The sequence below is a fragment of the Xyrauchen texanus genome, chromosome 17, assembly GCF_025860055.1.
Source record: "Xyrauchen texanus isolate HMW12.3.18 chromosome 17, RBS_HiC_50CHRs, whole genome shotgun sequence".
Lineage (NCBI taxonomy): Eukaryota > Metazoa > Chordata > Actinopteri > Cypriniformes > Catostomidae > Xyrauchen > Xyrauchen texanus.
Genome location: NC_068292.1, coordinates 6,201,025 through 6,269,414, shown reverse-complemented (window position 1 = coordinate 6,269,414; position 68,390 = coordinate 6,201,025). Strand labels below are relative to the sequence as shown.

Sequence of the window (68,390 nt, the reverse complement as noted above, 5' to 3'; positions counted from 1 at the left end):
ACCCACCACGACTCACGGTAGACGGCAAGTCTCTTGGTAAGCACGACTTAATCGTCAGGTTCCTAAAAGGTGCCCGGAGGATGACTCCCTCCCGGCCTAACCTGTTTCCCTCCTGGGATCTCTCGGTCGTCCTTATGGGACTCCGGAGACCCCCCTTCGAGCCGCTTGACTCAGTTGGACTCAGGGCCCTCTCTCTCAAGACCGCCCTGCTGATTGCGCTCGCTTCCATCAAGAGGGTCGGGGACCTGCATGCGTTCTCTGTTAGCGACGCTTGCCTGGAGTTCGGTCCGGCAGACACTTTCGTGATCCTAAGACCACGACTGGGCTACGTGCCCAAGGTTCCTACCACACCCTTCAGGGATCAGGTGGTGAACCTGCAAGGGCTGCCCCGGGAGGAGGCAGACCCAGCCCTTTCACTGCTGTGTCCAGTACGTGCCTTACGTATTTACCTGGACCGCACACAGAGCACCAGACGCTCTGAGCAGCTCTTCGTCTGCTTTGGGGGACAGCAGAAAGGGAATGCTGTCTCCAAGCAGAGACTCGCCCACTGGGTTGTCCACACCATTTCCCTGGCTTATCACACCCAGGCTGTGCCCCCCTTTGCTGGGTCCGAGCCCACTCCACCAGGAGTGTTAGCGTCCTCGTGGGCACTGGCTAGGGGCACTGCCCTAGCAGACATTTGTAGAGCAGCGGGCTGGGCAACACCTAACACTTTTGCAAGATTCTACAATCTCCGAGTTGAGTCAGTATCGTCCGTGTTCTCTCAGGTACCGAGCCCGTGAGAACTCGGTGGCACGTCCACGATCTGACCGGGTGAATCGCTTGCACCCAGCCCTTCCCCTAACCAGGGAAACAGTGTGCCTTCTTTCCCAGGAGATCCCAGGTTTGGGACACTGGTTGACTCCTCCCTAGCCCTCGTGGGTCGCAGTTCTGCAGAGGAACTCGCCGACCCAAACCACTGCGGGTACCACTAGCTACCCTGTGCTGGTATAGGTGCCCCACAGGTAAGGCCTCCTGTTCGGACTCCCCCTGTGTTTAAAACCACGGTTCTGTCCCCTCACGAGAGTTGACTCCGTGTTTCCCTTAGGCAGTTACAGCTGCCTCGGGTGCCGTGCTGTATGCTTCCCCCCTCTGCGAGGCTGGATCTACCACCGCACTACTGTTCTGCATAAGACCTAAGTATAGGCCATGTGATGTATTTGCCACTCAAAATATGCCTCCCCTACCCGGGTAGGTGTGGCATCCACAGGGTCTTCTCCGCCCTAATAAGGGCTAAGACCCCCTTCCCTCAGTGCGTGTAAGGGCCCCGGCCGTAGTTGCTCTATGCGAGAAACATAGAGAGAAAAGAGGCCCAGCCAGGCTGGCCCGTTCCCATGTTGGCGGCCGTCACCTTGCTCCCCCCTCCAGGGTAACGATAAGGAATCCTGATGGCTTAAATGGGGCATTGGGGAAGGGTACGTGCAGCCTGATACAGTTGGTCGTTCTGCACGTAGGAATACCTGCTCGCTCCTGTATCAGCGGATCACGTGCACGGCTCAGCGCATGGCTCTTTTTAAGTGGACCCCTAGTGTCGCTTCTCTGACACAACATGGAGAGAGCGACAGAAAGGGAACGTCTAGGTTACGTATGTAACCTCCGTTCCCCGATGGAGGGAACGAGACGTTGTGTCTCCCCTGCCACGTCGCTGAGCCGAGCCCCTGTTGTGGCCGGACCATTTCCGGCTCCTCAGAAAAATCCTGAATGAACTCCCGTATTTGCGCCGCTTAAATACCCGTATGTCCAGGGGCGGGACATGCAAATACTGGTTGCCAACTCTCATTGGCCTTTTTTCATAGTTCAGAGGTGAATATCGGCGCTCAAGAGAGACCCCTAGTGTCGCTTCTCTGACACAACGTCTCGTTCCCTCCATCGGGGAACGGAGGTTACATACGTAACCTAGACGTTTTTCATCAGACAAAGATTTTTAAATATGAAGATGAAATAACATTGACTGATTGAGTCAAGTCATTTTTATTTGTACAGCGCACAACACACATCATTTCAAAGCAGCTTTACAGAAAATCATGCTTTAACAGAAAATTAAACTGTAAAATTGATAAAGTTTTAAAGTCGTAACTGTGAATTGTGCATACAATTAAATATTAAAAAGTTAAACAATAATTTTATTTAGAATCCCAGTGAGCAAGTCGAAGGTGACTGTGTCAAGGAACACAAAACCTCATAAGATGTTTGTTAATAGAAAAATTTACCTTGGAAGAAACCAGGCTCAATGTGGGTGTTACACTTGGGACATTTTCCCTAGCGGCACCTAGAGGTCACTAGGAGAATTTAAGACTCTTAGTTTGAAGTTCTGTGTTTTCCTTGTCTAGTCATGTGATATTCTGTTTCCCTCATGTTCATGTGTCTTATTCTCATTGGTTTATTGTCTTGCTAATTAGTTATAAGTCTTGTCTTTTCATTGGTTCATGTTCTAGTAGTCTTTTTATCTAGTTATTAGTTTAGTCTTGTCATTGTTTGTCTTTGTCATGTGTTTCCTTTGTCAGTGTATTTAAGCCCTCTTGTTTGCCCTTCCTCGAGCATTGTAGGTTGTAACTCTGTTTCTATGTCAAGTCATTTATGTTTGTTTTGGTATCATGTTCCATTACCAGCACTGTAAATAAACTGCACTTGGGTTCACACTTCAGCTAATTCGTCTCCGTCTGTTCCTGTCTTCAGCCTGCCAGAATGTTACTGTGGGGGCCAGTTCCCCTTTGGTTAACCTATTGATACGCAATTTCACCGCACTCGGGAGTGACGTCACTCTGCTTACATTTACAATATAATTTACTGTCTATAAATGTAATTACCGTAATTTCCGGACTATAAGCCACAACTTTTTTCCCACGCTTTGAACCTCGCGGCTTATACAATGACGCGGCTAATATATGGATTTTTCCCGCTTTCAAATGTTATATATATATAAAAAAAAACATTCTGTGACGTGCTCAGTTTTTTGGCGGCGTGAAGCTTTCATTAGACCAATGAAATTGCCGAACGGGTTAAGGTCAAAACAACTTTTTTTGTATACTGTTTAGATTAAATCGAGCGCTCAAACTTCCCATCATTCTGATTACGGTAGTAATTTTGTCACCCTCACCATGGCAAAGACATGGAGAAACGCATATGATGCTGCTTTCAAGTTGAAGGCGATTGATCTGGCTGTTGCATGGGAGCTTGGTCTTAATGAGTCGATGATAAGACGCTGGAAACAGCAGCGTGAGGAATTGACTCAGTGCAAAAATACAACTAAATCTGAGGCTATTCAACTCCGACACTGAAGGAGATGACTTCAGTGGTTTCAGTGCACAGGACGAGGAAGATAGTGACCAATGACTTTCTTGGTAGGCTACTATTTACTGCAAATGTTTTATTACAAGCCGTGTGTGGCAGCGGGGGCGTGGTCAAGTGCCCGTCCGAGAGAGAAAAGCTGTAAGGGCGGTTACACCTGCGCTAAATTATGTCTAACACCGGTGTCTAATTTCAAGTGCCCTGCTTCACATGTCCTTCTTGGGAAAACTGGAAAACTGTCACACGGGCACCAGTGTGACAGTTTTCAGCAGGGCACTTGACGTTCCAGGTAAGGCTTTTAATGGCCACAGCAATGTTTACAATCAATTTTATAAAGTTTCTCAAGTCTTCTATGCGCCAACTCTAGACTGACGTGTGTCACTCTCTCAGCTCTGTGGCTGCTGCCTTTTTATGCCGCTCTCCCCATGCTTACTGAAATTAGACACCGGTGTTACACATAATTTAGCTCAGGTGTAAGCGCCCTTACCGCTTTTCTCTCCGGACGGCGCTTGACCACGCCCCGCTGCCACACCGTGTTTCGTTAAAGACTATTTATTTTTGTTACAAGCCGTGTTTCGTTAAAGCCTGAGTAAAGTTAATTTGTTTCAATGTACCGGTAGGCACCTGCGGCTTATAGACAGGTGCGGCTTATTTATGTTCAAAATAATATTTTATTTAAAAATCAGTGGGTGCGGCTTATATTCGGGTGCGCTCAATAGTCCGGAAATTACGGTAATGTTAACAAATTATACATCTTTTCAAATGTCTAAGGGTTCAACATTGATATCCGATCTCTGTTTCACAATAGCAATGCTCCATAAACAGCAATTTAGTTATTTGTGCCAGGAGTACAAATGAAAACATGCAATATCAAAATGGGACTTCATACCTTTGTTATGAAATCGCGATCGCCAGATGAATCCAGTTTGCCACACTTGGGTCAACTGTCCATGTCAAGTGTTCATTGAAAAACATCCAATAGCACTTTTTGTCCATAAAAGTGATAAATCGGAGAAATATTGGTATATTCTCCATTGTTTACATGCAATCTCGCCTGAAAGAATTACCCTTTGTTATCGTTCTTCAACAAACTATGCAATCTGAGCAGCATTCATGTTTTAAAATTGTATAGGATCTTGTATATTAGAGTCCTGTAAACAAAATGAGCCTGTCTCAAGTCTATTTTTATTCATTCGTAGTTTTATTCGTAATAGCCAGGAAGTGTGGTCAAATTTTGTGCCGTCTTGATAGGCGGAGCCTTAATTTTACTCAGTATACCGGCAGCGATTTTCAGAGAAAAAAGCTTGCAGGAACCTAATTTTTTGTTAGATTATATTCATATTTAAAACATAACTTCTTTAGACTTGTGGCTTTGAGAACTTTGTACTTCTGTGTTGTCTTGGCACTTTTATTATTGTTTTTTTAGATTATAAAATCATGTTCAGCACAAAATATTTCCTTTACTATAAACTTCAGCTTCTCTAACTTTAAAAAATAACAAACTATATTAATTCAACATATATTAATTAATGCCCAAAGTGTCTTCTTTCAAAAGATACTACATCCGTGTCCATACTCCAAAGGGTTCAGAAAATACAACCGTTTAAGTTCAGGTATGTCATTTTCATGGTTTGTGCTCAAAAAGGGGGTGCACATAAACAGGTTAAACACCATGAACATAATGCCAATATTAGTTATTTGTGTGCAGTGCAAGTCATGGTTTAAAATTAGTAAACTAAGTGTTAAGGGCCAGTGTTTAAACAGAACTGCAGAAGTTCACATAAATGCTTTGTCCTAGTTGGCTGATGAAGGCTTTTGTTGGCAATTAATTGATAGTCTATGTATTCCATTTCAAGTGTGTCATCCATCAATAAACAAAGGTGATACAGGCAGAGATCAATGAGGTGCATCACAGTTCAACTGGTAGGTTATTTCGGTGAGGTTCTGTGCGGTTCATCCTAAGTCCAAGGTTCAGGCAGTGAGATATGAAGGATCCGATGTCTTAAAGTTGGAGTTGGCATAATTTCATCCTCTGAAATTCGTCGTAAAAGATGGAAGTGATGTCATCACCAAGCATAGATGGAGCTGGATCTGGTCGGCTCTGGGAACCTCGGGATATAAATCACAGTGAAGAGGTCACAGGTTGAGACAGAAAAACAAATGGAAAAATATTAGCATAGCTGCCATTCAATGTATTACAGAGTTATAGTTTATGAGAAATGTTTCTGGTTCCAGCAGACCTATCTAAAGCAGCCTAATTGTGAGTTGATGCATACATTAGGTGTATGCCTGGCTAAATAGAGGAGTCTTTAGTCTAGACTTAAACTGAGTGAGTGTGTCTGCATCCTGAACAGTGTTAAGGAGACGATCCCTTAGTTTTGGAGCCAAATAGGAAAATGATCTACCTACTTTTGTGGATTTTGATATTCTAGGAACTATTAACAGGCCAGAATTTTGTGATTGTAATGAAAGTGATGGAATGTAGTGTGGGAAATGGTCACTCAAATACTGTGGAGCTAGACAATTCAAAGCGTTGTATGTAGTTAACAGAATTTTAAAAAGAATATGAATTCTAAGAGGTAGCCAATGCGACAATGGTAAAATTGGGCTAATATGTTTATCTTGGTTCTAGTCAGCACTCTGGCAGCTGCATTTTGAACCAATTGAAGTTTATTTATTGAACATGAAGTACATCCTCCCTGTAATGCATTACAATAATCTAATCTTGAGGTCATGAATGCATTAATTAGTTTTTTGTCATCAGCAACAGAGAGCATGTGTCTTAACTTAGCAATATTTCTGAGGTGGAAGAATGCTGTTCTACAAACATTGGAAATGTGATTTTCAAAGGACAGATTGGTCTGAAATAAAACACCTAAGTTCTTCGCTGTAGAAGATGACGTAACAGTGCATCCATCGTGATTCAAATTATATTTTAATGGCTTATTTTAGAGTTTTTTTGGTCCAATAATTAGTATCTCTGTTTTGTCGGAATTAAGTAGAAGAACATTTATGGCCATCCAATCTTTGATTCCATTGATACATTCTGCTAATTTGGAGAATTGTTAAATTTCGTTGGGTTAGAATAAAGATAAAGTTGGGTATCGTTGGCATAACAGTGGAAATTATTCCTCGATTCCTGATAATATCTCCCAGGGGAAGCATATATAAGGAGAAAAGTAGATGCCTTAAAACCGATCCCTGTGGCACTCCTTACTTTTGTTTGATTTGACAATTCCATGTTTACATATACAATGTGGTAGCGGTCTGATAAATAGGACCTGAACCATGCTAATGCAATTCCACTAATGTCAACACAACTCTCCAGCCTATTCAAGAGAATGTTGTAATCTATCATGTCAAAGGCAGCACTAAGATCTAAACGCACTAGAAGAGAAATACAGCCGTGATCAGATGATAAGAGCAAGTAATTTATAACTCTGATAAGTGGAGTCTCTGTACTGTGATGTGGCCTAAATCCTGACTGAAATTGTTCATACATACAATTTCTCTGTAGAAATGAACATAGTTGGGAGGACACTACTTTTTCTAGTATTTTCGACATAAATGGGAGATTTGAAATAGGTCTAAAATTAGCCAATTTGTCATGATCAAGCTGTGGCTTCTTAATAAGCAGTTTGATAACTGACATTTTAAAGTTTCTTGGGACATGTCCTACGGATAGAGTGTAGCTAATAATATTAAGAAGTTCTGAGATTATGAGGAATACCTCTTTAAGAGCTTAGTTGGTATTGGATCTAACATACATTGTGTGGTTTTCTTAGCTCTTCATGACCTATGACAGTGAAGGATTGAAGTTACTTGTGAGGAAAATTATGAGACTCTGTTTTCTGAGGTTCTGTGACAGTTGATTGCATAATTCCAATATCAATTTTAAATTCATGATGCCATTACTATTGTGCTATGGCTTTATTCCTAACCAATTTAGCCACAGTACTGAACAAACACCTAGGATTGTTGTTGTTATTTTCTATTAGTTTGATCAAATATGCAGATCTGGCAGCTTTTAGCTACAGACACTTTCTGTCTAAAATACCTCTAATTTTGCATACTTTCACACCATTTTCTGAGCTGCTCTCTTGAGAGCATGGATATGTTCATTGTACCATAGTGAATATATTTTTTCTTTAATCGAAGGGGGGCAATACTATAAAGAGTGCTAGAGAAGACTGTTTTTATATTTTCTGTTATTACATCAGGTTCTTCTAGAATTTTTGTCTTTTGAGTATGTGAGACAATTCTGGAAGATTATTAGTGAAGCTATCTTTAGCGGTCGAAAGAATAGTTCTACCTGAATGATAGCATGGTGTAGACTGTGACACTAGCTGATCACAGCAAACAAGATACAAGGTAATGATATGAGATGTCATCGCTCTGTGGTAGAATTTCTATAGCATCAACATCAACTCCATATGACAGAATTAAATCTAGCATATGATTATGGCGATGAGTTGGTCCTGTCACATTTTGTCTGACTGCAAGAGAGTTGAGAATATCAATAAATGCTAATCCCAATGTGTCATTATCATTATCTATGCGATTGTTGCAGTCGCCAACAATTAAAGCTCTATCTACAGTAACTACTAGATCTGATTCAAAAATTCTCAGCCCAGCCCGGGTGATCTATATACTGTAGCAAGGGCAAAAGACAATGTCACATTAAGCATTATTAGTACAAAAGACTTAAACTTATATCCTGTCCTCTCAGTAACACTAAAAACGTCACTGTAAATTGTAGCAACACCTCCTCCTGGACCCTTCAGACAAGGCTCGTGTTTATAACAATAACCTGGGGGAGTAGATTAATTTTAACTAATATATTCATCCAGTTTAAGCCATGTTTCAGTCAAACAGAGCAGTTCCAAACTATGATCTGTAATAATTTCATTTACAATTAGTGAAATAGATCTAATGTTTAGTAGCCCTACCTTTATATGATGTTTATCTTAAATGTTGTTTTATTTTTTAAGTTTGACCTTAATCAGATTTTTTCTAAATTATTTAGTGAGGGGTTTGTGTTTGGTAGTTAAGGGAACAGACACGGTCTCTATATGATATCTAGGTGATACAGTCTCTATGTGTTGTAGTTAATGTGACCTGTATGACGTCTTAAGGCAGCTAGCAGATGTTCGGACTAACCAGTTTGTCTGCTTCCTAACCTAGTAAGTAAGTAAGTAAGTAAAATGTATTTATATAGCACTTTTCACAGATAAACATCACAAAGTGCTTCACAGTAAAATGTAATACAAAAACAATTTAAATACATTCCCCAAAATACAAACACTACAAACAACCATAAAAAAAACCCTCGACTAACCAAAAGCCTGCTTGAAGAGCAAAGTCTTCAGTTGTTTTTTAAAAGAATCAACTGAGTTCACGCAATGTAAAACAAGAGGCAAAGCATTCCACAGCCTGGGAGCGACTGCCTGGAATGACTGGTCCCCTCTAGTTTTAAAATGGGTACGGGAAACAACTAATAGCATCTGATCTAAAGACCTGAGACTCCGGGTAGGAGTGTGCGGCTGTATCAGGTCAGTGATGTAGGTAGGGACTTGGCCATGCAAGGCTCTAAAAGTAAGAACTAGAATTTTAAAATGAATTCTATACTGGACTGGTAACCAGTGAAGTGAAGCTAAAACAGGTGTGATGTGTTCTCTTCTCTTAACGCGGGTTAAAAGCCTTGCAGCAGAGTTTTGAACAACCTGGAGGCGATGAAGCTCCTTCTTACTCATACACGTAAAAAGACTGTTACAATAGTCTACACGGGAGGAGATGAATGCATGAATGATCATCTCTAACTCACCTTTAGTCACAGATGATCTTAATTTTGAAATGTTCCTCAATTGAAAAAAGCAGTTTCTAACTAATTGTTTCGAATGAAGCTCCAAGGACATAGCTGACTCAAAGACAACACCTAAGCTCCTGAGGCTCGGATGGACAGGCGGGCCTAAGTCGCCAATATATTGTATTATCTTTGGGATTTTACTTTCAGGGGCGATAATTAGTGTTTCCGTTTTGTCAGAATTGAGCAGCAAAAAGTTCTCACATAACCACTTTTTAATACTAGACAGACAGTTAATTAAAGAGGACAATTTAAACAACCTAGGCCTCAGTTAGTCAAATACTGTTACTATTAGGACTATGAGCCAAATTACTAGAGAGGAGAGCGACACCTTCAGGTCAGGTCAGTCCCAAAAACTCTTCCAATTATCTATAAATCCTATGCTATTCTCTGGACACCACTCAGACATCCAGCCATTCAGTGACACTAATCTACTATAAACCAAGTCACCATTCCAAGCAGGGAGGTGGCCAGAACATATTACAGTTTCTGACTTTGTTTTTGCAATTTCACACACCTCTTTAACATTATCTTTAGTGATCTCCGACTGGCAAAGCCAGACATCGTTAGTGCAGACATGAATACCAATTTTATAAAATCTACGTTTAGCATTAGCCAACATTTAAAATTGATCTGATGTCAGATGCCCGTGTCCCCGAAATGCATTTAACAATAGTGGTTGGAGTCTCTATTTCCATGTTCCTTACAGTAGAATCACCTATTACCAAGGCTCTTTCAACATGATTCTCAGTGGGTTCATCACTAAGTTGGTAGAAATGGTCTTCAGCAGAAAAATGTACCATTGAGTAACCTTGAAGCTTGTGGGAAGTCTGTATTGAAAGGTTTATAAGTTATTGTTAGAAATAATTTCTCCTTCAGAAAATATGAATGGGATTTTTACTTATGGAGCCTGACTGTTAAACTCTATTAATTTCAATAGAGTTTGACATTAGCACCTTACTAAGCTAATGACTCAACACTTTGAGCACAAAATAAAAAATTTGCATAAACAAATATTGGGTTATATCAGAATGAACTCACATTGAAATCAGGAACAGTAGATTGACTTTTCTTTTGCTAAAATTGGTCTGTACTTGGTGAAATTCAAAATACTGCCCCCAGTGACCAAAGCGGTAAGTGCTGTTGGGTGTATCTGCACTTGTGAGCTCCATTTTCCACGTGAAAGTCCACAGTGGGGTGCCAAAAGTGAGTTGTGAAGAGTTGTTTTCAGCTGTTCTGGCTGCAATAAAGTGAAAAGGAATGCTTGTTTAATAAACTGTATCCCCCAAACCAAACCCCAAAATGCAACCCCCTGAATTGTGCACATCCATGGTAATGCAAAACCTATTGCTTCCTGGTTTCAATGCGGTATCTGAACTCAGGTCTTGGATGCTGCTGACGCAACCCGCTTCTGGAGCTGATGCAAAAATATCTGATAGGCGCTCGTCTGTGATTCTGCATAATGTGACCAATCCTAGTGTACCAGAACTCTCTGAAACAGCATGACAAATTACAGTGTGATCATGTTGGTTAAAAAGTAAATTTCCCTTAGACTTAGAAGTGATGCAATCAGTTTAGGGTGAGAACAGTCCAATTATTGTTTGAAGTTTGAAAATACATCAAGCTCAGTAAAGTGTAACTGAGATTCAGATCATGACCATGCCAAGGAGACTGCAGATGGTAAGATTTATTGTAAAAAATTTGTCAAATTTTGGTCTGTTTTACACAAAACTATTGGATCAATTAAGAAGACATTGATTAAACCACTTGTGTTGTACGGATTACTTTTATGCTGCCTTTATGTGCTTTATGGAGTTTGAACGTTTTGGACACATTGACTTTGTGTATGGATAAATTCACATCATATCTCCATAAATGTATCTTTGTTTGTGTTCATGTATCTTTGTGTATCTTTGTATCTTTGTTTGTGTTCCGTAAAATAAAAAAATATGGTTTGAGATGGCATTAGGGTGAGAATGATGAGAGACTGATCACTTTTGGGAGAACTATTCCTATCAGCAAAGTGCTATTAATCATTTCACATGCAAGAGGTGTTTAAATATAGGCACAGGGTCAGAGAAAAGGTGAAACATTGTCCTAAAAAAACAAAATTACGTTTTTGGTGCAGGAATCCTTGATTTAAATCATAAGTGGACATCAAGGGGGGATACAAAAGTAACATATGCATATACATTTGGAAATTCCATTTCTTATACACATCAGTGCATTTCTATCTGTCTCTCTAAAAGGTTTGTCTTAGATGTGCTGTTAAACTGTGTGATAATTTGTTGCTTTGAAAAAATCTAAAAACATTCTGTGGCCTCATGGCCTTTTTACTCGCTATAGACTAGTAAAGCTGCCCTTACACACACACACACACACACACACACACACACACACACACACACGCACACGCTCACGCGCACGCATCAGGTCTCCTGCCAGGCAATTATCTTCATGACACTCCTCTCCACCTGTTAACTTGTTAGAGATGTTCACATTGCACAGCATTCACCAGCTGAAACTGGCCCTGTAAATGATCCTTTCTGACACAGTGTGTGTGTTTGTGTATGTGTGTGCATTGGACATTAGCATCTAAGTTCTGTCTTCGTGTGTTGTCATGTTGGGTTTTTGTAAATTATTAACACATACACATAGATTACATTCAACACAAATGTTGAGAGCTGAAAAAGTAGATATTTCTATGGAATATATTTATACTGTCCTTTACTCTTTCATACATGTATACAGACACAAGAGTAAGATAAATGTTTGCTGTCACTCAGAGTTAATGAAGTGCATAGTTGTGTGTGGATCTCATGTGGTTGCTCTTAGAGTTGTGTTGAGGATGGAAGTGATTTGAGCTCTCCAGCGAATCTCTCCAGCAGCTGGCTCAGATTTGACACACAGCAGTGCCTCTCTGGAGGTGTGTGTTAACACACACCTGCACTGGCAAAGCAGGCTAGTGTGTCATTTTAAACGTGTATGTCGGTGTTTATATTAAATGCTTTATTTGCTAATATTGAGATAAAATAATGTGCTTTTATATCATTTTTTACAAAACAATATATGTATATATTGTATTATATGTATATACATTTGAAGACCAAATTATTAGCCCCCCTATGAAATCTCAATTCTTTTTCAAATATTTCTCAAGTGAGGTTTAACAGAGCAAGATGATTTTATCACAGTATTTCTTATAATATTTTTTCTCTGGAGAAAGCCTTATTTATTTAAATTTGCCTGGAATAAAATAATTAGAAAATTGTTTTTAAAAGACTGCTAAGGTCAGTATTATTAGTCCCTTTAAGAAATTATCTGTTTGATTGGCTACAGAACCAACCACTGTTATCCAATGATTTGCCTAATTAACCTAACTCTCCTAATTAACCTAATTAATCCCCCAATCCTTTAAGTTGCACTTCAAACTGAGGGGTTAGTATCTTGCAAAACAACTAGTGAAGTAATATAAAACTGTCAGCATGGCAAAGACAAAAGAAATTTGTTTAGAATTGAGAAAAATAATTGTTAATGCTCACAAAACAGGAGAAGGATATACACATTTATCAAAGCGTTTTCAGGTGTCAAGAACTGCCTTGAGAAATATTATCAAGAAGTTTGAAGAGACCTACACAGTGGAGAACAAGACTGGCAGAGGCAGGAAGCAAAATATTTCAAAAACCTTGGAAAGAAAACTGGTGAGAGAGGTTTCTAAAGCCCCAAGAACAACTGCCAAGACGCTAGTGAATGATTTAGCCAAGTCTGGGATTGATGTCTCAAAAAAGACCGTCACTAGAGCCCTACACAGGAATGGATTGCGAGGTTGCAGACCAAGAAATACTCCACTTATGAAGAAGAGACACATCCAAGGTAGACTGAAGTTTTCCAAGGACAACCTAGAGAAAAATTATGTATACTGGAAATGTATCCTTTGTTCAGATGAGACAAAACTAGAGCTCTTTGGCCATAGAGATGTTGCCTATGTTTGGAGAAAGAAGGGAGATAGGGGCCAATAGGGAGACCGTAGGGGGTTACCGGAGTAGTTGGCACCTGTGGAGCACCTATCCAGTACAGGGCATATTAGCACCCATAGTCGGTCTGGCTGCGAATTCATCCACGGAATTCGCAAGCCACAGGGGTAGGGAGGAAGGCATCCAGGGTTCACGGGTTTGTGAACTTGCATGTGAAAGAAGGGCACGTCTTCACCTCACAGAGGAGAAAGGCACTGTACACAAGAGTTATACCTGGCCAGCTGTCCTGCAACCTTACCTGTTCGCACCTGAAAATGCACGGGACAAAACAGGCTAAACCCAGAGACCTAAAAGTTTTGAAGGTATTGGGTGTTGCCCAGCCTGCTGCCCTACAGATGTCTGCTAGAGAGGTGCCTCCGGCCAGTGCCCACCAGGATACAAGACTTCTCACAGAGTGTGCTCGTAGACCCAAAGGGGTGGGTACGGCCTGGCCTGGTATGCCAGCATGATGATGTTCATGATCCAGTGGGCAAGCATCTGTCTGGAGACAGCGTTCCCTTCAGGTCATATTCCCCAGGAGCCTCTGAAAACATTTCAGTGGGACCGCTGTACTCTGCCTGAATGACTTCGGGTAGTTCAGCACCGACTGCTCGCACTCATTCATGAGGAGTATCTCCAGTATCATGGAGACTAAGTCGAACTCCTTCTCGAGAAAAGAGATGCTCTGAAATGGGGAGAGCTTGCTCTTTTCCCAATTGACCCGAACCCCTAAACGGCTGAGGTGCCTGAGCACCAGGTCCGTGTGTGCGCACAGCAACTCTTGTTGCCGAGGTAGTTGAGTATGCAGACGCCTACTTTCCTTAATGGGGCAAGAGCTGCCTCTGGGACCGTAGTGAAGACGCGAGGGGACATGGACAGGACCTTGGGGAGGACCTTGTACTGATATGCCCAGCCGTCGAAAGCAAACCGTAGGATGGCCGCGAACAATCTTGATGCCGGATGCATGCCAAAATGCATTTCCACATCAGCATCTTGAACGGGAGTCTGTACAGGGCCCGGTTCAGAACTCGCAGGTCCAAGATTGGCCGCGACCCATCGCCTTTATTTGGTAAGGTCGAGTAAGGGCTGTAGAGCCCTTTCCTCATCTCGGCTGGAGGGACAGGCTCTATCGAACCCTTCCGCAGAAGGGTCGCGATGTCCGCACACAGAGTGGTGGTGTTCTCGCCCTGCACCAAGGTGAAGTTGATGCCGCTGGATCGGGGAGGGCAAATGAATAGCATAGCCGAAACAGATGGACCTGGCCAGCCACCACAACAGGTTGGAAGTGTTAGCCACGCAAACACACGCTGGTCCTAGTGCCAGGCCATGAGGCAGGGGGCTTCCGCTTCCTGGGCTCGGGCTGTGGCAGAGCCGTCTAGGCTTTCACCACCGCATGGGTACACCCTCGGCGAGCAGACAGTGTACGGAGTCTAGAGCCGTGCCGGGGCAAGATGTGTTGTATCGCCTCAGTCTGCTGCCGAGAACTACCTGGTGAGACTGTGGCCATTGAAATCCCCAAATCGCCTCCAGCTCCAGCCGAGCCAGCCTTGAACCCGTAGGTAGAATGCGTGGCACGGGGGGTGGCTGGAGCTGCTTTCCCGCGGAAGAAGGAAAGTCGTGACCGCAAGGTTGCCATGGTCATGTTCTCACAACATATATACTATATTCAGGAAATATAACTATATTTCGGGATTTAAAAATATATATTCTGATTTATAACTCTTTGGTCAAATTAACAACTATATATTCAGACATATAACAATATCCTCATGATCAGATTTACAATTATATATTCAGATTAAAAACAATATATTCAGAATTATTTTAACTACAGTCTGATTTTATAGAACTATTTCCACTTTAGCCCCTATAATATGTATATATTACATTTTTATTATCACATCAGTACAATATTGAAAGCAGATAATATCAGTGATTTTGTTTTGTTTGTTTGTTGTTGTTGTTTTTCAATTTATACAGCATACCCTTTTCAAAAGCACTAAACACTTATCTTGTCTTCTCTATATTAGAATGTTTAGTTTTGTGTGTCATTCTGCTATTTCATTTTTTTGTTTTTGATAAATAAAATATAAATAACTGAACACATTTATTTATTTTTTTAATCATTCAAAAACAACTGCTGCAGAACAAGTACGGATAATTGCTACTGCTTGAAAAAACACAGACATACTGAATTAAAAATACGGACATGCTCCTGCTGCTACTCAATTAGCACAAATAAACATTACAAACAATCCCCATTTTGCAGATGTAGACAGTTGATGCTGGGGTGGAGGAGGGTTTCAGAGAATGAGTCATTCTGCTATATACATTTATAACATCAGTATTGGCCTAAACATTTTCAACAGTGCATCTGTTTGTTTGTGTGATTTGTATTATTATTTAGTTTTTTTAGTTTTTTTTTATAATTCTAAAACAACAACAATTTTTGATTTGTATTGGACATTGCAGATACATTACTGTAGTGTCATTTTCACTCCATTTTTAACCAACTATATATCCTCTTTCCTTTTGCTACTATAATTTGGACGACATCAGCAATGAAACCATTAACAAATACCTTTCAAACCTGGTGGAGAGGAGTCTGAGGGATCTTGAATGTTCCTACTGCAGTGAAATAAAGGAGGTACAGTATTTTAAATTTAGTATATTTACTTGTGGACCAATTTTAATGTATTCACATTTCGTGCTTACTGTAAATCAGTCCTAGAATTCATTGTGACAAGCTGGACACGCCTCCTGTTTAATCCTCTTTTTAACAAAAGAACATGCCCTGTGTTACCACCCCCTTTAGAATGTGACTGCCTATGTAAACAATAGACAGTGAGACAGCTCACTCAGTAGTATTTAGTATGCAGTATGCATCATGTGGAATGTCATCTTTGACCCATCCAGTGTAACTCTGTATTTTGACCTGTGGTGTGTTAATCAGTGACTATCCTTCAGGACGAGTGCACCATAGAGCCCCTGATGTACGGCCACATCACATCCTACTATTACCTGAAACACCAGACCATCCGCATGTTCAAAGAGTGACTGAAGCCAGAGCTACCCATTGCAGAGATGCTGGCCTTCGTGATGGTGAGCAAACATTCATTCTGAAGGCATCCTCTGTCACTCCTCATCTTCTGCTCAGTGACGCGTACAGGACGGGCACTTTAAACAGCAATGCATCAGCACCCTCACAGCGTTAATCATTATTCCATGAGTCCAGTTGAGTTTGTTACCGCTGAGCACTCAAACAAACACACACACACACACACGTAATTGAACCCCTGCGGGTTGGTGTGAAAATTAGCAGCTTTTTACGTTCGCCTCATTAGAGCGCCGCCCCTCTCTGCCCCTCTTACTGATCGCAGCCATAATTGAGACATAAAGGCTTTTCACACTTCACTGATGTCCACATGACCTGACATCTGTCTCACACTAGACGACCTGCTGAAAGAACACAAAATGTCAAAGAATATTGTTCACACACGTTCTTAAACGCTTTTTATAAATCAGTCCTGGTGGATCAGGGAGAGGAAATCGAATTTGTTTGACACTTTTAAGGATTAGGATACAAATTGGTGTCCTGTTCATTTTCTAAAGCAAAAGAAAAGCTCAAATCCTATTAGGTTTGTAGATAATCATTATCAAAAAATAAAATTAATATAGTATGACAAGTGGCTAGTGGTTAAACACATGAAATGTATGTAGCTAACCACTTTAAACTGATTTCAGCCTGTCCCATTGGAGAGATCTTGACCTTCTCTGGGCCCACTTTACAATAGAATTCTTTAAGTACTGTTTACTTAAATTACATAAATTAAGCATTTGATACAATGTACTTATTGTATGCACACATTTGTTACATTGTACATTTAATTTAAGTAAATACAACTGTAATTACACTGTTGACCCTACCCATAAACCTAAACCTGTAGTAAATCCAACCTCTGTATACCACAAGTACACTAACACATGCTTCATTTATATATACAGTATATATTTTCTGAAATGTTTTTTGTGTCCTCAAAATAAATGTATTGTGGTTTTACTATTGTAACCATATTTTAACCATTATATTTGTAGTGAATCTATAGTAACCACAATATTAAACCACCATGAAGTTGGCACGCCATATAATAAAATCACAAAGAAAGGAATATGTTCTGATGTTTCTTTTAAAGGTACAAATCGATCACAAATGAACAACACCAGTTCGCAGCATTTTGGAGTTATGTCAATCTTGTGCTCATCATAACATATTCCTTTCTTTGTATTAAACAAAGATCGCGCAGGCTAAACCCCATGTCAATCACTCTCACCTGTCTTCATTGTTTGTCATCACTTCTGGTTTGTGCCGTGTTTGGTATCATTGAAGCATTCATTTTTGGGCTAAGATTTAATCTTTCACCACATCAAACTCCAAATGCAAAAAAAATAAAAATAAATAAATGTCTGTGTTTGTGCTGCGAATTATGATTTGTTTATTTGCTATACGTGAGACTAGTGAAAAAGCTGTTAGTAATGTTAAGTTAATTATTCCAAGTTTTTCACAAGTAAACAGCCACAGTATTCAGCTCTAAATTCGTTTATTAGTTTGAATTCTGCCAGAAACTGAATAGACGTGTGTGGATGCCGCAGAGAATAGCGTGAAGCCTCCAAGCGCACTAGATCTCTGTGGTAACATGTTCAACAAGCCACGTGATAAGATGCGTGGATTGATGGTCTCAGATGCGGAGGCAACTGAGATTTGTCCATTGAGGTTGGGATTAAAATGTGGTTACTGAAGTGAAAACATGGTAAATTTATTATGAGGGCATGCAAAACTTACTGAGAGAGATGCAAAACTATTTAAAAAAAAAAAATCAGCCCTGTCCTCTAAGGGCCTCCTTATATATACAGTAAATATTTCATACAAATCGAAATAAAGATTATTATTTTTATTTAATATATATATATATATATATTTTTAAACATTATAAATATAATTAATTACAGTAAAATATATCTAATTATATAAAGATAAAATAAAAATAATGAACAAGTAATAATGAATTAATAAATTACTTAAAACTAATTAAAAAAATTTTTAACAACAAATCATAAAAAACTATTTTAATTAATACACAAATTTCTGAAAGTTAGGCACCTTCTTTCACTTCAAGTAAAGTCAAGTGGTTTTGATTGTCTTTTCAACCATATACAGTACACAGCAAAACAAGACAACATTCCTCCAGGGCAATGGTGCTACGTAAAACAACATAGGACAAACACAGAACCACATGAGACTACACAGACTAAATAATATACCTATATAAAGTACACGTGCAAACGTGTGCAAAACGTACGGGACAGAACAATCAATTACTAACAACGAACAGGACAATAGACACAGTAAGAGACAGTGCAGCGCCGACTAGTACACAGTAGTGCAAAAAGATGACAGTTTCTAAATATGCCAAATGTAAACATAACATACAATGAAATAGTGTTCTATGCACATAGCAGTTATTGAGGTAGCAGCCAGTTATAAAGTGACAAAATGAAAGTGCAACTCAGGACTTGTGTGTGTGTGTGTGTGTGTGTGTGTGTCAAACCAGTCTCTGAGTATTGAGGAGTCTGATGGCTTGGGGGAAGAAGCTGTTACACAGTTTGGCCGTGAGGGCCCGAATGCTTCGGTACCTCTTGCCAGACGGTAGGAGGGTGAAAAGCTTGTGTGAGTGGTGTGTGGTGTCGTCCACAGTGCTGGTTGCTTTGTGGATGCAGTGTTTTTTGTAAATGTCCTTGATGGAGGGAAGAGAGACCCCGATGATCTTCTCAGCTGTCCTCACTATCCTCTGCAGGGCTTTGCGGTCCGAAGTCTCAAACCAGGCAGTGATGCAGCTGCTCAGGATGCTCTTAATAGTCCCTCTCTAGAATGTAGTGAGTATGGGGGTACTTTCCTCAGCCTTCGGGAAAGCACATCCCGAAGGCTGTTTTATCGACATTCAGAGACAGGTTGTTGGCATTACACCAGTCCGTTAGCCACTGCAACACCTCTCTGTATGCTGACTCGTCATTCTTGCTGATGAGACCCACCACGGTCATGTCATCGGCGAACTTGATGATGTTGTTCGTACTGTGTATTGCTGCACAGTTATGAGTCAGCAAAATGAACAGCAGTGGACTGAGCACACAGCCCTGGGGGGCCCTAGTGCTCAGTGTGGTGGTGGTGGAGATGCTGTTACCGATTCGGACTGACTGAGGTCTCCCAGTCAGGAAGTCCAGAATCCAGTTGCAGAGGGAGGTGTCCAGGCCCAGTAGGTTCAGCTTTCCAATCAGGGGCTGGGGAATGATTGTGTTGAATGCTGAGCTGAAGTCTATGAACAGCATTCGAACGAGTCATTTTTATCTAGGGTGAGGGCCAGATGGAGGGTGTTGCCTCATGACGAGCCTCTCGAAGCTCTTCATGATGATTGGTGTGAGTGTGACGGGATGGTAGTCGTTGAGGCAGGACACTGAAGACTTCTTTGGCATGGGGACGATGGTGGTGAAGCCTTGGCCTTTAAGGACATTGGAACGACAGCGCTGCTCAGAGAGATGTTGAAGATGTTGGTAAGAACATCTGCCAGCTGGTCTGCACATCCTCTGCGTCCGGGAACTCTGTCGCTGAGCCACGTCTCCGTGAAAACAAAGACGCAGCAGTCTCTAAACTCACGCTGCGTAGCCTGCTGGAGTCGGATGTAGTCCAGTTTATTGTCCAGGGAGCAAATATTTTAGAGCAGGATAGCTGGCCGGCTAAGGTTTGTTTTTAGCCTAGCATGGACCCCCGCCCTCTTGCCGTACTTCCGCTTCCTCACACACCGCTTACGACATCCTCTCCCCCAGCCACCATCATCAGGTGACGCCGAGGACTGGAGGCCTGGTCTCCGCAGCAAGCCGAGTTCATGTAGCGCCTCCTGCAGGTCATCATGCAGCTTGCTTGTTGCATGAATCCTATATTTGAGCAGTGTCTGGCAATGGTAAAAACGAACACCGGTTGCTCCGATGTCCATGTGCCGCAAAAGTCGGGTTATTTCACAAAAATAGCACCATTTTGGATCCGGAGTTTGGATCCACTTAGTTTTTGTTGAAACAAGTGTGGCTTTGTGGCTATACTTGAAAGATTTTATTGTGTGTGAGATTCTCTTATTTATTAACTTTTATTCGTTCTTGAGGAATTCGGTTTGAAAATCCTACAAATTGTATAATTAAAATTAAGTTCTCTTAAAGGACTTATGTTGTCAGCGTCCTCTTATTTGTTGCTCTTGGTTTATAGTTGTAAAAGCAGCAATCAAATGATTTTACTGACAATAATTCCAGAGATTTACTGTTGCCTGAACCCTCCTAATGGTGTCAGCAGAGACCTGTGACCTCTGTGTGACCTGGACAAACCAACTACTGCAGGTCACATCTCAGATTCACTGATGTTAAAGACACCATTGCAACAATGTCTCAGACCTTTCTGATTCTGACTAATTCAGAGTCATTTAGACGTGTGTGACTGAAGGTGTCTGCATGCCTGTAAATTTGAATGGCCGTGTGTGTGTGTGTGTGTGTGTGTGTGTGTATGTGTGTGTGTGTGTGTGTGGACGTTAATGTGGTAATGATGCAGTATGGATAAATCACTGATCTTCACATTTATCCATTTTCTGTTTGATCACTCTCTCATTACGTGTTGGTGTCTAACACTCATATTGGTCGCTTAACAAAAGCATGACATGAGGTGGGCAGGACCCCCCAGTTTCACCCGAATCAGTCGCTCAATAGCAACAAATGACCCCTCCCCATGACTCTACCCATCAGCCCCTCATTCACCCTCATTGTCCTCTAATTATGGCAGAACAGTTCATAAAGAGACACAGAGTCAAGCCCACCCCACACAGCTACAGCAGCACTCCAGCACAGCTCACTTTAATTGGCACATAATTGTATTCAGTTGACAGCCCTATAATATATCTATATATATATATATATATATATATATATATATATATATATATATATATATATATATATATTTATTTCATATTTATTATTTATTTATTCATATGCACTTTTAAAATTAAGTCATTTAAAAGAAGAAAAAAAAAAAAAACAGTAAGCCAAAGAAAAAAGTGAAAAAATTAAAACTATTTATAAAATTAAAACTTATAAGATTTATATAAGATTTTTTTTTCAGATATAAGATTTTTTTCATGCCGCGCACACACGGTTGGTGGGGCTCCGTGTTTCCTGCACTTTTTTTCGGATTAACTCATCTCTTTTTTATATTCACCTATCTTAAATATTGGTTGATCAAGCTTTTAATACCGATGCAATCACCACTGATAATAAACAAAAAACTAAGTAAATGTGCGCATTTTAAACAGCACACAAACAAACAATGTCATCTGAGTTTCTACCTGAGTTTCTACTTGCTGTTCATCTGCACTACAGCGGTATTTTTCACATTCTTTGCCTCTATGACTGGATCCTTAAAACCTAGAACTCAACCAGAGTCTGTAAGAAATGATCAAATACTAAGCATTTCCCCCCAGAAAATACACCTGTATAACTTTGGATACGGACAATTCATCATTCACCGCTCCTTTTTAATCTTTGATTCAAGGCGCACTTGTCGCACAACAATATGTCACTCCAACCACATTAAAGTAAACAAATCTTGTGCGGTATCATACCTTTTCCTCCTGGTACTGCTGGCGGGAGATGTGCAGCTCAATCCAGGCCCAGGCCTTGTGGGTGCATCTGTGAGTGCACCTGATGACGGCACGGCGGGCCTTCTTCCCCCCCAGCGAGTGGAGTTTCTTGCCCTGGATGACACCGGTTCGACCGGCTCCATGCTACCCGGAGTGCCCGCAGATTTCCGGTCTCTGTCCACCGGCGAGGACGGGGCCTGGTGCGGGGACCTGAACGTGCCGTTCCGTGACGCTGGAGGGATGTGGGAACAGGCGGAGAGGCAGACTGGCTCGGTTGAAGGGTTGACTGTGGCCGGCACGACGGTGGATAACAAACTGGCCTTTGCGAGTGCCCCGAACTGCTCAGCTAACAGTGCTGACCGCGAAGAAGAATCGTCACCGACAAAGTAAGATCACTCCAAACACAAGCATTGACTAAACAGAGACAAACTTTATTCTTTCAGACTGTAAATCATGCCAGAGTGGTCTGGGATTCCACTGTAAAGCCTAAAGGTATTTTAGGAGGTCATTTATATATCAGAAGCCTATTTCCCAAGCAAGATGAGATCAGAATATTGTTGTCTGAGTCCAACATCGATTTTCTATGTATTAGCGAAACTTGGCTGCATGATAAAATTCCAGCTAGCATAATTGATGTTCCGGGGTATACATGTTTTAGAAGAGACCGAACTGTGGGAAGGGGTGGGGGTGTACTGATATATATTAAGGACACATTTAATGCAAAGCAAATGTATCTAACTGCTGATATGTCAACTGAATGTTTATGCATTAATGTAATATTGTCGCAAAATATGCAATTTCAGATTTTAGTGGTATATAATCCTCCCTCAGCACGCACTACAACGCTCTGTGAAAACTTGGATGTGATGTTTAAAAATTTTAAGCACAAGAACGAGGTGCTTGTCTTCGGTGATTTTAATATAAATTGGATAGACAAACACTGCAGGAAAAAACTGAAAAATCTTGCATCCAAACATAATTTTATTCAAATGATTGAAACCCCTACGCGTATTTACCAGGAAGACTCAAACACTGATAGATTTAGTCTTCGCTAATAAACCTGATAGAATCATAAAAACATATAATTTAGTCACTGGTCTATCTGATCATAATATGATTTTAATTGCAAGAAAACTGACAAAGAAAAGAATGACTAGATTTTTAAATCCAAATAGGGACTTATTTAAATTTTAAATCCCTCGTAAAAAGCAGACTGAATTTGAAAATGAGTTAAAGAGTGTTAACTGGGATGAGCTTCAACAATATGATCAAATAAACGATTACTGTAATAAACTTATGTCCACTATTGAGAGTATTGTTGATAAATACATTAAAAAGCAAAAGAAATCCCAGAGAAAATTTCAGCTACCATGGATGAACGATAACAATCGAAAACTGATGAAAAGAAGAGACCTTGCCTTGAAAACTTTTATTAAGACCCGAAGGGACATTGATTTGAAACTATTTAAAGGTTTGCGTAACCAAGTTGTAAAAGAACTTAGAATGTCTAAATCAAATCACTATATTCAAGCTCTAATAGAGGTTAAAGGGAACGGCAAATTAATGTGGAAACAATTAAACTGCCTACTAAATCCAAAGGATAATGTCACCCAAACAAAATATGAACTTAAAATAGGTGAACACACCATCACAGATAGCACACAAGTTGCTAATGAATTTAATACCTTTTTTATACAATCTGTTAATAACCTAGCATCAAGCTTTCCATGCTGCAATGATATAGGCTTAACAACAGTAGACTTGTTCGAAGATCAAGCTAATTCATTCCAGCTCAGGGAGGTCAGTCAGACAACTGTTTTGAAAGCTATACAGGACCTAAATACCACCTTCTCGAAATATATTTTTTAATTTAGATACAGCTTTTCTAAAAAAATATAGCAGCATTCTGGTCCAGCCTCTCACCAATATTGTCAATATTTCCATTAAATCTGGGCAATTCCCAGATGGGTGGAAAAATGCTTTGGTAATACCGATTTTCAAATCAGGAGATGACTAAATGTCTTGTAATTATAGACATATCAGTCTTCTTCCAGCTTTATCTAAAGTTTTAGAGAAGATTGTTTCAGAACAACTCATGCACTACCTTGAGACAAACCAATATCTGAGTCCTCTACAATTTGGATTCAGGAACAACCACTCCACAGAATCCGCAATCTGTCTATTAATTGAAAATATCAAACAATCACTTGACCAGGGAAATGTAGCTGGTGCTGTATTCCTAGATTTTAAAAAAGCATTCGATACAGTAAATCACAACATATTAATTTCAAAATTAGCCAAGTTCAATATATCCAAAAAATCATTGTCCTGGTTTGAATCATATCTAAAGGGCCGTGAACAGTGTGTTGTGATTAATAGTGTGAGATCCACTTTTCTTAAAATTAAAACAGGCATTCCTCAGGGCACGGTCTTGGGACCCATACTCTTCAGTTTATATATTAATGATTTGCCGGATGTAGTATGTCCAGATATAAGTCTACTGATGTATGCAGATGACACAGTGGTGTATGCATCTGCTGATACCTGTATTTCTGTGGCTGACAAACTTAATGCTAATTTAGAAAGAATATCATCTTGGCTGGCCTCATCTCGTTTAACTTTAAATATAAAAAAAACACACTATGTCTGCTTTTCTATTCAAAAACTACCCCCAACACAACTCTTGAACATAAAAATTAATGGTGAATTTATTGAACAAGTACCTGAAGTGAAGTATCTCGGAATAAACATAGATTATCAGTTGAATTTTAAAAGTCATATCAAGAAAATTTGTAAAACCATTAGGGCCAATTTGAGCTGTCTTATGTTGATAAGAAGCTGTCTGACTCTTGACTGTGCTTTTACTTTTTTAAATTCTGTGATTCTTTCACATATATCTTATGGCTTAACCACATGGTCTCAAGCTCATCAGTCAAAACTATAGAGTGTCTTTACAACAGAGCCTTGAAAGTTTTAGATAAGAAGAGAATAAGGTACCATCACTGCCAAATTCAAAGTAAATATAAGATTTTAAGTTTTGTTAATTTTATTTCTCTGCATCTGGTTAAACTGGTCTTCAAATGTTTAAATGATGCTGCTCCACTACCGCTTTGCAACATAATAACAAGACAGCAAAGTATTAGACCCACCAGATCTGTTTTTAAAGTCAACTGTAACATCCCTTTCTGTAGAACATCATTTGCTCAGGCTGCTGTTTCAGTGAAAGGGGCAAAATTATGGAATTCTCTGCCAGACCATCTGAAATGTATCCCGACATTAGACATCTTAAAAAACAAAAACAAATTGTAGTTAATTCAGGAACAGTGTTGCTCTCATATTTAGACTTTTTGAATTTGCCCTTTCTGTGTACTATTTTTTTAATCCTATTTTATTATTTTCCATTGTACTACATTTTTATCTTTGTATTACATTTAACCAAAAAGCCCTTCTAGGGACAAGTGTTGCAAATTAGCTATAGCTAAAAACATTATGATACATGCATCAGATTACTGTCAAAGTGTATCTATGTTATTTGTATCTGTCTAAACTTAAATAATAAAATAAAACAATTGTACATTAAGTTAACATTAACCAAGATTATTAAATGCCGTAAAACATATGGTTCAGTGTAAGTTCATGATACCTCACCCATTTAATAATGTTAATGAATATAACCTTATTGTAAAGTATAGCCTTTAAATAAATCAAATAATATATTAACTCTTTATTTATTTATAACTTTTAATGTTTATTTATTTATAACTTTTAATGTTTAAATAGTTTGTGTTCCACATTAAACAATCCTATTCCATTTTCTCAATTTTTACACATACTGTAATGTTTACTGTGAAAGATCATAATAAAAAATAAAAAAATCTTATACTCCATGTATGGAAATACATCAATCAATCATTTAAACCAACATTTGGTCCCAAACTAGCCCCAACTGAGTGATCACTAAAGGTAATTGAAGCTGAATTAATAATAATAATTCCTTACATTTATATAGCGTTTTTCTAGGCACTCAAAGTACTTTATATCGTATAGGGGGAATCTCCTCAACCACCACCAGTGTGCAGCATCCACTTGGATGATGCGACGGCAGCCATAGTGCACCAGAACGCCCATCACACACTAGCTATTGGTGGAGAGGAGATGGTAGAGTGATGTAGCCAATTCAGGGATGGAGATTATTAGGAGGCCATGATAGATAGGGCCAATGGGGGGAATTTGGCTAGGACACCAAGGGTTACACCCCTACTCTTTACAAGAAGTGCCCTGGGATTCTTAATGACCACAGAGAGTCAGCACCTCGGTTTAACGTCTCATCCGAAAGATGGTGCTTTTTTTACAGTATAGTGTCCCCGTCACTATACTGGGGCATTAGAACCCACACAGACCATAGGGTGAGCACCCCCTGCTGGCCTCCCTAATACCACTTCCAGCAGCAACCTTGGTTTTCACTGGCCAGGCTCAACCCTGCTTAGCTTTAGTGGGCAACCAGGCAATAGCTGCACGGTGATATGGCTGCCGTAACTAGTGTTCAGCATACAATAACTAAAATTGTATGCTTTTGTATTATTTTTTATTTATTTATGTGAGAAAGGGGATTTAGAAAGGGGCTCCAGAGATTGAGAACAGAGCTCAAGCTGTACTGTTTGACCTTATTGATGGATCACCATCCTAACTTTATCTTCTGCAGACCTCACACTCGAGACATATCAATCTTCATAGTGTTCTGACCTGCCCTCTCTGCTCAGGTCTGAATGTACTCATTTAATGCTGATGTAGGGGTAGAAGACCACAGACCTGTGACTTATATGACTCAGCACTTCCTGTTTCTTATTGGAAATTTCCTGAACATTTGACGATATGGGAGTAAATTATTCTACAGAAAAATGCATGCTTACTCGTTTGAGCTCTACTCCAGCTAGAAAGTCATTTAAAGGAATAGTTCACCAATTTTTTTTTTCTTTCATTATTTACTCAACCACATGTCATAACAAATGCTTATTGTGTTCTTTCTTCTATTGAACAAAACTTTAGTTTTTTGAAGAATGCTCTGGCCATATTTTCCCCTGTTACAGTGAATGGGGAATTGAGCTATTGCAAGCCCTTTTGACATTTAATCAAGTGTAGGATATTAATAATTTACATATCCAATTGATATCAAGTATGGCATTACAACTAGTGAAAGTGCTCATTTTTGTAATCAATAATAAGATTTGCACTATTAAAAATGTAAATTCTTGACATCAAAAATGGAATTTCAACTAATCAGTTCTGATGTCTGTAACTGCATTTTCACTAGCAGAATTTCACAATGGCCCCGTTTCCACCTGATATTAAGATACTGATCTCGAGTTATCTGATCACATGTGGTCAAGCGAAACACATCGCTGTTTAAACTTGGTCGCTTAAATGCGTCTCCTGTGACCACTTGTGATCAGACTCCGAGGGGAGGGATGTTTCATGATGACTTACATCAGTCAATATGTCATTGTGTTACTGGATGACATCAAAGTGATGTCAAAAGAAAGTAAAGAAAGACAAAGAACGCGTGGGAAAAACGGGCAATGTTTAAATGCTTGTTTTAGCGCAGAAGTTGATTGACTGTTTCACTATTAAGTACAGTAGCTAATACAACCCCAATTCCCAAAAAGTTGGGACAGTATGAAAAAAAATGTGTGATTTTGTAAATTATATTCACCCTTTTCTATATTAAAAGCTCTACAACTAAACATTATATGACGTTTTACCTTGTGAATTTCATTGTTTTAAAAAAAAAAACAAATTACAGTCATTTCAAATCAGATGACTGCAACACCTCCAAAAAAGTTTGGACAGTTGAGAGATTATCACTGTGAAACATCACCATTTCTTCTAATAACACTTATTAAGCATTTAGGCACTGACAACACAAGATTGTTACGTTTTCCCCCAATCATCCATTATGCAGGTTTTCAGCTGCACAATTGTACCTGTTTTAGACCCGTATGTCTGGGGGCAGGGCATGCAAATTTTGTCTGCCAATTTCACTTTGGCCTTTTCTCAAGTTTAGAGGTACGTGAGGCTCCCAAGGAAGACCCCTTGTGTCGCTTCATTCGACACAACGTCTCGTTCCCTCCCTCAGGGAACGGAGGTTACAACAGTAACCGTGACGTTTCATGTCTATCCTTTTATTTTTAGAAAGTAATTAGTACAGTAATCTAATTAGACTGTAGATGTTATTAGTAGTTAGTAATTAATTCCTTTTTTTAGAGTAACTTACCAAAAATGATCAAAATATGTTAAACCAAAATGATCGACATTAGCGACATTAGCTTTGTCTAAATTTCAGCACTGCTTTTTATTCACTATCTGCTCCATTCAACATTTTTTAAATCTATTGTATACAATTTTTTTGTTTCTTTTTACTGTAAATGTAAGCACAGTTTATGTCTCTACAATAACCCCCCCCAATAAATCATTGTAACAGTGAGGCACTTACAATGGAAGTGAATGGGGCATCAGTAAACGCTAAAATAAACACATCTTTTTAAAAGTATAGCCGCAAGATTATTAGACATAACATTACATGTTTAATCATGATATTAGTGTAAAAATCAGGGATTATAGTGTCTACTAGATTACAGGATTTACATATTGGAAATGACTACACTGATTAGTTTAGTTAGCATTTTATCATGTTAACATGTCAAATTTTAATGTCTTGTGGCTATACTTTTGAAACGGTGTGTATTTTAATACTTACGGACTGGTCCCCTTCACTTCCGTGGGGATGCCTCACTGTAACCGCTATTTTTGACAAAGTATAACGTTTTCTGTGATGATCAGGATTAGGCCACAAATGCTGTTAACTGAGCTCATCTTGAATTGAACTGGGAACATTCCTTTAAATGAAGACAAAAGCGATGACTCTTTCTTTGTTTAGACTGTTAAATCGTGTTGCACTTTAATTTATTACATGGTCTAAGCTTTGCTGAGACTTTTATTGAATACATCACAGGATTGTTAGTGTGTCTGTGTCCAGACGTCTATAAATACAGTGTTAGCACAGACACTTACGACACCGCAGAGACGACAGAGTAACATTCAACACTAGATCACACAGCACCAATCCACACACACTCAAACACCATTCTCCTCTGACCTCTGTCATCAACAAGGTGTTTCTGTCCACAGAACTGCTGCTCACTGAATGTTTTTTGACTGACTGTTGTGTGTGAAAATCCCAGGAGATCAGCAGTTACAGAAATACTCAAACTAGCCCATCTGGCACCAACAATCATGCCACGCTCAAAATCATAGAGATCGTATTTTTCCCCATTCTGTTGGTTGATGTGAACATTGACTGAAGCTTCTGACCCATATCTGCTGATTTTATGCATTGCACTGCTGCCACATGATTGGATGATTAGATAATCACATGAATATGTAGGTGTAGAGGTGTTCCTTATAAAGTGGTCACTGAGTATATAAAATATACACATACTGTATATATATATAAAGAAAGAAATATCCTCTCTGAGTGCCTCATGTCACATGTTTTTTCTTTAATATTTTTTTTAAATATAAATATAACACATAATGTGTATGTATGTATGTATGTATATATATATATGTGTTTCACTTATCAACTGTTGTAAACTACACTTCCCATAATTCCCTGCCCTCATCACTGCCCATGCACTTCATTGGTCTCACCTGCATGTCGTTTAGTCATCATTGTGCTTGTGTATTTAAACCCTGTTTGTTCTCCAGTCGTTGTCGGTCATTGAATGTGGATGTTTGAATGTAGATTCTTGGATGTGTTTGTTATCGTTATCGTTACCTTTGCCCTCCGTGGATGTTTCCCCAGCCTGTGTACTCTTTGGATGTTTTCGTGTTTTGGTTTTGTTTTCCCATCGTGGACGTTTCATTTGCTCTTGTCTTGTTTGTTGTTCTTCATCTTTCAATAAAAACCGCATTTAGATCCTCACCCCTCGTCTGCCTTCTCCTGCCTTCGTAACAATATATTAGTGAGGACATGTACAAAACATAACTGCAGCAATCATCAAAAACACTTAGAGACAGTAGGAAAAGTCATTTTTTATAAATATATATTTTTTTACCTATTCCATATGTTACATATAAAATTCAATCATTTACAAGTTATATATAATAATAATAATAATAAAAAAGGAAATGTAGGCATCATATCTTCATAAAATGTCAAGTGGAGTAAGCATTGCATCTTCATCTGATCTTTATTTGCATAATTAACTACAAAAATCAAGAAAAGAAAAATCTTGCAAGTATACACGGTATATACAGTATACTTTTTTTTTTAACCAATGCCATATACATCCATCTTCACATTTCAAACTTTCATTTCTAATTTCAATTTTATATATTTCCAAAATCCTTTCTCTCAATTTCTGAGATTGTGGGGTTCTGAAGTTTTTTTTTTTTATCTTTATATTAATATAAAGAAGAGCATTCTATGGATTAAACTGTCAGCCCTCATTCCCAAATGAACATGTATAACACCAGCGAGGACTACAACATTTGATTTGCAAATGATACTTTTCTCTTTTCAGGTGACTGATAATTTGTCTCTATTCTGATTCACAGTCTCCACAGTTTTTAATCAAATTAAGATGTAATCAATTTCTATAAAAAAAAAAATGTCTTTGCTTTGCTTCATACTAGCCCACATACGATTAATATTAATTCAGTTTTATGAGCATATTTTGCCAAAACATTCATTCTAATCACACATTGTCAGATGCTCATGTAAACCAGTGAGATACTCTCTGCACTGCCGTTATTCTGAAAGAGACAGTACAGGTTTAGTGCTTGTTGGGAATAATGTACGTGACTAATATTTGTGTAGACACCTCCAACTTGGTTTGCTTAATATGCTTTTGCAGTTCCATTAAGCCTAAAGTATCCCGTGGTTTTGACGTGAATGCTAAGCATCTGAGTACAGTTGGTTTATTGAGCTGCTCAGAAACGGTGAGACGGGGCAACCGTGGTCATGTCATCTCGAGGGCCAGCAATTGGTGACCACTGTTTTACAGTACTGAGCAAGAACAATTGGAAAAGAAAGCCAATAATTAGACTTTATTTCATATCTGTATAACGTCTCCGCAGCACTAAATGGATTTTGTGTGAGTGTGTGTGTATGGTAGCGCTCGTGTCATTCAGTGTTATTCTGCCTTGTATAAACACACTCCCAGTGAATGCAGAGTGGCTGAAGTGTGGATATGATTTATGTATATCCATCTGTTAGGTTGTTTGGAACGTCATAAACCCTCTGGCCTCAAGAACAGCCATAAAAACCCCAGCTCTGCTCATTCCTGCACTGTCTGCGGCAGCCAGACAACCTGATGTTGATTGTTCATGCCTGATGGCACACCTCTGAATCTGTTTGCAATTGGCCATGCCTGAGACGGCGCTCTTGATTCACTTTGGCGGGGATGGACAGATTGTCCATGCTGGCGGGTCATTACTGCCAATGTGTGCAGATCTGTATCTGATTGGCCATGCTTGTTCATGGGGTTACTTTTGAGGGTTCCCGCTGTGGCCGTCCCGCTGGTAGCCGCATGCTTTCAGATGGTGATGCAGTGATGTCGATGAATGAACCCTTGCCAGGATGCTACACTGATTAGATTTGAATGTTTACTTGCTTTGTCTTATTTCATCTGGAGTTGAATTATAGTTTATAGTAGAGAGATTCAGATTCAGGCATTTTTGCTTTTTGTGTTTGTCAGGTTTGTTTAGGTGCATAATATGGGGCTTTTAACTTTAAACTAGCCCAAAACACACTGGGGAGTCTTTATTTTAAAAGACTTGGCTCTATTTCAGTGCTTTATATCAGGCCCAGATCTAGACTTAAAAAGAAAGGGGGTTGACTATAAAACTTTGCAGGCTGTGTTATATAGCCTATCACTTCACAGAGCACACTAACCAGTGATGTTTAACATTTTAAATATAAAACAAATAGTGCCCGGTATAAGATCTGTTCAGTGTTGGGCAAAATACTCTAAATGTAGCTAAGGCACCAACTACTCTAAAGAAATAAATAGCTCAACCAAAACGGACACACTGTGTAAATACATTTCTGCAGCAGCTGCAGATGTGGCTTCTGTGTAAAGACGGATGGCTCATGATAATTTTTTGTTGAGTCACGTCCAAATCAGAATCTTGCAGAACTGTTGAGAAACAGCAGTTATCGATGACAATAATAGGCTACTATGTATAGGTAAAAAATATAGAGAGAGTAGGCCTACTGCAAAGACTGAAAGAAGGAAACAGTCTTGAAGTAGATGGAGTCCAAACAACGACAGAAAAACCTCTGGTAAATAACTACTGTAAAATGTGTGGCTTATAGATGTATGAGGCTAGTTCAGTGTGACACATATTGTATCCAGTTATCATCTCAAAAAGAAATATGGTTTATTTCCATTTCTTATCAAATTTTGGGTCAAAATGTATTATTCTTTGTCACTTCAATCAAATAATGGGTTAAGAAGAAGATTCAAATGTTGTTAAAATATTGAAATATTGTAGTTGACCACAAATTCCTTTCTGTTTGTCGTCGGCCTTCCATTAAGAAAAACATTAGTGTCAAACTCCACATCTAATTTTAAGAAACAAGCTATTTAGATTCACTTAGATTAAAAGTGAAGGTGTAGCACTTCAGATAAGATAATAATGACATATTACACATAATACTTCAAACTGTGCCTTGCCTTTATATATATGTATTCTAAAAGTATTCTGAATACATTACTTTTATTTGATGTATTCGGAGTATTCAGTATTCAGCCCAGATTAATTACTTAAAGTAATCCGCCCAACCCTGGGTGATCATTCCACTTCATCCAGCGCTATTTTTGTTCTCTAGAGTAGCATATCATCCTGTCACATCACTGAGAAACCACTCCAAATGATTTAGCACATGGGTCAGCTGTCAGAATTATTCAAATGAACCTATTCAGGCCATTTCTCTAACCCGTCTGAATAAAACATTGGCATGAACTGACTCAGATTAGTGATTCAAATGAATCTCTAGTTCTGATTCAGAGTAAAAATGGACAGAGTATGTGCTGAAAGTTTTATTGACTTGAGAGTTGTGAGAAGTACTATGTTTACAAATAATATTTGTATTTATTTATTTTGCTGTTTATGTTATTAGTGACCTCTTTCTCTTTTCAACTTTTTGTTGTGATATTTAGTAATGGTTTAGTTTGCTGACCCCACCTTTTTTGTAAGGATCAGAATTGAACCAAAGATTCTGCCACTGGACTATCACAATTCTCTTTCTTATCATGTATGCATTATCTATGAAAATATGCATTAAAGTGATGATAAAAACATGGAAAATATTTTCAGTGATTGTTTATGTTTCACCTCTAGAGGCTGCTGTTATACTGTAGAACCAAGTCATTCTAACTATATATAGAATCTTCCAGAACACGGAGGAATAAAAAATGATAAAAAACAATCAGCATAGGTTTTTGCCAATAGCCGATAGTTCCAAAAAGTAACTATCTGCACCGATTAATCTGTAAAACCGATATATCGGTCTACCTCTATTCTGAACAACTAGTAGTATAGTCATTGTTAAGGAAGTCCTGTTTAATTACACTGGTTTAGGGTCATGCTTTTGAGTTTATTAGTGATATGTGGATGATAAGAACAGTCCTTCAATAGGTTAAACTGGCTCGGCAAATAAATATAACCTTTTAATGCACAAAAATATAATTGCCCATACAAACAGAGATTTACAGATTAAGATGTTTTAGCATACTGACAGTCAAAGCATAAACCTGTGTATAGTGCTTTTGAAATGTGATGTAACCCCTGAATTATGAACACAGTGTTATATTAATAATAACTTAGACTTCAGCAATAGGGTATTAAGAGCGCTGTTGTGCCGTATATCAATTGCTGAATTACAGCAGTGATGATATACAGAACAACAGCATGATTGCAAGTGTGATATTGCTTTAATACAACAGATCAATAAACAAGTAAACAATACTTGCATTTCAGACAAAAATGATTCAGTTCATGCTCTCATACTCTTGTTTTTAGCTAGTCATGTTTTAGAATGAATCTTTTAAGTAAAGGTATCATTCTCATTCACTTCCGTTGTTTTGGTGCTGAACGACATGTACACCAGAAAACCGTTAATTGCAAGAAAGCTGCTTAAGAGACAAAAACGCTGTTCACGTTTATATGCACTGTGTTAGTAGTTTACCCTTTACACCTGTATACATGAGGCTCGGTCAGTAAGCAGAGTTCTCCACAGCACGTTCCCGCGATGCTGATCTTCACTTCTTTTACTTCACTTTTTTTCCGTTTTTGCTCCTTTTTTAACTTTTTAATAGTGGCTAGCGACGCATTGTGCTATAATCGTGGTGTTTACCTCTGTAAATGTATACAGAAGGGCAAGGAGGAGGCGGGAACCGGCTGAAAAGTCAACATAAAGTTTAATGATAAACATATACTTAAACCAACATAAAACATAAGGACACACACACACACACACACACAATGTGGCCACGTCTCTCTCTCTCTCTCTCTAACTGGTGCTTCCGGCTTCCCTTTATCTCACTCTTCTGCTGATCAGCTGATTCACGGCCCCACCCTCCTCCTCATCACACCCTCTTACATAAAAACCAGGAATACTTTAGGGCATATACAGTTAATATTTTAAATTGTGTGTCATTTGGTTTAGTTTAAAGTGTGTGTGATATTCCCTTTTCCCACTGTACACCTAGTAATGTTGAAATCGTTTTCATGTGTTGATATGACATTAGTCAGCCGGTCTGTTTCACACACATGTGCACTCTTCAAAAACCTTTAAGAACACCATTTGTGCGTTTATATGGCCACACAAGCCGCATTCTCCTGGAGAAACACTGATGTGTTAAACCGTTTTCTCAAAATTTCCTTAAGTGGTTTAAGGAAAACTATGTTGCATGACATTTCAGAATGCCGCTTTCTGCAAAAACCCTGGAATAAACCGTTTTCTTTAGTGTATGTAAAGGGGGTCAAAGATTACATGACTCGCTCATAACATAAAAGACGCTTATTTATCACCACCTACTGGCGTAAATATGCGATCTCCAGAAATGGTCACTGAATGAATCAGTGAATGAAATCAAAGTGAAAGATGAATTAAAATCCCCACCACTATTTGGAAAGTCATGAACAAGTGGAATGATAGCGTCCTAGTGCTGTTGGACTTCTATATCAGCACTCTTGGTAGGTCTCTCGTCCAATCAAATTTAAGAACTGGAACTAATTGTATAAACTAATCATATACAGCAAGTATTATAATGATAATTAAAAGTACCTCAAACTTATCAGTGTTAACATACTCTCTTAAATATAAAAACAAGCTCAAATCTAAATGAACACACTTGTCAACCATTATTGTATTTTCTTTCCTATGTCATTTGTTGCTTAAGATTTCTTCTCTCTATCTAACTTTCTGTCCATCTTTCTCACTCTTTATCTCCCTATCTCTCTCTCTCTGTGTCATATCATGCTGTTGCTCTCCTCAATTTACTCATACAGCTACTGTGAAATGTTAATCACAACTTTAATTTGTTCTGCATTAGCATTTTGATTAACTCGCTGGGCATTCCGCTGCACTTCAGGTGCATTTTACTCATAGTTACAAAGGAAATGACTTTTCATTAATTACGTTTGTTAGCGCAGCTGAGCTTAGCAAACTTTAGCCTTACCTAGAGAAAGAGAGAGTGGCAGGACCACAGAGAGGGTGAGCGAATGAGATACTACACAAGTACTACCCATTCATACTCTTAATGGTCTAATATCACCCGTTGAGGATTCATGCACAATAGCAGCAACATATCATGTAGTTTAAAGAGTATCACCATATTACTATAACTATAGATTAGATATCAAAACCCATCAAAGTTTTATCATTTTCTGTTAGAGCCACAGTTATTTCAACAGCTTTCATAGTCCTACTAATAAAATTGTTACCAAAAGTGACTGAACAAAAATGCTGTTTGTCTTAAACAGTGTTCTACAGTCATGTATGTTCTAAATCTTGAGAAAATTCCTTTCTGCTTGAAGCTCTTGATGGATTCTGTTAACTTCTGTGATCGTTTAAGCCTCTGGCATACTTTATCATACAGTATCCTGTTTTGGTGAAATTTGATGCAGATCCAAGTCCACTCCTGTGAGCTTCTATGTGTTGTGATTGAGATGATGTTGTTGTTTCTGCAGGTGATGCTGGACGTGGTGTCTAATGAAGACTGGCTGGTGTCCACTCTTGGCATTTGTAACCTCGTACAGATGATCATTCAAGGCAGATGTGTCCAGGATTCCTCTCTGTTCACATTCCCCCACATTGAAAAACAGGACTTCTACATCTTCAGGTGCAAATATCAAGTTCTATAAGCCATTAGATATTTGCCCAAATGGTCACATCTCCAGATGGTTTGATCATGGGTGTGCCAAATGTGCTGAGAAGACAGACAGGACATCACCTCCACATACCTTAGGACAGCTGTGACCAAACTACTTTTATGGATTACATGATTAATTACTTGAATTCATGACCAGGATGGCACAAAAAGCAGCTGTCAAAGGTTAAGGCCACACCTTTTCGTGAATAATTATGAGGGGGATCGTCTATCTCTATATCATATCTAGAGACATTCTCTCAATATTGATTTCGTAGCTTGATAAGAAAAAGTCCAATCTATATTCCCTTTTTCCAAAATAACAATTATTTAAAATTCTCTGAAAGATATGTTCCTGGTTCAATACAAGTTAAGCTAAATTGACAGTATTTGTGGCATAATATAATTTACCACAAAAATGTATTCAACTCGCCCCTCGTTTTCTTAAAAAATTAAAGCAAATTACAGTGAGGCACTTACAATGGAAGTGAATGGGGGCCAATCCGTATATGGTAAAATACTCACTGTTTTAAAAGTATAGAAATATAGGATATGCTTGTAAACATGATTGTAGTGTAATAAAATCACTTACATAGCCAATTTTACAACTTCGTTGCTATGACGATATAATGTCAGCGAACCCTAAAATGACAATTTAAACAACTTTACAGCTTAAACAATACATGAGTTTTAACAGAAAAATTAATGTAAGTGCTTTTATAAAATTATAAGCTTCACATTTCTGCTTTTAAACCCTCCACAAATTGGCCCCATTGACTCCCACTGTAAGTGCCTCACTGTAACCTACAAGTTAGAGTTGAAATAAATATTTATGGTAGTCAACATTATGACTCAAATGCTGTCAATTAAGCATAACTTGTATTGAACCCAGAACATTCCTTTAAGAACCTGTGCTTTACTCAGCAACTGACAAATAGCTAGTGTGTGTTTGTTTTTGTGTTTACGAAAAGGAAAAGGTTTAACGAAAGGAGAGTTAATTGGAAGATAATACTTTTCAAATGAATGATTTTCATGAATATGTTCAGTGAGTAATCCAAAAGTAATCAGTTTAGATGACCTCAAATGTGTATTGTAAAAGATTGTTACTGGGTTATGGTAACTGTAATTTGTAATAGTCCCAGATTACATTTCAGACGTAGTCAACCCAGCACTGCAACTACTACTACTGTTACTGTAGTTTGAACTAAAACACAGTGGTAGCTCTTTCAAATAATCACCAGGACAGCAAACAAACCATTATAAGGGAGTGCAGTATGATCTAATTAATAACATGTTTATTAAACCCATATCCATTACACAATTTTGATACAATGCCACATTTAATGATATTTGAAAAAAGCATATATTTGTATTGCTAAAAACATTCAACACAAGACAAATCATGGTGCCGCAATACCTGAATTGGGTGTTGTAATCTCCTTGACTGGCTGTTTGTCTGTACCACCATTGAATATGTATTTCCTTATTTCCTGCTGTGTTATTAAATACATAATAATAGGCTAAACATTATTTATTATTATTATTAATATATTAACATATTCATTTTAATAGTCTTATGGAATAGTTCGCTCGAAAATGGAAATTCTCTCATCATTTACTCATCATCATGCCATCCCAGATGTGTATGACTTTCTTTCTTCTGCAGAACACAAAGATGAAGAATATTTTTAAGAATATTTCAGCTCTGTAGGTCCATACAATGCAAGTGAATGGGTGCCAAATTTTTGAAGCTCCAAAAATTACAAATAGCCATCATAATAGCCATACATATGATTCCAGTGGTCTAATTAATGTCTTCTGTTCACTTCCTGACAACGGTGTTAAAGGGGTGCATCCCTTCTCACCTGTAGATCTGATTATGACAGTGTAACATGGCTTAGCAGCTAATACTGACACCATCTCTTATCTGACAATGCAAACACCATCAGTAGCACTTATCAGCGGGATGGCTCACACACCCACCTGGTCCCAAACTCAGCCCTCAAACTGCTGCTCACACATGTACACACTAACATCACTGCCATTGGATTTTCTGACACCCATAATACATTTCACTAAGGCTGCATCCCGCAGAGAGTGTAATTTGGTGGAAACACAATAAAAATGGTAAGAAAGGGATCAGGATTGGCAGGATCTATCACGCTGGGTCAGCAGGAAACAGGACCTCCGTCAACCCTTGTGTGATTGAAGGCAATGTCACATGACTGTCTTTCTCTTGATAGGAGGTGGAGCTTCAAAGAAGCATGGGGCGGAGGCGGCTTTCAAGGACCAATTGCAGGGCTTCCTGAGCTAATAACCACCTGCCATGGTAAAGAGGAGAATTTCACTTTGATGGTGAAGGAAGTGATTCAACCCAACCAGATCTCTCAGGTGTGTCTTCTTTACATGCGCAGCTTTCAAATTAAACAAAGTTTACATGTCAGCATCAGTATAGAGTGAAAAAATAGCATACATTTTTTCCATAGGGATATTTTTATTTATAATTTTTTTTTATTGGGATTATTCTCCCTTTTTCAACCAATTTGGAATGGTCAATTCCCAATGCGCTTTTAAGTCCTCGTGGTGGCTTAGTGACTGCCTCAATCCGGGTGGCGGAGGATGAATCCCAGCTGCCTCCGCATCTGAGACCATCAACACACGCATCTTATAACGTGGCTTGTTGAGCGCGTTGCCACGGAGACAGCACGTGTGGAGGCTTCACGCCATCCACTGCAGCATCCACGCTCAACTCACCACGCACCCCACCGAGAACAAACCACAATATAGCGACCACGATGAGGTTACCCCATGTGACTCTACCCTCCCTAGCAGCCAGGCCAATTTGGTTGCTTAGGAAACCTGGCTGGAGTCACTCATCACACCCTGGGATTCGAATTACCAGGCCCTCAAAATAGTTATGTTTTAACTTATTATTATTTAGTTTATTTTTATAATTATTTCGTAAATTTCTGGCAACCACAGCTGCCCATTTTACTATAAATAAAATAAAAAATGTAACTATATATTAAAATAAACTAAACAAACAAAAATTGTGGTAACATTTAATTCATGCATTCATTCTGAATAAGAAATGGCTTTCAGTTCCCATCCATACTGAAATGCAAGAGTCGATGTATCATCCCTTAACAACATAAACATTCAAATAAATGCCAATTCTACACACATTAGGCTGTACCCACTCACACACGCACTGATTCACGAGCATGATTTGCAGAAAGCAGCAGACAGTCACGGTGGTATCAGATAGCACCAAGATCCCCAATTACCTCCCAAATGAGAGGGTTTAGAGCTCCAATCTAAGTGCTAATTGCAGCGGTAATGCGAGCGTCCGAGCCCAGCGATGAGCCCAGCGGCCGTTCCCCATCCGTATTCCAGCAAACCCCCCTTCCTCTTTCCCCTGCTAATTAAATAAGCACATGCACTGCTGTGTCCTCATCTCATTCACTAAGGAATCGTAATCCTTGCATAAATAACTGTGCCAGGATGATCTATACAGATTTTTTTCTATACTCCCATGACTCTAATACTGACAGATCCACATCAAGCAAACCCCATCATCGCTCTTTGCTGCACACACAAACATGTTCTCGTATTTGTCATATTACTTATGTTTTATTCTATTAGAGTTGTTAAATTTAACATGTGCAACTCAAAGAAGCGTTTACCGTTGATTACATTTTCCATATATCATTTGCAAACTTATATATGGAACTTGAAAAATTTGTATTTCTAAATTAGTCCATTATCAATAATTTTGGAGAAAAAGAATGCATTGTTTGAAAGAAAAAGGAAGTTTGTAGGACTACAGGGATGTGGATATGACGATGAACCTCAGTATGGACAGGGTTATCTGAGTCACGTAACTGACGTCGAGGTCACTATGAGCATGAAGGGCTGGTGGGAGGGTTGCTAGGAGCAATCTGAATGTGCTCTGCCCGATAACGTAACCAACATCAGGGATGAGTCCAGCTGGCTGGTGCCTCACGGAGACCAGGAGTATGTTCTACAGGTGTCCTTACACCGCCTCAATACGGGCCAGCAAAGAGTGAGTCTGCCAACATATGGAGCAAGAAACTTTATTCATTGGGTTTATGTCGCCGTTATTGTAAATCAATGTTGATTTTTTTATTGATTCCGACAGCAGAGCTCAGGCCCCACGTTTCTCAAACCCAAAGACTGTAACGAACCCCGCTCCTCTAGTTCTCCCCGCTTCATCGAGCTCACAGGCTCGCTCCCCGAGCTCACACGCTCACTCCCAATCACCCCCCCCGGCTCTCATGCACGCTCCCAATCACCAGAGTATTAGTTTCACCTGTACTCGTCCCAATCACCTGGTTATTCGTTTCACCTGCACCGCTCGTTTTCTCCCCTATATATATCACAACCCTTTCGTTTCACTCTTGTTGGTTATTGTTTAGTTTACCCCTTCGCTTTGCCAGCTCTAGTGTTCCCCTAGCTCCTCTGTCTATTCAACTCGCTTGTTTACCCGTTCTGCTATTCTGACTTCCCCGGCTTCGACCTTAAGCTTTCCTCGACCACTCTTTTGTAGTTTTGCCCCGTTGCCATATCCTGATTCCCCGGCTTCGACCTTACGCTCCCCTCGACCACTCTCTTCTGGATTTGCCCTATTTGTACTTTTGCTTTGCCTGCAATAAACGCAGTTTGACTATACATTGTGACTGTCTCTTCTTGTGCGGGTTACAAAGACGAAGGCTGGTCTCTCGTTCTCTGAGAAGTTGAGAAGAAAGAACTTCTGGCCATCAAACGTGTGGGATATGTACACAACCATAGCACTGTGTCTGCGGTCTTGTACATAACCTGAGAAGACGGGGAAGTAAGTGTCATCCACTTCTATACTCTTTAGGCCAATTCACACTGCGCAACCAGATATGGTTGTTGGGTTTTGTTGATTCCGAGTGTGTTAAAATTGTTGATGTTTGTTGCCACTGACACTAATCAGTTTTCATTTGAAGACACCATTTTCAGTGTTTCGCTAACTGCATTGTTTTCTAACGTAAGCGGTTATGGAGAACATTCCGAAAAGTTTCGGTGGAGGAAAATGCCATTCTAGTGTGGATGAGAGGTGTAAACATAGAGTTCAAACAAAAACATATTAGTGTGAATGCGGCCTGAATGTTTCTCAGCATTCTAAATCCAACAGCCAAATTTACAATGATTGAAATGTTGGTTTTAGGTAACACTTTACAATAATGCTGTTAACATTAATTATTAATTAGTAACTTTTTTATTGTATGTTAATGGTAAAGACATCTAATATAAAGTGATTTCACTAATGTTAAAGGAATAACTTGAATGAATTCAACTCGTCTTCAAATTCAAATGTGAAAAAATGAAAAATTCACATTTAAAGAGAGGCTCTAACAATGGAAGTAACTGTAAACTCTAAAATACAAAGTGTTTCAAAAGTACAGCCATAAAATGGAAACATGATATGCATTAACAAGGTTTTGTGTGATAAAACCAATTATTAATCTTTTCAGTGTAAAGTTATATCCAATATTATAACGTTTTATCATGATGACTCAGTGCTAGTAAATCCTTTACGTGTTTTTATCACAGTAAAATCAGGTTAACATTTGTTTAATCATGTTATAATCATGTTATAATCATGTTAACAACAAATAAGGTTTACATCTTGTGTCTAGTTTTGAAACTGTGTACATGGACATTTATGGACTGGCCACATTCATTTCTATTGTAAGTGCATTACTGTAGCCTCAATTTTTATTTATTTATTTATATTTGTCAATAAACGAGGGACGAGACGATTTTTTTGTTGTTGTTGTTTGTTTGTTTTGTATTAATCGACATTATGCCAGGCTGTGTTGAACCTGGAATATTCCTTCAACTTGTATAGTCTTACTATAAAGTGGTACCAGCATTTTTAGTATGTACAGTACTGTAATGTCTGAATGGTCCTCTAGGTGCATCTACACTGAATTAATGGACAGTGTGAGTAAAATGACCTTGCGGTGAACGTATGTTGTCAAGCTCATGTGAATGCATTCAAACTAAACCAAAGGTGTGGGACAATAATATAATGGACACCTCTTTTTGTGTTTGTGTGCAAATTCCAGGAAAATGTACAATGTAGGAGTGCCATTTTTTTTTTTTTACGGAATTTTGGGGTGAGCTATCAGATTAATATGTGTTTTTGGAGTTCTGTGATGATGATCGTGACGAGATCAGATGGAGTTGATGTGTGTAAACAAACAGCTACAGCTGAACATTTGTGCAGGTTTGAGGAACATTCTGAGAACCTTCTTAAACCATCACATCTGTTTTCTATGAGATGTTCACACACCTGCCTTACGCTCATTCTCTTCTCTTATGCCTTAGTTCAACCAAAATACCCCGCAAAAGATTAATTTCTGCGAAAAAATATATAGCTTTTGTCTGATGAATAAAAAGAATAACAAATTCATTTTCTATTTCTTCCTTTTATTTCACAACAATGTTCTTTATCATCAATAACTGTCATGCTTTTGTTGAATGTAAAATAAAAACGTATGATTGCAGCACGGTTGTGTTTCCAGTCTTTTTCTTTTCTTTTCTTTCCAGCTTCATTTACATAGCAGAAGGATTTCAGCATGTCCCATGAGTCCTTGTTGAAGATCTAGTGGTCAGCACATACATATTATGGAGCTTAAAAGTATCTGTACATTTTCTATAAATTTTCCTAAAAACGTATTCTTTCTACATTGAATATAAAGTTCATTTTATGCTTCTGAATGGAAAACCATCAAATAAAACATTTGATATCAAAAAGATATCCAGTCAAGACAGCAGCAAGACTTTAACAAGAGCTCTTTTGTAATTTGCTTCTAAATCCAAATAAGCTGTCTTGTTTTGATGATGTCTCTGACTAATGCAGTAATTCAAAACGGCAATTGTTTAATTGTTTTAAAAGCGAAGCTTTCTCAGCTAAGCTTTTTTTTATGCTGTGATATTTTGAGTCCCTCCTGAGGACTTCATAAATTGTAAAGTATTTTCAATTGTTCTCTTTTCCACTGACATCGTTTAATCAGCAGTAAATTCAGGCTTTAGGAAAAGGTTAAAGCAGCATCAAGCGTTTCGTGTGCAAGGCACATCCGCTCTCATTTTCTCTGCTGCAGGTGATTTCCTATCACACACAGGCTGCTGCTCTCCTGAGACATGGACTAAAAAAGCTTTTGCCATTTAGATTTTTGTACATTATTGTACTTTGCGGTACATCTAAATCTCTATATAGAAATATATAATAATAATAAAAAGAAATAATAATCATAATTTCACAGTATTAGCATATTAATCACACACCTAAACATTTGTTTTTAGTGACAGAAATGACAGATGACAGAAATCTCTTTAATATACTCAAGGACTAAAGAAAATACACTAGACACAAATGAATCACTTGTTCTCAGGATGATATTTCTGCAGGGAGTGAAATTCACTACCATAAACTGCCAATATTGTCTTATTTCTGAATCAACACTGTTGTGTTCTGTGATGCCCAGCAGGACAGAATGGTCAATTTTGCTTTAGATGTATTGCTGCAGAATAACTTCAGTTTTGTTTAGATGTCTCTCACTAATGCTGTTGTTAAAAACTTTAATTGTTTAAGATGCTTTCATTTAATGCCAGTGGTTTTAATGATCTGTCTTATCTTAAGTCCATCCTAAAGAATTTATATATGGTATAGAGTGTTTGTTTTTTTTTTTTGTATTGCTGCAGAATCCCTTCATTTATATTATTTACCAGGAACAACAGGACAAAAATCATTCCATGTAAAATGACTACAAACCACAATAATTGTGATTACTTTGAAGTTTATTTCTATATTCATGAAAATAAATTATATTTAATAATAATAATAATAATAATAATAATAATAATAATAATTGTATTTATATTTAGAATATATCACATTTAAATGTTGTTTCAGCAAAATTTCTACTATTTTAATTTAGCAGGAATTTATCATTCAAATTATTTTTGTCAGGCTAAATCTAGTTTTCAGCAGACAAAGACAAACAGACAGACAGATAGATAGAAAAAAATCCTGTTAAATAAAAAATTAAAAAAAGCTGGCAGCTGTGGTTGCCAGAATAATTATGTAATAAATACAGTAAACAACTTAACAGAACAACCTGTACATTTTACAGTTTATAATCAGAATCAGAATCAGAATCAGCTTTATTGCCAAGTATGCTTACACATACAAGGAATTTGTCTAGGTGACAGGAGCTTCCAGTCTACAACAATACAAACAATACAAAAAACAGCAGCAAGACATAGGTAATTAAAAACAAAAAAGAACACAAAATAAATAATTATACATATACATACATACACTCACCTTCATACATACCCACATACACACACGTAGTGCAAATCTAATACAATCTGTATATAAAGAACAAAAAACAGTATATTATGTACAGAGCAATGTAAGTAATGGCAGAAGTGGATATGTTGGATAATATAAATTAAAATTAAATTTAAACATAACTGTTGTAATTTACATGACCATGCTGGCACTGTAATAAATAAATACATTTACAGTAAAAAAAAAAAAAAACTTCATAAACTTGATACTTCTGAATACTACTTTTCACTTTATAATATATTGTTATTCACCATATTAATTACAGAAGGGCACATGATGAAACGAAGTTCATCAATAGTGGCTCTTCCAGTAGCAATGATCAATAAACCTGTAGAGACATTATCACTCACACAAACACTTAACACCATCAGGGAAACACATGTGAAATTAAAATAATGCAGTAAACATTAACTAAACATAAAATATAATACAGAACACCCCAAAGTACATGACTGATATGCAAAATAATAAGAAACATAACTATTCCCATAAATATAATGAAATATGATGGGTCATGAAGGGAATTCTGGAAATGCCAGATTTTTGTTTTTACTGTAATTTTAACAAAAATTTACTGTACAAAGTGTACTCTCTGTTAAACTTAATGTAATTTTTACCATAAATTATACAGGACAATCATTCTTTACATCTAGAAAATTACATTTTGACAACATTTTATTGTAAAAACTACTTTATTGTCTTATGAAATATATTTTTACTGTATATATTACAGTTAATACTTATTAACCAATTCACGTTTTTCTCTGTAGCATTTTTTGTCTTTTATCATTAAAATCACAGATTTTTTTTTGTGTAGATAGATAGATAGATAGTTCCCCTTCTGTCACTCACTTGATGTTGTGTCGTTGTATTGACATTAGGGGTCACTCTTGAGAGCCCCGAACCTCTCCCATTCTTTGAGAAAAGTCCAAAGAGTATTGGCGAGTGGAATTTGCATGCCACTCCCCCAGACATACTAGTATAAAAGGAGCTGGAATGTGATTCCATTCAGATTTTTTCTTCTGAGCCAAGCGGTTGTACTATCAGCAAGCTGTATACTACTGCTGTTCCATTCACCTCTTAAGAAGCATATGCTGTTGAATATATGGCGCATTTCCAGCGGCTTTCTCTCCTTCTGCACGTCGAGTCCAGATTTCACCCCTAGGTGCTTCGACAGCGCTAAAAGAGTGTATATTCCTGCTAAAGAATATATTTCCTCTATTAGAGCTCACACATTGACGTTGAATATCTTTTTAAAGACGCGTCTTTATAAAGATGCCTTTCCGTCTATGTGTGATTCCGTCCATGTTGACCTCCCCTTTTGGGCAGGATGTGGTCTCCGATGGGTCTTTTCCCCTTGAAAGAATAGGAAAGGAAAAGAACACCTTCCTTGATGCGTATGATAGCGTTAGATGGCCCCAGCCGAATCTAATACTCTGTGGAGAGAAAACATAGAGAGAAAAGGCCGCGGCTGGAGCCCATGCTAGTTAGGTCACTCCCCTCCCTCAGGGATGTGGGGAGCTTGCACTTGCATCAGCAGTTCACGTAACACGGTTCAGCTGTTTTGGTGTTTTTCTATAAGGACCCCTAGTGTCACTACATCGACACAACGTCGAGTGAGTGACAGAAGGGGAATGTCTTGGTTACTGACATAACCTCTGTTACCCGATGGAAGGAACGAGACGTTGTGTCCCTCTTGCCACAACACTATACTAGCAGCTGAAATGGCCGGACCTTGTCTCGGCTCTTCAGCACAAACCTGAATGGAATCGCGTTCCAGCTCCTTTTATACCCCTATGTCCAGAGGAGTGGCATGCAAATTCCACTTGCCAATTCTCATTGGCATTTTCTCAAAGAATGGGAGGTGTTCAGGGCTCTCAAGAGCGACCCCTAGTGTCACTACATCGACACAATGTCTCATTCCCTCCATCAGGGAACAGAGGTTACACACTAACCAAGACGATATATACACTCAAAAAAATAATATGCGGGAGTTACTTAAAAAAATATAGTGCATCATTTTTGCAAGCCTCTTATAATCTGGTTACCCCATTATAAAATGTAAGCTTGTATAGATTAATAATTTTAAGTTCTTGAAACTTAAAATACCTAGTTACTGATCATTTACTTCAAAATAGTTATAAATTAAAATGAGTGGAAGAAATAACAGACAACTGGTGAATATTAAAGGATTTCTTTATTTTTTGACAAATGTAACTTATTTAAACATCTCCTAAAACATTTCCAGCTGTTCAATTTACAATTTACAGCTTTAATAGAAACAATAGAAATATTGTTTCGTTGTATGTTAGTATGTTTGAAATAGTGTGCAAATCTACTGGGTAATGGTGTGTGTGTTGTTTAAACAGGCATTTGACAAAAATAATGACTGAAAATAAGCATTAAAGAACAACAGTAAACATTCTGTCAAAAATAACAACAGTAAGCGTCAATGTGCTTTTTAATTTTTGTGGTGTTGTATGCTTGTACACTGTTTGAGTGTGGTGTAGAGTTGAGTATGTTGTTCATATAATCTTTGTGGCATTGTATGACTTGTGAGTGTGTGTGTGTGTGTGTGTGTGTGTGTGTGTGTGTGTGTGTGTGTGCTTGAGTGCAGTGTAGAGTTGAGTATGTTGTTCATATAATCTTTGTGGCATTGTATGCTTGTGTGTGTGTGTGTGTGTGTGTGTGTGTGTGTGTGTGTGTGTGTGTGTGTGCTTGAGTGCAGTGTAGAGTTGAGTATGTTGTTCATATAATCTTTGTGGCATTGTATACTTGTGTGTGTGTGTGTGTGTGTGTGTGTGTGTGTGTGTGTGTGTGTGTGTGTGTGTGTGTGTGTGTGTGCTTGAGTGCAGTGTAGAGTTGAGTATGTTGTTCATATAATCTTTGTGGCATTGTATGATTGTGAGTGTGTGTGTGTGTGTTTGAGTGTGTGTGTGTGTGTGTGTGTGTGTGCTTGAGTGCAGTGTAGAGTTGAGTATGTTGTTCATATAATCTTTGTGGCATTGTATACTTGTGTGTGTGTGTGTGTGTGTGTGTGTGTGTGTGTGTGTGTGTGTGTGTGTGTGTGTGTGTGTGTGTGTGTGTGTGTGTGCTTGAGTGCAGTGTAGAGTTGAGTATGTTGTTCATATAATCTTTGTGGTGTTGTATGCTTGTGTGTGTGTGTGTATGTGTGTGTGCGTGCGTGAGTTTGAGTGCGGTGTAGAGTTGAGTATGTTGTTTATATAATCTTTGTGGTGTTGTATGTGTGTGTGTGGTGTAGAGTTGAGTATGTTGTGTATGCTTGTGTGTGTGTTTGTGCGTGCGTGTCGTGCGTGCATGTGTGCTTGAGTGCGGTGTAGAGTATGTTGTTCATATAATGTTTGTGGTGTTGTATGCTTGTGTGTGTGTGTGTGTGTGTGTGTGTGTGTGTGTGTGTGTGTGTGTGTGTGTGTGTGTGTGTGTGTGTGTGTGTGTTTGAGTGCGTTGTAGTTTTTAGTGTGTTTTTAACATAATATTTGTGGTGTTGTTTGCTTGTGTTCACTTTTGCATGTGTAAGTTGTGCAATGCTCTATGGCATTAAAAATTAATTTGCAATGTCAACAAGACAATATGGCTTCATAAATAACTCAACATCTTGTTCTTTAAAGTTAGAATCTTTTGAAATAATTTCACACTGTCTAGCTCAAGTAGCATTTTCTGAAAAAAATTAAATGTGTACCTCAGTGGTTTGGGGTAACTTAGGTTTACAGAATACATCAGACAAACACTGGACAACCTGCCTGAACTTGAACACTTTCCAAGACTTTTCCTGCCTCTTAAGGACTGCCATCTGGAGACCCCCCTTCAGTTACAATCTTCAGTGTGTGCTCTGCAAAGTCATCTTAGTCTATTTCCCCATTTGTGTCCTGAAACAAAACAACTGGATATTTAATGTGTAGTCCTACTTGTTCACCATGACTAAACAGTTATGATCTAATTTTAAGAGGTCTCTTTTTCTTGGAACTTCTTTCCCACAAAATTTGCATTGCCAATACATTTAATACCAAAAAAGGAAAAACAACAACAACAACAAAAAAGAATATTACAAGCTTAAAAACTTGATCTGGTGAACTGAATTACTTTTATATTTTGACACAATATATTATCCAAAAGATTTGGGATTTGGTTGCTTTGAACTGAGTCTCATTTCCCAATTACAGTGTTAAGATTGATTTCTACAAGTGATTTTTACAAACAAGACTGTAATGAGAACGCTCATAAACATCTCTTAAAGGAATAGTCCAACCAAAAATGAAAATTCTGTCATAATTTACCCCTGGGACTTTCGTTAATCTTCACAACACAAATGAATGTATGAATTAAGTTGTCAGCTGTTTGTATCCATACAATGAAGGTGAATGTGACGAACACTTTGACACTCCAGAAAGTACATAAAGGCATCATCAACATAATCCATGTGATTTGTGTGGTTTAATCCAAGTCTTCTTAGGTTATTTGATTCTTGTGTGTGCAATAAATAACAAAAAATAAGTTGTTATTTGCACACTGTGAGAAGAAATCGAATCGCTCCATAAGACTTGGATTAGTCTTATGTTGATGCTGCCTTTATGTACTTGCATCAAAGTGCTGATCACTATTCACCCTCATTGTATGGACACAAACGGCTGACAACTTTATTAAAATATCTTCATTTGAAGTTCTGAAGATGAACAAAAGTCATATGGGTTTGGAACAACAAGGAATTGACATGTTTTGGGTGGACTATACCTTTAGTGATTGCTCTGGGGACCAGTGTGCAAAAATAACATGAATCATAAGATGGATTCTTCAATCTATTTACGATGCTTTGAGGAAACGCAGGCCTGGCTAGATCAATCAAGAGTCATGATTCACACTCTATTCAATATATGCACACACTGTTCTGCTACATCATCTAGAAATATCACTGTAAAAGTTCTTACCTTGACTCTAGTCAGATGTCCCAAGATGTACTTTAATTTTCATTCAAGAAAAGCCTTTGATAAAATACAAATGAGAGGACGAGATTAAAGGTGCATGAAATCAAAAATGATACTATTTATTTTCTTAATGCATGTTATTGTGATTGATCAATTCACCCATATATGTTAATAACACGACACACACACACACACACACACACATACACACACACACACACACACACACACACACATATATCTAATTACATGTGTTGCGAGGACATCCCAAACTGTTTTAATTAATTAAAGAAAAAATGCAGAAATGTTTCTGAGAGGGTTGAGTTTGAGAATAGAAACATTAGCAAACATTAGTTCTTGAGTATCTTTGTAATGATAGGTGTACCAACGTGCGTGCGTGTGTGTGTGTGTGTGTGTGTGTGTGTGTGTGTGTGTGTGTGTGTGTGTGTGTGTGTGTGTGTGTACATGTTTGGCTATATTTGTGAGGGCCAAAAGTACTTACTAATATAGAGAAATGTGATAATAACCTATTTGGTAGAACACTTCACGTGTTTAGTGTCTCTCTCCCAGTGCTCACTATGTTCAGTCGAGCCTTGAATTAATGAACATAATTTACGTTGGGGATGGGCAGGTTTTTCCTACCACGTTTTGAAACAGATCTCAGCAGAGATGCATATATATTAATGAGGGGCGATGTTTGTAATCAGTGAAAATGGCGATGGCGGCTCTGATCTCTCGAGCACACGACTCCGTCAATGCGGCGCGTTGTGTCATGTACTTGAGTTTACACGCACGCGGAGCCGGACGGCGAAATATAAGTACTGTGGACCCCATTCCTGTTTTCGCAACGACAAAAAAGTTGCCAATAACCATTATGAGACCCCGGCCTGCACGTTTAACATACGATATGTCGTAAATGGCCAACTAAACTTATTTAAAAGAACAGGAACGCGTATCTTCAGAATATTTTATATAAGTAAAGCTCTACTTATGTCACAAAACATACAATGTGTCATACACATTAACAGTTAAATTGTGTAAAAAGTGTTAATTAGCTTTTGTGTTCCTTCATTATTGAAAGTAACCCATAAAATCAAAATAGGCCTATTTGGTAACAAATGTAGCTTTAAATTAAGTAATGTGATAAACTTAATTTTATACATGCTTGTTTTATTAAGCCAAAATTTGCTGAGGACAATAATATTTTTTACAAGACAGATAGATAGATAGATAGATAGATAGATAGATAGATAGATAGATAGATAGATAGATAGATAGATAGATAGATAGATAGACGTTAAACGCAAATATTATTCATACTCTGTTACGGGTCAAGGGTCAGCATTTCTAACGCAGTTTCCCATTGAGCGGCCTCTGGTGATCATCCAATGGGAAAATCCTGTCGGCTCCATCGGTGTCCAATGAGCTGTGAATCAGGGGGAGGATCCATGTGCAGCTCACACACAGAAAGACTTTAACAAACTCTCCTCCAAACAAGATCCCTCTACTAGGATGCCATGTTTGTTGTGTTTGCCGTGGAATTGAGCGTGAAATAACGGGAGAAAGCGAGTCTGATATCGTCATGGTGGAGTTTTTGGCTCATGAAGACACTGGAAGTTTGCGGTGACATATACTGTAAGGTAAGAAGACAAGTACGTTTAATTCTTTGAAAACTTCTGTTAATACGACGTTCATTCACAAAAGGAATAATTTATTATGGCAATGTGACCAGATGCTTAAGCCATGTGTTAATGGGATCTAACATCCATAGATATGGAGTTCTGTAAACATCTGCAGTAGTGTATGAAAAGGCTGTTTAATCATTAATCTGTCATAAATCAATTTAAACATTAGTACAAATTTTGATATGATAGTCCACAACAAATTAGATGGATTATCTATAGCCATGCATTTTAAAGTTTAGAGACATTAACGCACAATTGACTTTTTCCAGGGATGGTTTTGCGCAATTGACGGTGGATGGATGGATAGATGGATGGATCCTCACTCATAAACAGATTCTGGGCCCAAGTGGATTTGTTGTGTAAATCAAGACTCGCCTCGGATGAAACTAATTTAGATGATAATCATGAAGGTTTGTTTGTCTCGTTTCTTTACGTGTAAGACATCTCAGGAGCGTCAGTAAATTGTTGGAAATTGGGAATGACAAGAACTCGTCATTGAGAGCGTCCCATGTTGGTGAAACTGCGTGACATTTCATGTACGCATTTGAGTTTGTTCTGGGGAAAGATTGAATTGAAAAGCAGAAGGGACTCGGGCACCTTTCGGTGGTGAAGATGAAGGAGAAGTCGAAGAACGCGGCCCGCACGCGTCGAGAGAAGGAGAACAGTGAGTTTTATGAGCTGGCCAAACTGCTGCCTCTGCCGTCAGCCATCACCTCACAGCTGGACAAAGCCTCCATCATCAGACTCACCACCAGCTACCTGAAGATGAGGATAGTCTTCCCAGAAGGTACGATATCTGAATATACATTTTAGATTTGTTGTTTTTTGTTTCAACTTTCTTTTCTTTTTTCTTTTTATTTGCGGCAACCAGCAACAGCAATTTTTATATATATTTTTTCTTTTGCTACAACAAGCAATTAAAAAAAATCATATTTTTATTTAAAACATATTTTTGCGGCAACCAGCAATTAAACAACACCTATTTAAAAAAATAATAATTGTTTTTATTTAAAACAAAAAAAAAAAAAAAGGTTTTAAATAAAAATTGTTTTGCCGCAAAAATAAATAAGTAAATAAAAATGTTAAAAAAACATAGGTGTTGTTTAATTGCTGGTTGCCGCAAAAATATGTTTTAAATACAAATATGTGTTTTTTAATTGCTTGTAGCAAAATAATAATAATAATAATAATAATAATAATAATAGGCTATGCGTTGTTGAATTGCTTGTAGCAAATGAAAAAAATATTTTAAATAAAAATAGCGCTTCAATAGTGCACGCGCTTACATTTTTTGCACATTGAAGCAGCTGGCACTCAGAACTGTTTAACAGTGTGGTGGGGGGAAATGCGTATTGAATATAACATCTGGATAAAGTCCCCCAATAGTCACCTCAGAGCAAAATAGCCTACTTAAAAATCAAGATTTTCCTATAGAATGCCATTGTTTTCTGAGGTCTCAGAAAATTCATCCCAAAATAAAATATGCTTAATGTCAAGATTTTTATAATCAGTAGCTTCCTAAAACATGTTATAGGATGAAACAATATAATATTTAATCGAAATCGATGCTTCTCTGTAAGGGTTAATTAAATTGTTTTATTAGGCCTATATTATCCTGATATTCGCCTGATATTATCACAGATTATGTTAAGTGTTATTACCATTTTTATACGGCCTTTTTTTTCTCTCTTTTTTGCCAATTATTATTATTATCAAGGTTGTGCTTGTGGCTTGTCAGCTAATAACCCTGCACAAAGCTAATCATTTAATAATTAATTTAATTATTATTATTATGATAATTGAATTCGAATTTTGTTGTAATGTTATATCTCTATGCACGAATGTGCTTTAAAAAAAAGATTTAATCCCATTTTTATGTTTTACCCCATGCTAATTTCATAACAAATTTCCATTAAATTAAATTGTATAATCTTCAGCTAAATAAACTTAATACAATTTACGTTTTATTAATTTAATTTTATCAAAGATTACTACTCACGTCAATTTGTATTATGAAATTGTATTATAAATTTTATAATACATTATATAATGTATTATAATATTTAAGTATATAAATATATATATATATATATATATATATATATATATATATATATATATTGATTGTGTAAATTACAGAAGAGCATTCATTTTTGGAATAGTATGAGTATAAAAAAACGCGCTAAATACCGCATTGTTGCGGGCCACATTGCAACATTGTTTAAATAAAATTATCCTTTCTACAACAATAAAAAAAAAAAAATACTGTACAAAAAAATACAAAGTCAGACATCAGGATGTTTCTCATTATTTTCCACCATCTCTTCTGCGTGACTGAAGACAAACTGCGCCAATTATCACCTTTTGATCTGCTGTCTGACCAACACAAGACTGAGAGAGGCAGTAGTAGTTCAAACATGTTATGAAAAACAACATCAGGATATAAAAGAAAAGTTGTACGGTGGGGTGTTTTTTAAGATGCGGTCACTCTGCTCGCCTCGGGTTTAATGTCTTGTGTTCCGGAGACATTTCCTCAGTCAAGAGTTTAGCGTGCAGGGACTCGACTCAGTTTATGATGCTGCTGAACACGGAAATACTATTCACTTACTCATTCATTCATTCATTCATTCATTCATGTACACTGGTTTAGCTATATGTGGAATGTGTGTGCCATAGTCATGAGCGGGTTTTGTCAGTTAAAGTTGTTTAATATGTGAAGGCATTTTGTATAAACTTGTGTATTTACACATGAAGAAAGAGAGAGGCATATAATTACATAATTTCGATTAAGATCTTTGAAACCTGCTGATTGCCTATAAGCTAAGTTGAATCAACAAGTATATTATAAAAGATCACATGGGTGAAATAATAAACTAAACTCATCTGTATGACATTTATAATTATTTTAGGATTCGATTGCATACACATTGGTGACCCAGTAGTGTTTCTGAGGCACAGTAAGCATGTGGTAAACCCTACAGACTCTCAAGGCAAAATCGTAAGGATTCATACGACTTTTCTAAATTTGTCCATATGAATTTATACGAATTTCACTACAGCCAATGACGTTGCGTGCTTTACTCATTGCATTGTACATGTTTTTAAACATATAGTGTGAATAAAAACTAAAACAGCCGCCCAAGTGAAAGATCAGTGAGGTCAAAGTAAAGGTAGCTGGAATGTAGAGGAAACGAGACCGTCAAATATTCTCCGAAAGTGTGTTTTTATGGCGGTTATTTATTGCTCAGCTGTGAGGAGAATAGCTCAGTGACTCTCACCCACACTACTGTCAAAACATTGTCAAATAATCTGCTTTCACTTGAAGAATACAGCTTTATTAGTATTTTAAGCAGTTTCAATTTTAAGGCCATTTTTTATTATTATTATTTATTTTTGCAGGTCTTTATTGTTTGTAATCTCGTTCCATTTAATTTATTTGTAGCCTGTACGACTAACGAATATTTTTAATCAATGAAGTGGACACTACAACAATGACAGAAGAGTAGCTATCACATCATTTCTATTCTGTATTCCAGAATACAGTGTACAGATGGCCTGCATGTGTAATCTGTATAATAGATTACAGAGTTGCATGTGTCGGAATATATTACAGGTGTGTGATAATCTCAGATTGTGCTCTCACCAGCTCCCGAAGAGAAACGGACTCATGTAAACAATTGGACCTTTTCCAGTTAAGCCTGATTTTAAAATGGTTTCAGTTATTTCAAAATTCAAAAACAGTTCCTTTTTGAAAGATCCAAGGATCTACTCTTTTTGTTTGATTGGTTCTTCACTCGTAGCGGACTCTAGAATAAAAGCTCTTGTTGCTTTATTGCGCTTCATAATAGCTGCGTATTGTCCAATAATCCCTCTAAACGAATAGCAGAACTTCAACTTCGGCCCCATCATAATTATTATTATTAATAGGCTTATTATTATTAATATTATTATTATTAGTCCTATTATTATTATTATTATTATTATTATTATAAATAAGGGCCAATAATATAATAACGTGTAAATATAAAGCTAAACCTTCTGTCGATTGACCGAATGTACAGTTCTGTGACGGTATCTTTTTAAATATTTGTATGTATTCTACTATTTTATAAAAATAATGATAATAAAAGCAAATATATTTAATCATCTAAAATGTTCTGTCAGTCTGCCCTGAAGCCTGTTTCATTAATTTGGAGCTGTTGAAGGATTGTTTGAGGAGTATTCTGATTGTTTCTGTTGGATAAACGCGGACTCCGTGTTTGTTTAATATTAAAGTGGAATCAGAGCTTTTGCTTTCATCTCATGTTTGTTTTCGTGTGATTTGCATTTCAGCAAGGATTGTATGTGTGTGTGTGTGTGTTGTGTGTGTGTGTTTGTGTGTGACTGTTTGCTTTATCGAGTTTCACCGCCTGTTCCGGATCATATTTATACTCCTGATTTACATTCGGCGTGTTTACAGTCAATTCTGTGGTAAAATATTGACCAACCAATTGCCAGTTGACAAACGCCTATTATTATTATTATTATTATTATTATTATTATTATTATCATCGTTATAATTGATGTTTTTGGTGCTGCTGTGGTTGTTGTTTTGCCGACATATCGAATGGTAGGCTATACTACATTTAATGCATTATTGTAAGATTTGGTAGCCTAGGCCTATAGCTGGTGGATTGTCAGATATTTAAGGCTCAGTTCTATAATTCGGGTTATCTTTATTTCTAAAAAGGTGTCATATAAATATGTTCTGCAGGTCTTGGTGAATCGTGGGGCCATGTGAGTCGAGCAAGTTCTCTGGATAATGTGGGTCGAGAGTTAGGATCACATCTGCTCCAGGTACACGCTTTAAAATTACCCATGACATCATTAGAAACCTAACCACAATAATGCGTATTTTATTAGTATTATTCATATTATAATTGTTATTAGTAGTTGTAGCAGTAGTATTGTTGTTTATTTAATTATTATTATTAGTAGCAGTAGCCTAGTATTGTTGTTTATTTGTTTATTTAATTATTAATAGTAGTAGCAATAGTATTGTTGTTTATTTGTTTATTTAATTATTATTAGTAGTAGCAGTAGTATTGTTGTTTATTTAATTATTATTAGTAGTAGCAGTAGTATTGTTGTTTATTTGTTTATTTAATTATTATTAGTAGTAGCAGTAGTATTGTTGTTTATTTGTTGATTTATTTGAATTGTTATTATAATATCAGTGATTCTGAATTTGCGTGAATTTGCCGTTTTTCGCTTTTTAAATGACGTGTACACCGAACTAGAATTCCCGTTACGTTTACAAATTACAATGCGCTTTACATCTAAACTCATGGGCCATCCAAATATCACTCCAAATATATGCCTGGATTACTTTGATATGGCAGGTTTGTTGTTTTAGATTTATTTGTAGATTTGTTGACATGTTTACATCACATTCCATAAGCACTTTCCTTTAAAAATATAAAGGACAATCCCTTTTTCATAAGATATATATATATATATATATATATATAGGCCTATATTGTTTTTTCAAATTATATTTTTAAGTGGTATGTAAGTCTGTTTACATACTTAAGATACCTATGAAGAGTAGACAACGAAATCTTAATTTAATATTTGAATCAGTCTTGAATTATTCAAATATTACTGTAATTCTTTACATCACATTAATCCATTTTCCTTACAAAATGTTCTTCAGACTTTGGATGGCTTCATTTTTGTGGTGGCTTCCGATGGAAAGATCATGTACATTTCTGAGACTGCATCAGTGCATTTAGGACTGTCACAGGTATAGTGCACATTTTAGTATCAGTAGGCTATTTGGATGAATTTATTTCAACAGAAGAGCAACTGATTGGTTTTATTTATAACATATTATTATTCAGCCTTGGTCACAATGTTTCTGGCTTGTTTGACTGCGATGACAAAAGTTAATTTTAACAGGTAGAGCTGACGGGGAACAGCATTTATGAATACATCCACCCCGCAGATCATGATGAAATGACTGCGGTACTCACGGCCCACCAGCCCTACCATTCACACTTTGTCCACGGTAGGACATTTATTTAAAACCTATTAATCCAAATCAACTCTCCCTTGCTTGCCATTTTATACCTGTTTCTAACCCCTCTTCTTTTTAATTTTAGAATATGAAATGGAAAGGTCTTTCTTTTTAAGAATGAAATGCGTTCTTGCAAAAAGAAACGCAGGTTTGACGTGTGGCGGTTACAAGGTAAAGAGTTATGTTTTTACTGTGTATAAACTACAATATTTAGACTTTACAACAGCTCACATTTGGTATATTTTATTTATGTGTAAGCTATAGCCAATACCTTTTACCTGCGGGGTCATAACAGAATGTAGCACAGAGATTTATTTGTACTGAAGAGTAGATTTTGTCCTGCGCTTACCATTAACAGAAGCATCTGTCTTTATCTGTGTGTGTGTGTGTGACTGGGATCTCCTGCAGGTAATTCACTGCAGTGGCTATCTGAAGATCCGTCAGTACAGTTTAGACATGTCCCCGTTTGATGGCTGTTATCAGAATGTGGGTCTAGTCGCTGTAGGTCACTCGCTCCCGCCTAGCGCAGTAACCGACATCAAGCTCCACAGCAATATGTTCATGTTCAGAGCCAGTCTGGACATGAAGCTTATCTTCCTGGACTCCAGGTATAGCATGTTCTTCTACTACAAATAGACTTAAATATACCGTGGGGGGAAAAAAGTTTGAGAACATATTGGAAATCTGGGATTCAAAATTGTATTTAAATGTGGAAATAAATAAAAAGAGATTTAGGATTTTGAAAGATTTTGTGGTAACACTTTACATTAATGTTCCATTTGTTAAGGGTTTATAAAGGGGTTCATTCATTTCTAATAACTAATTTACAAATGCATAAAAAAAAATCATTGATATGCAGTTATAACAACATGAAAAAAGAGGATGCCTTTCATGCAATACTTGCCAAATGGTGAGCAGTTTAACTAACATGTTATAAATGTCTAATAATACACTTATTCATACGCATATTAATCAAAAACATAAAATTAATCCTAATAAAATATTCTAAAAATAGATAATTATATAGAAATTAAAAGTAGAGATAATGTCATTTTGCTACAGTGCACTTTTTATTTATATCATTATTATAACGGCTTAATTAAAAGTATTATTAAGCATTTATAACATGGCTGGTAAAAATGGCGTACTATTTTGGCAGGTATTGCACGAAAGTCCTAATTTTATTCACATTGTTAAATTTGCAAATCAGCGATTAATAAAGCATTTCTTAATGGTGTATTAGTCATTAATTACCCCTTTATAAACCCTTAACAAAGGGAACTTTAATTTACTAGTGGACTTTTGGACCCCACTATACACTCACCTAAAGGATTATTAGGAACACCTGTTCAGTTTCTCATTAATGCAATTATCTAATCAACCAATCACATGGCAGTTGCTTCAATGCATTGAGGGGTGTGGTCCTGGTCAAGACAATCTCCTGAACTCCAAACTGAATGTCAGAATGGGAAAGAAAGGTGATTTAAGCAATTTTGAGCGTGGCATGGTTGTTGGTGCCAGACGGGCCGGTCTGAGTATTTCACAATCTGCTCAGTTACTGGGATTTTCACGCACAACCATTTCTAGGGTTTACAAAGAATGGTGTGAAAAGGGAAAAACATCCAGTATGCGGCAGTCCTGTGGGCTGAAAATGCCTTGTTGATGCTAGAGGTCAGAGGAGAATGGGCCGACTGATTCAAGCTGATAGAAGAGCAACTTTGCCTGAAATAACCACTCGTTACAACCGAGGTATGCAGCAAAGCATTTGTGAAGCCACAACACACACAACATTGAGGCGGATGGGCTACAACAGCAGAAGACCCCACCGGGTACCACTCATCTCCACTACAAATAGGAAAAAGAGGCTACAATTTGCAAGAGCTCACCAAAATTGGACAGTTGAAGACTGGAAAAATGTTGCCTGGTCTGATGAGTCTCGATTTCTGTTGAGACATTCAGATGGTAGAGTCAGAATTTGGCGTAAACAGAATGAGAACATGGATCCATCATGCCTTGTTACCACTGTGCAGGCTGGTGGTGGTGGTGTAATGGTGTGGGGGATGTTTTCTTGGCACACTTTAGGCCCCTTAGTGCCAATTGGGCATCGTTTAAATGCCACGGCCTACCTGAGCATTGTTTCTGACCATGTCCATCCCTTTATGGCCACCATGTACCCATCCTCTGATGGCTACTTCCAGCAGGATAATGCACCATGTCACAAAGCTCGAATCATTTCAAATTGGTTTCTTGAACAAGACAATGAGTTAACTGTACTAAAATGGCCCCCACAGTCACCAGATCTCAACCCAATAGAGCATCTTTGGGATGTGGTGGAACGGGAGCTTCGTGCCCTGGATGTGCATCCCACAAATCTCCATCAACTGCAAGATGCTATCCTATCAATATGGGGCAACATTTCTAAAGAATGCTTTCAGCACCTTGTTGAATCAATGCCACGTAGAATTAAGGCAGTTCTGAAGGCGAAAGGGGGTCAAACATAGTATTAGTATGGTGTTCCTAATAATCCTTTAGGTGAGTGTATGTTTCTGTGTTGTTCGGTTATCAAAGATAATAACATATCATACATTGACTGATGAATATTGAAATGAGTCTATATGGTTGTGTAAATGCAGCTTTGTTTGTGCTCATATTTCACTCTCTGTATGCATATGCAGCTTTGTTTTTCAAGCTCGCTTCCATTTGAGCAAATCTGTCCTTCCGTGCCTCCACGTGCCAGTGTGTGGACAGGTGTTTGTGTGGACGCCAGCATCACTGTTATGCCGTTGTGTGTTTGTGTTTGTCAGGGTTGCAGAGCTCACTGGATACGAGCCTCAAGACTTAATAGAGAAGACACTTTATCATCACGTCCACAGCTGTGACACTTTTCATCTCCGCTGTGCACACCACTTGTGTGAGTTAGGTTTGTTTTTTTTCTCATTCCTCTGGTCATATAGTCTCTACCGCGTCTAATAATAACAGCAGCTTTAGTGATGACTAGCTCTATAAACACACCCTTTAACTCTGGTGAACATCTTCAGGGTGCAACAGAGCACGGTAATTGATAATTCCACGTTACAGGAGATGAATATGATCTTGCTGCGTCAAAATACTGATTCAAGCATGGGCTTAGATTAGACGTGCAATCTATTAGTAACCAAATTAGTAAAGTAGATTGAAATTGAGTGTTTAAAGAAACGTGATCAATTTGATTTAATGCATTTAGTAAATAGAAAGTAGTAAATACTATTTTCTAGGATTAATTGTTTATCAATTACTTTTATTTTTTTCAATTATCAATTACTGATTGCAGCACAACACAGCTTATTGAGAGACACAATATTTAATATAAATAGTTATTAGGCTGAGATAGAAACAACAGCATATAGTTGGAACATGCAAATGAAACAGTAATTAGTTTCCTGACTTGAAACGATTGAAATAATACACACGTAAAAGGCTAAACGCATATCTCAATTTATAACTTCATTAAATCCACTTCCAATCACAAATGCACTGATGCATGAACAGTGCATGTTAGGAGAAGGTGTCCCAAGCACTCTTTATTGATTGTGTTTTTCTGTGTAGTGCTGGTAAAGGGACAGGTCACCACCAAATATTACCGATTCCTGGCTAAGCAGGGTGGTTGGGTTTGGGTGCAGAGTTACGCTACTATTGTTCACAACAGCAGATCGTCCAGACCGCACTGCATAGTCAGTGTTAACTACGTCCTCACGTGAGTACATTCACCCCTCTCTATGTTACTAAAGCTTCAAAAATACACCTTTATTTATGTGTACACATAAGATCATTACATGCTGTTGAGATTACAGGCACATTAATGCATACGACTGATTCCTATTAATATGTGTTAAAACAAATTTTTTGGCAAGTTAATACAGAATAAGAACTAAAATCACTAAGCAGTTCATCTCAATTAAAAACACCATGTATTTGTTAGAATATATATATATATATGCAGTATATGTATATTTGTATACACGCATAAATAAGTAGATGTACAGGTGTACCTAATAAAGTGGTCACTGAGTGTATAAAAATATACATGTACTGTATATATATATTTTATAGGGTAGAAATAGGCTAAAGGTCCCACAGGGTAAGAGGCAGATTTGATTTTCTTTTTTCCCAAACGCTGAATAGATACAAAAACTACCACAGCAATTTCTCAAACACCTGTTTGTCTCTATGAACTGCAAAAGTTGCCTGATTTATGATGTTATCATTTGCAATGTAAAGGTTTATTCTGAAGTTATTTCATAACAACTAGCAAAGCTAATTCCAATTTATGTAGCTAATGAGAATCCAGTCTAATATTAAAGATTTAATTAGATAATTAAATCTAATGTTTTTCAATAACTGTCCAATTCAAGCTTCTTTACAAATTTGTGTTGAATTGCCCATAATACTATTCCACTACTACACATCAAAAAGGCCAGCAGGTTTAACAAAATATTATAAAGCTCAATGGTGTTTGCAAAATGTTTGGCCCTGGCAGTGAATGAACGAGTCAAAGATGCCTGTACACTCATCAGTCAGTTTGGGGTGTCATTCTGTCCTCTTACTTTATATAATATGCCAGCTGCATGTCTTGACCATACAGGAACTGCATGAGAGCCAGGGGTTATGCATGATTTATTTGTCATGCATTCATACTGACAAACTCTGTGCATTACCACAATTAACTTTCCACTGGAAGTCTCTGGAAAGAATGAAGTAGGATTGAGCAATGGAGCCATCGCTCACACTAAGGCTTTGAGCGAGGGTCGTGTGGAAGAGCATTTGTGCACACACTTGCAGGAAGACCATTAGAACTAATGCCAGCAAGGGAAACTCAAATATCTCTTTGTCTCCCTCTCTATCTATCTATTACAGATGTAAATGAATTGCACACCATACAAACCTTCATTAGAAGAGAGTGAATACTTTTTCATATGTGAGTCTGCCAATAGCTTGTGAGTGTCAGACAACTCTTCAAACACAGCTATAAAGGAAAGTGTTTATGAGGTTTAATTAAAAGGCTATAAAGATGATGACTGTTTATGGCTCACAGCTTGCTAAGAGTTTTCTCTTTTTTATAATCATCATCCATACAATATACTCCATTATCATCCATGTTTCCATTTCAGTGCTTTTGAAGATTGCACATCAAAACAATTATAAAAACAATAATCATTATAATTTTCTTACTCAGTGTTTTTGTCTTGTTTCCCCTAAAAAGAATTTAAACATCCTTAAAACTAAATATATTAACCTGAGAAACAAAATGAGATAAGATGTCTTGTTATCAGAGGAATCTAACCAAATTTAGTGAGGTTCATGAGAAACACTTAACATAAATGTTCCCTTTGTAAAGAGTTCATTCAAAACAATCTTTCATGTCTATTAAGTCAGTTACAAATGCATTATTTATACATTGATATGCATTTATAACAACATGAATAAAAAGGTCAATTTCATGCAAAACTTGCCAAATAGCGAGTTAATTTTAATTAAATATTATAAATGTTTGCAAAAACATAAAATCCCAATTCGTGTTTTATGTCACAATGCAGCATAGATACCTGAAGTTTTAATTTTAAAATGTTACTGTAAATTTGAACTTTTTACAATAATATACCGTATTCTATAAATTACTGTCAGTTTTTGTATTTTGCTATGAATTCTAGGAGATATTATCCTGTCTCAAAAGTTTATTGTAGAATTTGTGGCAAAGTATTTTATTTGAAATAACTGTTTATTTGAAAACAAAATAGTAGCACCAGCACTGAACTGGGCTTTTTCTGAATACATGTTGGGGTAGCACAGAACTAACCTGCAAACTAAAATATTATAACATAATATAACTATTACTGTTGACATACTGTTTAATATTGCCGGGATATTTTCTTTCCTAACTCAATTATGTTCTTTATAAAAACAAAAATTGTCCGGTTTTCCATGGGATGCAAATTTAAAGACAACCACAGCTAATGCATTGCACTGACAATTCTTGTAAGAGGTCATTGGTTTGAATGGGGAACACCTGGTCAGATTTGTTTGTGGAATGTTTTGTTACTCTGGTTGAAGATTTAGCTCTATTTAATCTTATTTATTGACAATAAATATTTCTTGCTCAGTCATCATTATGGTGATTAGTGTTCTCTTCTTTATCAATATCTTCTTCCCAGTCATTATCAACATGTTTTAAGTGAAAACATTTTGTAGCTCTATGGCATAAGGGAGAATATAGTAGGATTGAAGTCTGACTTTAAACCAATGTTCAAATCCAAATCAAATCAACCAAAAGACCAAATCAACACTTATTGTGTGATGATTGAGCGTTAAGTAATATGAGAAAATAGTGTAGATTGTGACTGATAGGCAACAGAACTTTTAATATTGAGAACTGTTATTTAGACAGGGCAAATGCTTTTTAAATACCTAAAATAAAATCTTTTGTTTAACAAAGTGTAATGAAATCATTTTGACTCCTGCAGACATTGACATTTTGGATAATAATCTCAGCAATGGTGCCAATTAACACAAATCATTTTCAGATAAAAGGATCAACATTGAATATTATGAATATTAAGCTGTAAAAAGTGACAACAGTAAAACAACAGAAACATCAAAGATAAAAAGTATTACTTATTAGTCATTAATAAACTCCCTTATCAAAAGGAACATTAATGTAACCTGTTTATGGTTTGAACAATAACTGATATAACTCTTTTATTTAAAGTTTATTTTTCTTACCCATTGGCAGGCACATGGCTGTGATGTGTGATATAACTGTGTGTGTGTGTGTGTGTGTGTGTGTGTGTGTGTGTGTGTGTGTGTGTGTGTGTGTGTGTGTGTGTGTGTGTGTGTGAATTGCTGCTCAGGTGTATGAGATGTTCTGTAAGTATTACACCACTGAGACTGGACAATCTGTTACATCACCTTAATGGTTTGACCCAGATAAAACTCACTGGCGTGAATTTGCTAAGGATAAGTTGCTCCTGCTGATATCGTTGTTTATTTGCACATGCTATCTGCATTGTTTTAACACCTGATTCACTAAAGGAATTATATAAATTGGCTAATGCCACAATCACAACCCAAAAATGTGCTGGACACAAGATGCATGGCAAATTTCCCGATCATGTGGGCCGGTTCTGAGTGCTAGTCTGTGGAGGATGTGGCAGGCTACCGCAATCTGTCATACTTTACTGGGTGTGTGCAGCATTGCTTCATAACTGTGATCCAGACACCTGAATTTACTCTCTAAAATACTGAAAGTGTGCTCTATTCTACTGCATGTCTGGATATATGGAATATTTCATCGTAAAGCTCTACTCCATCATTTGATCATCAGTGCTGCTCTATTTGTAGCACATTTAGCACCCGATTAAACTGGATTGTGGGTGGTTAGCGTGTGAGGTTTAAAGTGTTTTAAAATTGTGTTCAAAATTGGTGCAAATGTTAAGTGAATTTGCCCCTCTATTTACATCTAGAGTACAGAACACACGCTCAGATGTGGACATCAACATCACAACAATGGATCAGATTGTGTAATTGTGTGTGTTCATGTGAGAAACTATACAACAATCTTTTTCCAAGATGTTACCATCTGCGTGCAATCTTATTAGTCTGCTGTTTGAGCCAGGCTGCTAGGCCTCAGGAGGGGAGCTGGGGTATTTGTCTGTATAGCAAACATTCTAGCCACAGTTTTATGAAAGTTATACATCACTGGAAACAGGAATCCATACAGCACTTTACTGAGAAATCAATTCCCATTTCCTAGTTATGCTTTATGTGGTGATCCCTGTGTGGGTTTGATTTAGCCAGACATAGCTCCTAATCTCACTGTGTATTTGAACAGAACCTCTAGCCCTCTGTCGAATGTTTGTAGGAGCCTTGTCCCAATCCTAAAGGAGAAACAATGCAATTAATTTTCTCTCTGTCTTTCTTTCTCTCACACACATGCATACAACAACCAATACACAATGTCTCACCAATAAGAATAGAAGAAAATTGTACATTGTACATTTCTTGCATTGGTTGAATAAAAAAGGAAACAGGCACGAGTACACAAATACTGTAGAGACTTACATTTCCATTTAGCAGATGCTTTTATCCAAAGCGACTTACAGTGCACTTATTACAGGGACAATCCCCCCGGAGCAACCTGGAGCTAAATGCCTTGCTCAAGGACACAATGGTTGTGGCCGTAGGGATTGAACCAGAGACCTTCTGATTAACAGTTATGTGCTTTAGCCCACTATGCCACCACCACCACTCCGATGCACTTCCACAAACAGTTCCTAAAAGAGCATTCTGTTACTAGAACATTGAGTTTAAACCTCTACGTATGGCCCCTGTTGGGTTCATGGCTCAAAGTATTTTTCATTCTCTACAGGGACACAGAGTATAAAGGACTACAGTTGTCCCTAGATCAGGTGACATCCACCAAGCCCTCTTTCACCTACGAAAGCCCCTCCAACCCCATCAGTGAGAACAGAAGAGTGGGCAAAAGCAGAGTCTCCCGTACAAAGACCAAGACGAGACTTTCTCCCTATTCACAGGTGAGTGTTTGTGTTGTGCTAAAAAGTCTTCCATTTGGCTGGTAATTTGTGTATTGGAAGCTTCATCTAGGAAGGTATTCTGTTTCTGGTTAGTTTTCTAGCTAAATATGATCTACACAAGTAGGATATATTCTTGGACCAACATCCCTTTTGTTCCTCAAAACATTCCCATCAACCAACCATTAGATTTAGAAGTAAGGTTGGGGAAAGAGGTTAGTGTCTGGTCTGAAATGCTCAAAAGAATTGCTCACAAATTGTATGTTTAGGGGTAAATAATTTTGCCTCTTGGGCAGTACCCTCAGACTGTACCCTTTACATTTCAATCGAAATGAGGTAAAGGGTACATATTTGTACCTTTAGTTTTTTTTCTGGAAAAAACAATAATTGCCCTTGTTTTTAAAGGGTAGATAAAGGAAAGGGTTTGGGCCAACATACACATTCCTACTCCAGAACAACATTGTCCTCTATTTGAAGAGGTAGTGTTAGGTTAGGTTTTCTTATCAATCATTCATGATTTTAGACTTGAACAACAAATGTGAATTTCTGCCTCTCTTTCTTTCCACGATTAACATTTTGAATCTAAACAATGGATTCCTATAAAGCCTAGAGCAAACATTCACATGCTGATTTTATTTTTGTTTGCTATATTTTTGTTTAATCGTTCTCATTTGCTATGTGTGGGGATAGCACTTCATCCGCAATGCTAATCAACATCATGTGCATGTGCAACGAGTGGTCAGCGATGGCCTGAGGGGATAGTATTCCTTTGCCTCTGAGCCAATAAAAAGCTTTGATCATATTTATGTCAAGCTGTTGACATGAGCATCTGAAGTTAGGAGAGGTCTACTATGTAGAGTGGAACTTCATTTGTTCTAAAGGTTTTGATGTTTTTGATGAAGCAAATCTGTGACAGAATTTGGAATTATTTGTCAATGGTTCAAAGATCGGTCAAATAATTGATTGTTATGTGATTGTTTGTGCCCCACACTAAATAATGAACCTGAGATGCCACTGCTCAAATGGGTTCTTTTAATATGTAAATTATATTGCTGCATCATTTGCATACCCTTTAAAAAATACTCTGATCTTAAATGGATTGTCTTCCATATTCCACAGTGCTTCCATTTTTGCATTTGTATTTTATCTAACGTGAGTTTTTTTATATCTCTAATATAATATATTGCACCATTTTTGCTTTTGTATTAACTTTTTATTATTATTATCTTAATAAATGGTATTACAGATCTTAATTTATTTATTTTTTTAAATGTCATGAATTAATAATATGACTATGACATGCAGTGCACTCTGTATAAATGTCTTTGCATCACAATGCCGTTGTATACCAAAAATGTGGTGGTGTCCTCACCAAATTATAATTGTTTTATTGCTGTTCTATCGTTTACATTTACTGACATCAGCTAAGTTTTAAATATCTAATAATGGGACAGACTGAAGATGGGTTTTGTTGGTTAGGATTTTTGTTTTATTGTGTACGTTATATAGACTCTTGGAGCATTTAAATGTCATCACGTTTAATTTGTAACATGCAGGGATTTGAGTCAATGTATGACACAAGTAGACATAGCTCCACTGCTGAAAACCTTGCCTATGTTGATGCAGCTCCTAGCCCTGGACTTTTCATAATCCTCCTTTTTTCGTTTATATTCATCTGACCTTTTTCTCTTGGTCTGTTTCTCAGCCATTTGTCCTCGGAGTTTAGAAAGTTCGCATCAGCCAGATTTTCCATTGCTCTTCTAATGAATTTCCCTCTCACTCTGCCCCCACCCCTCATCCTGTACATGCACAATAAACTCCCCCTGTTGCTGATTGGCTTGAGTAGTGTTGTGTGGATCAGACCGACCCACTTTGTGAATGTGCTAGCTGCAATCATTTGCTTCACTTTTAATGTGAATGGGCCATTTGTCTGTGGTACACCTCTCAAAATTGCATCACCTTTGGTGTGCAAAGCCCTTTAAATAAAGGGTAAAGGCCTAAAAATACACCCCCATCAACCAATCGGTGTCCTCTGATTTTAGGAGTTGTGTTAGGAATAAGGTAAGGGCCTAGGACAACATTCCTATCAACCAATAATTGTCCTATGATTTTGTGGTAGGGTCAGGGTTAAGACCAGGTGTAGTGTAAGGGTTTGTAACAACTACCTTTTCAACCAATAATTGTGATCTGAGAAAATGGATTAGGGATAGATTTAGGACTTTGATTGAATGATAAGAATGTTATGTGTTGAGCCAGGAATATGTCTTAATTGTGTAAATAATGAGTGTAATTTAATCTTTCTTTTGTTTTCTGGTCAGCTTCACCCTTAGTGGTAAGGTTAGAAATTGGCTAATTATTAATGC

The 68,390-nt window shown here is 37.6% G+C and overlaps 2 protein-coding genes across 5 annotated transcripts in view; both read left to right on the top strand.

The window, feature by feature from the left end:
• The first annotated feature begins 10,748 nt into the window (after positions 1–10,748).
• On the top strand, positions 10,749–40,028 carry LOC127657554 (activating signal cointegrator 1 complex subunit 3-like). 3 transcript variants are annotated; one of them, XM_052146405.1, is made up of 5 exons: positions 10,749–10,870; positions 15,763–15,850; positions 16,171–16,305; positions 36,189–36,340; positions 38,611–40,028. In XM_052146405.1, the coding sequence occupies exons 3-5, from the start codon at positions 16,288–16,290 to the stop codon at positions 38,825–38,827; spliced, it is 387 nt and encodes a 128-aa protein (XP_052002365.1). In that variant the 5' UTR covers positions 10,749–10,870; positions 15,763–15,850; positions 16,171–16,287; the 3' UTR covers positions 38,828–40,028. The 3 variants fall into 3 exon arrangements, with proteins under 3 accessions (XP_052002365.1, XP_052002364.1, XP_052002368.1); XM_052146404.1 differs by having other exon boundaries at positions 16,157–16,305; XM_052146408.1 differs by lacking the exon at positions 10,749–10,870 and adding an exon at positions 13,012–13,063.
• Positions 40,029–51,216: 11,188 nt separating this feature from the next.
• The window catches only part of LOC127658226 (single-minded homolog 1-A-like), a 19,848-nt gene continuing 2,674 nt past the window's right edge, over positions 51,217–68,390 (top strand). The window contains exons 1-10 of one of the 2 annotated variants that reach the window (XM_052147400.1): positions 51,217–51,360; positions 51,675–52,192; positions 56,159–56,241; positions 57,101–57,190; positions 57,346–57,454; positions 57,549–57,634; positions 57,872–58,071; positions 60,268–60,374; positions 61,049–61,196; positions 65,865–66,030. In XM_052147400.1, coding sequence (XP_052003360.1) covers positions 52,018–52,192; positions 56,159–56,241; positions 57,101–57,190; positions 57,346–57,454; positions 57,549–57,634; positions 57,872–58,071; positions 60,268–60,374; positions 61,049–61,196; positions 65,865–66,030 — 1,164 coding nt within the window. In that variant the 5' untranslated portion in view covers positions 51,217–51,360; positions 51,675–52,017. Of the gene's footprint in view, positions 51,373–51,674; positions 52,193–56,158; positions 56,242–57,100; positions 57,191–57,345; positions 57,455–57,548; positions 57,635–57,871; positions 58,072–60,267; positions 60,375–61,048; positions 61,197–65,864; positions 66,031–68,390 lie in introns of both variants that reach the window. The other variant, XM_052147401.1, reaches the window with a different exon arrangement.

Bases quoted from the DNA above. Each gene is read 5' to 3' on its own strand.
- LOC127657554 (XM_052146405.1), top strand. The intron at 36,341-38,610 runs GTGCAAATATCA...TTCTCTTGATAG, and splicing joins CAGGACTTCTACATCTTCAG to GAGGTGGAGCTTCAAAGAAG.